Raw genomic sequence first — 72089 nt, 5'->3', positions numbered from 1 at the left:
AGAATATGTTGCCTAATTGAGTTCTTATATTCTGTATGCTGAGACAACATGTTTAATTCAATCACAGGTGATTGAAGTGTCCATCTATTATAATGAGTAGCTCTTGTAGGGGCATTTTTATAGGGGCCGAGAATCAGGACAATTATCAGGGTGAAGTTTCTTGAGAGGGATTTTTCCTCATAACTGTCCAGTGTAGAGGTGCTGCCAAACACCCAAAGAACAAGCAAACAGCCCATGTAAAAAGGCCTTCAGAGCCTTAAATGGATTGTCCACTTTTTTTAATTTCTCCCACCCAGCGGCACCTATGAAGAGAACTATACTTACTTACTGTATTTTCCTGCTCCCGATGCCTTGTTCTGCCTGTTTAGGTCCCAAGCTTCCTACACTGCATTTTTGATCCCCACATGTAGACGTCCTGCATGGACAGGGTCACATCTGCTGCTGCAGCCAGTGATTGACCTCAGTGGTAATGTGTCCCCAAGCGCTACGTCACAGGTCCAGAAGTGCAGTGAAGAGATTGAGACCCACAGAACCAGAGACAAGCATCGGGGAGCAGGTAAGTATAGTTATTTTCGCAGGAACCGCTGGACAAACCCCTTTAAGCTGGCTAGATGGTGGGGACACCTACAACCTGATGGAAACCATTTTTTGATGGTTAAAACCTATAGCTAAATAACTGCAGTCAGCAGTCATCTTCCAAAGTATTTCAGACTTGGCCCACTAATAACGATTTTGATTTGAAGGCCACGTTCGTTAATAAAAGACATTAAAGGGGTTCTCCAGGAATGATTAACAATGGCCTCCTGCAACTTGTCCAAGAACCTGGGAGGAATTGGTTGCCACTACTGGCAGAACTGCCTAGGAGGGTAAGGGGTCGGGGCTCACTGCACTGCTCTACAATATATGGTAATGATTTGATGCTGCCTACGATATGCCATCATGGCTGACAGGAAAACTCACCAATATGTAGTATATGCAAGTGCCAAAGTGCAGCGTGTAGTGAGGCATTATTGCCCGGATTCATTTTTGCTGATCCCCTGACAGAACCAGCAAAAACACAGATGTAAAAGTTGCCTTATGTGTGCATTCCTCGCAGTGTGTGAATGAGACACTTCTAAATATATACAGTACCAGATGTGTCCTTCCTTACCTTTCCTCTCGCCTCGAGGGATCCCGAGATGAGTGGCATACGCTTTGAAAATGGAAAATGTTTGTGCTACTCTTTCCCCCCCCCCCCACATCTTAGCTTATCTCAGACCAAGCCAAAAGGTAAGGAAGGACACTTTGACATCACTTGAAGAAGACTTATTCAGTCTCGCCTTTCATCTTTTCTCTCACCTCCTTGCTGCTCTTTTGGACTTTCATCTCCATGTCGTATCTCTCCTCGTCTACCACATCGATCTTGGCATGCAACTTTTTGCACAGTTCCTAGAAGAAGCAACAGATTAAGAAAAGGGAAGCAATACAAGAAACCGCCCCGTTATTCCAACCCTTAAATACAGTACTGATAATATAATAAGTGATGGAGGCTATACATTTCTAAAAGGGAAATGTAGCATCACACAGCGTCCAGTCAGATAACTGGCAAACACATGGTCACACTGTGCCAGAGCAGGAGCCACACATTCCAGTATGGTTGGACATGAACCGAGCACACATACTGTGCATCTACTCAACTGATTAGGGTCACAAAACAAGGGCTAGGTTCACATCTGTGTTGTAGGCTTTGTCAGGACAGATTGCATCATTACTGCCGGACATGATGGTGCAGCAGGCTGCACTACTTTGTCCTGTGGAATGATGGACATCATGACGGAAACCCAACGGACCCCATTATAGACAATGTGGTCCAGTTGGTATCACGTGACTTGCACCTTTTTTTTCTGTTCCTATGATAGAACAGAAAAACAAAGATGGAGATCAATATTCCCCATACTCCAGTTTTCTGGTGTAAAAAAGTCACAAAAACCTCAACTGCAGTTTTTACTTTCTGAAAAGCTGCATCGTGAGAGTGAAACGTGGACACAGTTAGGGCTACAGGACCCAGCACATTTATCGTCACCTCATTCTGATTAAAGAGGACCTTGTCCCCTCTCCTGACATGTCTATTTTAGTAACAACTTGCATTCCCTGTGTAATAACAATTCTGGAGCATCTATTCTTATGACTCTATGTTGTGCCAATCCTTTATTATTCCTGCTAGAAGTTATAGAATAATTGCCAGCAGTTTGCAATGAAAGTCCAGATAGGTGATACCAGTTGGGCATGTCTCCCTGCACAGCCTGACACTGGCAGCACTGATTGGATAATGTCAGACTGAGCAGGGACAAATCCCCAACTGGTAGCCCCCATCTGGACCCTCATTGCAAACTGCTAGTAATTCAGAACCCCTAGCAGGAATAATAAAGGAATCATACATCAGAGAGTCATAAGAATAGATGCTCCAGAACTGTTATTTCATGGTAGATGCAAGTAGTTACCAAAATATTTACTTTATTATTTATTTAATGATGATGATTATTATTATTTATTTTATTATTTTGTATTATTTTATTATTTATTTATTTAGACAAATCAGGTGAGGTGACAGGGCGTCTTTAATCAGAAGGACAGTATTTACTCACATGGGCACAGTACTAGGGATGGACTGCTTAAGACATCACCGGTAACCTATCAGATCATCTTTGGAAGATGCATAACCTTCTATATACCCAGGAAGACAAGTAACATCTCTAGGGGTACCTGCAGCTCCTGCAGGGAATGTGGTAGACTCAGTGGTTGACAGTGCTCGGCCAGGTAACTTTCCTTCTCAGCGGCCGCATCAGCTTCTTCTTTCTCAAGAGCAGTTTTGGCCACCTGGAGCATCAAGCTCTGCAAAGACAAGAGAGGGATTGTTAGCAGGTCTTGTGATGTGACTAGTAGGGATCGTTAAAGGGAGCCTGTCAGGTTGAACATGGCTTCTGAGGGAGCAGGTTATAGAGCAGGAGGAGCTGAGCAGATTTAAAGTTTAGTGGGGAAAAGTCATTTATTCATGGGAATCCCTGCTCTTTCCATGCTTAGGAGTCCAGTAGGCGGTCCTACTCGGTGACTGCCAACTGTCTCTGTATGTGCAGTCATAAAGGGAAGGCTATTAAAGAGGTTTTCCTAAAGTTATTTTTTTTTTACTAATGACCTACACTCTGGATAAGTCATCAGTATCTGATCAGTGGGGACCCCCGCTGACCACCTGTTTGAGAAGGCACTAACGGCCGCAATAGCGCCACAGCCTTCTCTGTGCTTACCAAGCACAGCGCCATACATTGTATGGTGGGGCTATGCTTGGTATTGCAGCTCAGCTCCATTCACTTCAATGGGGCTGAGATGCGCCTAGGCTATGTGACTGATGAATGTGAGGTCACATGGCCTAGGGGAAAAAAAAAGAAAAGGCGCGGAGTCCTGGGTGTCGTACCCCTCACTCCCCATAGAACACACTCGGAAAACCCCTCTAAACAATGAAAGGACCGCCCACTGGACTATAGATCAGGTTGCAATTACATAGAAGAGGTCAAATGGTGTGATGATGTCACTACGTTTTGCCGCTTGCGCCAGACACCTTACAGAGGGTGATAGGAAGTGGACCGCTCATCGTGGGAACAGGGTTTGTTGAGTTTCAAGTTTTCTTATTTTGTATTGGTTCGCATACTAGTAACTACTTTGAGAGCATGAGAGGGGTTATTACTGTCTAAGGATCACTATGGGGGACATTACTGCACTAAGGGGGGCAGTATTGTACTAAGGGGGCATTGCTGCACTAAGACGGGGCATAGCTGTAATAAGAGAGCCTTGCTGTACTATGGGGGGCATTGCTGCACTAAGAGGGGCATTGCTGCACTAAGACGGGGCATAGCTGTAATAAGAGAGCCTTGCTGCACTATGGGGGGCATTGCTGCACTAAGAGGGGCATTGCTGCACTAAGACGGGGCATAGCTGTAATAAGAGAGCCTTGCTGTACTATGGGGGGCATTGCTGCACTAAGAGGGGCATTGCTGCACTAAGACGGGGCATAGCTGTAATAACAGAGCCTTGCTGCACTATGGGGGGCATTGCTGCACTAAGAGGGGCATTGCTGCACTAAGACGGGGCATAGCTGTAATAAGAGAGCCTTGCTGTACTATGGGGGGCATTGCTGCACTAAGAGGGGCATTGCTGCACTAAGACGGGGCATAGCTGTAATAAGAGAGCCTTGCTGTACTATGGGGGGCATTGCTGCACTAAGAGGGGCATTGCTGCACTAAGACGGGGCATAGCTGTAATAAGAGAGCCTTGCTGTACTATGGGGGGCATTGCTGCACTAAGAGGGGCATTGCTGCACTAAGACGGGGCATAGCTGTAATAAGAGAGCCTTGCTGTACTATGGGGGGCATTGCTGCACTAAGAGGGGCATTGCTGCACTAAGACGGGGCATAGCTGTAATAAGAGAGCCTTGCTGTACTATGGGGGGCATTGCTGCACTAAGAGGGGCATTTCTGCACTAAGACGGGGCATAGCTGTAATAAGAGAGCCTTGCTGTACTATGGGGGGCATTGCTGCACTAAGAGGGGCATTGCTGCACTAAGACGGGGCATAGCTGTAATAAGAGAGCCTTGCTGTACTATGGGGTGCATTGCTGCTCTATGGAGACATAGCTGCACTAAACTGACTGTACTAAGGAGCACTAAGGGGATATTATTGTATTAACAGGCACTAAGGGGGACATTGCTGATATAAGGGGCACAAAGGGACCATTTTTATTGTAAAATAATCAAAAAGGGACAAATGTAATGAGAGTGCTGCAAAAGTGATCAGCCAGATATGCCTTTGCGTTACATTCTGCAGACATGAGTCATGACTGGAGGAAGTATGGAGGCCTGGGCCAGATGAACAAGAAAAGGGAAAGTGAACAATTCCATTCAGAGAGCACGTTATCTGTAAAAGTCACTATATGTACTGTGCTATATTCACTTATATACTGTATGTGTATAATGGGTATTTACTACTATAGGGTCATTGTAAGGTAATATATTTGGTCTTAGTACAGTGGCTTCTATTCAGTATCAGTATGGTGGTATTTAGTCACTATGTGTTGGTAAATTGTGTTCATGGTCTGGCAGTATCTTTTGGCCAGTGTTATTATTGGTAATATTAGTCTTGATTTTGTAGGTTTTATTCACTAACAGTATGGTGATAATACGTGTTACTTCTATAATGCTATTATTTGTTAACTGTATTATTTAGAGGTATACTATATATGGGAAATTGGATTTTCTTTTTAAGGGGGAGGGACCCTTTGCTTTGGGCAGATTTATCAGAATATTGGGCGAATAGATTATTCTCCACTTTTAAAGCAGGGACCTGAAATTCAGCAAGAAAGTCAAAGTTATCATGAGTTGTATGGATGCATTGACAGTAACACGTCCATGTTAGACTTTCATGGAAAGGACCATAAGGTATTACATGTGGAAGAAACCCAATTTAGACATGAATACAGGAAAGGATTCTTTACAGTTAGAGCAGTCAGACGATGGAATGCTGTACCCCAAGAGATAGTGATGGCCGATGCTACGTCGAGATGCTTATCTAATAGCAACCTGCATTGAAAGTTATAATGAATCTAACAATTAATCTTTACTTGATCGAGAAAGGTGGATCTTGATGGACCTGTGTCCTCTTTCAGCCTATATAAGGTCAATAATTAATATCTCTCCAGTCAGTCATCGCTGAATTCCCATCGTTGGTTTGTTTTTGGGGGGAATTTAAGTGTAAGTTGCATGTGAGTGTTTGAGGAAAATGATAGTAGGGTAAGAAGACCTGGTTGTCCTGTACTTACCTTCAGGTGTGTCTTACGGGAAGCCGAGATTTTAGACATCTTGGCGGTTTATGTGATACCTGCACAAAGGAGAAAAAAAAGAAGAATGACTGCTTGCCGGCTCCTTTCTTCGAGGACACAACCAAGGTCCTACAACTTGAGAAACAACAACTGAATCACTACTAAATCTAGACTCCTCTCTTCTTCAATTTCTTCCCCTTCGTGGCTTCTAGCTGCTAAAGAAGGGGATCATAGATATGGCCATCTGCCCCCTCTTTTAAGTCATTTGATCTCATGGGAAGTAAGGGAAACTTTGTAAGACTTTCCTAAAATATCTTGAGGAACCTGTAAGGAACGTCAGCTGTCTCTTTCCCCTCTGACATGGTGCTGCTCTGAAAACCTTCACTATCAACCCCCCAGCCAATAAAGAGGGCACAGGTGAAAATACTGAGGATTATTTACTCCCTCTGCTTTAAAACTGACACCAGACATATTACGGAGGTCTTATTTCATACTCCAAATTAAGAACATGCTGCACTGTGTTATAATGCAAAGTATCTCTCCCTTGGTCACCGCAGTCAACACATTGGGTGCTACGATACCAAAGATCGCGGTCTAGGCATGCAGGGCTACATGACAATGATCATTATAGCCACATCTCAAGATGTTCTACTGCACATAATGATTATGTCTACTGACATCTTAATGGAAATACTCTACAACGTAATGCTCATCGGCATCAGTGTACTCCTAATGGTTAACGACTGTAAGGCACCCTAGGCCATTCTAAGCTCTCTGAAACTACTAGTGTGACCAGACCCAGAAGAAGCATGTTAGGAGTTGTAGTTCTACAGCCATACATTGTTCAAGCCTATTAAATGGTATATAGACAACATGTTTTACTAGATCTTAATTTCCAAAATGGAGTCAACCATCTCTGTAGTACAGTACACAAGCACCCAGCATACAATGATATACATTGCTCCCCATACTGATATAATTGAGATCTTAATTCATTTACATACAGATGTAGCAGCGCTCACTTTGTCAGATATGGATTAATCTGTCACTTGACACAATTGCTGTGACAGCAGAGCGATTTCACATAGGACGGCCGTTCAATCCATCAATCAATCCACTGAACTAACTGATCTCCATGTGCAATCACAATGCACAAACCAAGCGGGCCCAAAATAATGTGTATCTATACCACTAAGGACATATTATGTAAGATGGATGGATTAGGTAATAGATACATATTAGATTAGATAGATAGATAATAGATAGATAGATAGATAGATAGATAGATAGATAGAAAAAATAGATAATAGATAGATAGATAGAAGAATAAATAATAGGATAGACAGATAAAGCATGCATATTTGTATAGTTTAACTGTAATTTCAGCAATATATGAAACCTATTTACAGAATATACTCCAGGAGTGTTGCAACCAAGAATTACGCAGTTCTTATTAGGAAATCCTAATCTTGTGACACAGGTGTAAGAAAGATTTCTATATATATAAATGTACCATATTTATATATATATATATATATATATATATATATAACAAAGAAAAATGGCGGCACTGGCGGTAATGGAAAAAATCGGGTGCACGTTCCAGGGGAATTGACTTCTTACCCCAACAATTAAATCCAGAAAACGAGCGGCAACGTTTCGGCTAATCGGTGCAACGTTTCGGCTAATCTACCGGAGTGCCGCTCGTTTTCTGGATTTATATATATATATATATAGATAGAGAGAGAGCAATAGATAGATATTTACATGTGTGCGTCTGATCTTTTACCTCTGGTTTACATTGCCTCTGATGGGGCACTGCCAAGTCTTGGTATAAAGGTGGCCATACACCGCAGTGTAAAGTTGATCAAAACGAACGATATGAACCAAATGGGTGAAATTTAAAAACGAACAATCCTTCCGGCTGACTAATGATACAAAATGTCTTTGTCCGGAAAGAAGCCCACCATGTTTAAAATTTTCGCCTGACGATCGTAAGTCCCTGAACAATTTTTCCATGAGAGAATATTCCCCAAAAGATCTTTCGTCTGTCATCCTGAAGTCAGAATGACTGTAACGGTCGCTATGGACTAAAACGCGTATGAGGGCACCCACATAAGAGACGATCGCTGGTTCAACCACTGTTCCGCTGACTTCTATGTGCTGTGTATGGCCACCTTTAGACTAGGAGCACTCATGTCTATGATAGGTTCCTTTCTCAGCAGTTTTGGGCCCCATCATCTTAATACATATATATGCGGAGGGCACACATTTGCCCCTGCCGCCTTATTGCCCTGGCCAGGATTTTTCTTACCTGACCCTTGTGGACGGAGCCCTCTGAATGAAGCAGGAATAGGACTGCCAGTAATGGGCAATGAGGGGGGTATTAATGTGCTGGGGGGAGTCCCAGATTTTTGCTGCTTAGCTCAGTAAGGGCATGCAAGCCCCCAGCATCCAATCACAGGGTGGTGGACACAAATACTCAGGCCCTCCCACAGCAGGTCATCTCAAGACATCTTAACCCTCAGTTTGCTGCAAACTATACTGATCACATAATAAAAGTATAAATTAATTTTCTTAATTCTATCTATCCACCTACTGTACATTCTTCTTGTCTCTGCTTCCCCTTATACTCTTCATTCCCCACCAGCATTTGTAGGGAAGCCCCTATCCTGTTTTAGTACTGAGCCCACCTGTCCTTTTTGCTTTCAGCAGCCACAGAAATAGGACACCGCGACCCATCCAGTCTGTGACATTCCCTGTTATTTTATTGCTTCTCATTCACACACCTCTGCCCTGTAATGTCCTCAAACATTCACTGTGTTTCCCTTCCTGGGGACTTAATGATTTAGTCAACAAAGAAAAAAAGCAGTTCTGTGCTGCCCCATGCTGGACACTATTGATAATGCAAGCAGCAAACGCTTACCGGAGGCCCTTCACTATTTATTTATAGCACCAAGCCACCAACATATACCATGGTATGGTAAGGATGCCTTCATAGGCCACGGATATTGGTGCAGACATTTCCGTGAATGAAAAGCATTTCCATTCATCTGAATCGGGCTTGCAGAAATTCATGTGCTTTCCACCCCATTCAAATGAATGAAATTGATTTCCAAGACGCGAAAAAAAAATAATCCAACACGGGTAGATTTTTGGCAGTTCTGGGGACATGGCCCCCTGCGAGTCGTGCTGAGACCCCATTCAGTCCAGTGGCTTCTCTTGCATACGACCAAAATGGTTGTTTCCTCTGTCACCGCCAGGGTATGTAATATTTGTGATTTACAAAATACGAGGTGTTACTTATGTATGTAAATGTTCCTAACCATTCAACTGTGTAGGTAAGGGCTCTTTCACACCTGCGTTCTTTTCTTCCGGCATAGAGTTCCGTCGTCGGGGCTCTATGCCGGAAGAATCCTGATCAGTTTTATCCTAATGCATTCTGAATGGAGAGAAATCCGTTCAGGATGCATCAGGATGTCTTCAGTTCCGGAACGGAACGTTTTTTGGCCGGAGAAAATACCGCAGCATGCTGCGCTTTTTGCTCCGGCCAAAAATCCTGAAGACTTGCCGCAAGGCCGGATCCGGAATTAATGCGCATTGAAAGGCATTAATCCGGATCCGGCCTTAAGCTAAACGTCGTTTCGGCGCATTGCCGGACCCGACGTTTAGCTTTTTCTGAATGGTTACCATGGCTGCCAGGACGCTAAAGTCCTGGCAGCCATGGTAAAGTGTAGCGGGGAGCGGGGGAGCAGCATACTTACCGTCCGTGCGGCTCCCGGGGCGCTCCAGAGTGACGTCAGGGAACACGTCATCCATGCGCATGGGGCGCTCTGACGTCATTCTGGAGCGCCCCGGGAGCCGCACGGACTGTAAGTATACCGCTCCCCGCGCTCCTACTATGGCAACCAGGACTTTAATAGCGTCCTGGCTGCCATAGTAACACTGAACGCATTTTGAAGACGGATCCGTCTTCAAATGCTTTCAGTACACTTGCGTTTTTCCGGATCTGGCGTGTAATTCCGGCATCCGGACAACGCAAGTGTGAAAGAGGCCTAAAACCTTCAGCAAATGTAGGAGGAAGATTTGTGAACATATTAAAGGAGTATTCAGTTTATTTGTTTGTTTATATAATAGAAAATTATACAATTTTAAAATAAACATGTATTTAAAATTTTGCTTGCTTACCTTTCTTATGTCAGGTTGTTCACCCCTATCTGAACAGTAGAATGGTATGGTCCATAATCTAAATACTTTTACAATTGCATGTACCGTACTGTACTTCGCTCTATAAGACGCACCTAGGTTTTAGAGGAGGACAATAAGAAAAAAATATTTTTCATTAGACCTTAGATCAGACCAGCAATCAGACCCCCAATGTTAATCAGACCTCAGCTAACAAACCCCAATCAGACCACAGATCAGACCCCCAATGTTAATAAGACCCCAATAAGACCTCAGATGAGACCCCCATACCTCATATCAGCCCCCCATGCCTCAGGTCAGCCCCTTCCCATGCGTCAGATCAGCCCCCCACGCCATTTATCAGACCCCCATGCCATTTATCAGCCCCCATGCCATTTATGATCTCCTATTATGAGCCCCAATGCCATTTATGAGCCCCCAGGCCACAGAGCAAATAAAATAATAAAAAAAAACACTTACCTCTCCTGCTCTGGATGCCGCCACTCCTCACCTCCAGCGCTTATTCCTGCTTCGGCTGTGCTGTGACCGGACGCGCACAGCGTGAGGTCATAGAGCGCTGTGTGCAGCCACAGCACAGCTGAGGACCAGGAAGCGGTGAGTACAGAGCCCGGGGAGCGCTGCATTCACCTCTTCCCGGTCCTCTGGTCCTAATGAGCACCTCCATAATTGAAGCGCTTATTAGGGGAGGGGAAAAAGTGCGTCTTATGGGGCAAAATATACGGTAATCAAAATTTAGTATAGCCACTAAACTATTACATAAAATGTATCTGTATAGCACCATCTGCTGTTTGTTCTTTTTCCTATTCTTTGTCAACCTCACCGAGGTAGTCACACGCACTCAGTTTAAATCTTCAACTGTCACCAGACATATTATAATCTGTTAGAAGCTGCGGCAGTTACAGTGAAAGAGCTACAGCAGAAAGGACACACCCCCTGAGGAAGGACACGTCCCCTGATCTGCCAGCCTGGACATCGGCGGCCATCTTGGGTGCAAATTCAGCCACCACGGAGGGATCCACTGTCTCCTGGATCGTGGCCAGCGTCGATGGACCATTCTTCCAGACCAGCTGGGACATGCGGATCTCCGGTGGGTACTGTTCGTAGACTGGCTCCCCGTTGACGAGCATCTCTCCCCACTTAGGTTGTGGGAGCACCATTTTCTCTGATTCCTCCGTCATGATCAATGCAGGAAATGAGGGTGGAGCCCAGAGGGAGGGGTCTTCACTCCCTTGGCTCACATTGCAGAGTTCTTGGTGGGCAGTCTTTAGTTTTCCCGCTTCTAGGGGGGCGTAGTCATAATTTTTGCGCTCCTGAGAGGGCATTCTTGAGTTTTCCCGCTTTCAACGTGCATGAAGAAGCGGCGCCATTACACGAATATGGCTGATAAACCCTTGGAGTGCCGATGCGCACCGGGTAGCGCTTTCTGGCACAGAAATAAAGGCAGCAAAGTCAATTTTTAGGGTTTTGGCACAATTCTCCGATCTTGCAGTACTGTTAAACATACAATTTGATCCTGTTGGCGCACAGTTCGATCCTGTTATGGCAGGGACAGGCACACAATCCGATCCTGTTGGCACACAGTTCGATCCTGTTCGTGACGCCAAAAATGCAGAGAGCCAGGATATGGGTGGTTAATAGTCTATAGTTTGTTCGTGACGCCAATTTCAGCTTGCACAGGGTACTATCAAAGGGCCCTTCCAAGGTGTTATAACTCATGCCCCAGGTTAGGATTGCCAGAGTGGTGTAATTGCCTATAATGTCTCTGTATGATGATGATAATGGTGTCAACGGTGTCTCCTACCTGGGTACGGCTGGACTCCTGGCTCACTTGCAATAAATTGAGTGTAGTGATAGTAGGAGTAATAGAGGGATTTTGCAGCAGAAACGATGTCCATACCTTTAGATGAAGTTCAAACTTGTCTTTACTGACGATAACTTTCATCCAAGCAAAATACAGCTTTGGTCTTTGGTCCCAGCAGGTTTTGGCAATGGTTGGCAGGAATAAATCTTCTGCACTATACCTCTGGAGCTTGCAGGAAAAGACGTCTGCTTGTTAGCTCTATAACTGTGGCAGGAATTTAGCTTCTGCACTTCTCTTTATCTTCTGCTTTAAGGGGACTGACTAGCTGAGGAGGAATATGGCTTCTAGGTCTCTGGACTTTACTCACAGATAGACTCTCAGGGAATGCTTTCGTCCTGGAACTGGAGATTGTCTGCTTTCTTCATCCAGCCGAGGCTGAGGGTTCTCAGGCTGGGGAGGTGATCAATGTCTCAGCCGAGACAAGATCCTGGCTTTCTTCCCTATGCAGGGGGACTCCTGAACTCTATCACACAGCCTTCCCCAACAGGGGTGGCTGGCACACTGACCTAACTTCCTCCCCCAGAGGGGGAGCTAAGCTGGAATGAACTATTCCAGCCTAGATTCACTAAACTATAACTAGTTCCTTACCAATCCATTGCTGCCACCTGCTGGTGAACCTGGAAAATTACAGTTACAATTGAATTTAGCATGGTTTTGTATGCACATTTGTGAAGACATAATATAAATTATATCTGATGACAATATAAAGGCTCTTAGGAGATAGTAGCGGGGTAGAGGTGTGTGGTAACAAAACTCTGGGGTGTTACACATTTTGTTTCCGTATTTCCGTTCCGCAAAAAAATAGAACATGTCCTATTATTATCCGCATTACAGACAAGGATAGGACTGTTCTATTAGGCTAGGTGTACACAACGAAATGTGTCGCGTGACAATACGTCGTGCGATAGAATGCACACAGACGTCATGCACTGCAACATTTGCCGTGCGAATGAATGCACACAGACGTCATCCGTATTTTTTGCGGATCCGTTTTTTGCGGACCGCAAAATACATACGGTCGTGTGCATGAGACCTAACTACCCCTTTTCCTTCTTTATTTAAAATCTCTCCCCCAATAAAGAAGCTGACACACTGCTTGACGAACGAAAGGTATAGGCTGTCTCCGGATACCAGACAATGCATTTCCTCTGCCAATCGACGACAGAAAATGCACCCAATGGGCATAATGCAGCAAGCAACATTAAGCTTACCCAACAGTGACTGTAACCTACGCAGATGAAGCTTACGTGCCCGCAGTGCCGTCCACACTACCTTAAGCAAATCCTCCAATTTGTCCGCTGGCAATCGACATTCCATAGCCACCGAATCCAGCTCAATTCCCAATGAATATCTCATGTGATCGCCGAGGCCTACTTTTAGTATTTCCTACCCCAGTGACGACACGTTCATCGGTCACATGGCCTAGGAGCAGCTCAGCCCCATTCAAGTGAATGGGGCTAAGCTGTAATACCAAGGCTGTAATACCAAGGCAGCGGCACTCACAGGAGCCTTCTCAAAACAGCTGATCGTCGGGGTCCGGGGTGTTGGACCCCCACAATCAGATACTGATGACCATTGTTGAGCGAATCGGACTGATGTATCCGAACCCGATTAGTTTGAAAACTTCATTAACAATATAGCCTCTGTACTACCATAAAATGTATGGGCTCCGCAGAGGTCTTCACGATCTTGCTGCAAATATCGCACATCTTGCTTCGGCTTACATCTATGACTTGACACTTCGGTTATGCGCATAAAATACAGTGTGAAAATCCAAATCTGAACTCGGTTTTGTGCCTCATTAATGAAGCCAAGATCAGCTTCGGATTTTGACACTGTAATTTATGCACATAACCGAAGTGTCACATCATAGACGCAAGAAAAAGCAAGTCTCGCAATATTTGCAGCAAGATCTTGAAGACCTCTGCGGAGCCCATACATTTTAAGGTAGTACGGATGCTATATTGTTAATGAAGTTAATGAAGTTTTTAAACTAATCGGGTTCAGATACATCAGTCCGAACCCGATTCGCTCAACACTACTGATGACCTATCCAGAGGATAGGCAATCAGTAAAATAAAATCTTGAAAAACCCTTTTGTAGTGGGGCTTAAACTATCAGAATACAGGGTCAACCCAAGTAGGAAGGACCCGCAACACATTATACCACCCCAGCAGAGCCAAATGTAACAGTGCATCACAAAATACTGCCCCAGCAGCATAAAATACCTCCCCAAAAATATCCCCTCTGTGGTGGCCAGCAGCTGCTACGTTCTGTCCTCCTACTCCATCTGCTCTAGGATGGCAGTACAGTTCAATTCAGGTGTTAGGAGGAGAGCATTAGTTCATTACCATGGCTGGCGGTCATGAGAAGGGCTCAAGTGCCCCCCTGGGCATCGGCCCTCCAGGAAGTTCTCTGTAGGGTCTATGGCCAGTCTGCCCCTGGTACTAACTATGCAACTGTGTAACCCTGTCCTGTGCACCTGCCCTTCTTGGAGAGCTGCTCGTGAGTGGTAGAGCCAATGGGAGTTCCAGCAGACCTGTTACAAAGCTCCTGTGGAGGCATCTACCCTGGTTGGCGCACCATTACAGATACCGATTGTTCATACTGTGAATGTCAGTCATATATCAATCTTCATCTACATAACCTTCAGTTAGAAAGCATTGCAACATACAAGCCATTCGTATGGATTACAGAAGCCCAATGTCTTTTCAATACGTCATGAATGGAACACGCTGTTCTCTGTTCCACCTGTCCCAGTCCTCTCCAAATTAGCTCTTTCAAGGGCATGTAAAGAATAAGACACAAGACACAAGCCTATTATGCTCCTTAGCAAAGTATGGTCTACGTAGTAGCAGTCTGCCCTGTGCTTTCAGATGGGTCCCACCCATGAGATCACTACCACATTTACAATTATTTTTATTAAAGGGGTTTTCCTGGTACCTAATTGCGATGACCTATCCTTAGAATAGGTCATCAATATCCAAATGGTGTGGGTCTGACACCATGTATCTCCACCGATCAGCTGCTACCTGCAGCCACCAGGGCCATGATTAGCAAATTGCTTTACGGCAGCCCCATGGACCATAGACACAGTGGTCAGGAGCATACCTCATTGACTTCTATGGGAGAGTTTGCTAGGCATGCTCTGTGACCTGTGCAGAGGTCATTGTACAAGGAATGAGTAGATAAGCTCTGACAATCACCTATTTTGAATGGTGGATACTGTCTTATCTATACACAGAGGTGATATCATTACAGGCAGGCTTAGAATGACAGATAAGCAGATAACTGCAGTAAAGTGATCTGTACAGACCAAGAAGTGATGCCTATTATGAGGCTCAGTGGTCAGTGCAAAAACAGCAGGAATTTATGGTTTTGTTTAAATATAAATATTGACGTGGGAAATTGAAAACATCCCCAAAGATTCTTTAAAAATATGATTATGGGAGGGGTCACATCACATTTTTCCTTTCCGTTTAATGTATACAAAAAAACATATACGTTAAACGGATACCAAACATCCCTTTTTTAATGATGAGGACTGTCCACTGGGCTTATTTTGCATATGGCCCAAAAGATGGTTTTTGGTGGCTATGAAGATGATGAAAGGGAGTTAAATGTCTATTTAGGGAAACTGTATGTCACCTACAGGAACAACAGTTTAATGTGGTGACGGACTGCCTTTAATAACAATTATGAGTTACTATAGTACCACCTCATATTTGAATTCATCACAATAGCATAAAAAAGCAAACTATAAAAACAATTTAAAATATGTCCAGCACAGAAATAGTTACAAATAGATAGAGGACATCGTTAATATTGGATTGGTGAGGGTCCAGCACCAGGGACCCCCATCAATTAGCCGTTCCCTGCAGCCTCCAACTCTGGAACCAGCACTATGAATGGAACAGGAAGCACAGCGCCGTTCAAAATGTAGTGGCCATGCCGGGTTACTGCAGCTTAGCTCTCATTCACTTTAATAGGTGCTTAGCTGCAGTAACCCAGCAGGACCATGGCCTCAACTGGATTATGGACTGCTAAGGGACGGTTAACATCATCGCCAGTTCTCCATTCTTCTGATCCATCAGAAGAACACAAAAATAAATTAAAAAAATGGATCCTGTAAAAAAAAATGGATCAGTATAGAGCAGGAGGAGCTGAGCAGATTCATATATAGTATCAGTGGGAAAGATTTCAGTATAAGAGTCTTTCATTCATTTAAAAGGAATGTGTCATCAGAAAATGGCCTATTGTTTAAATCACTTATTTATGTTTAACCACCTCCGGACCGCCTAACGCAGGATCGCGTTCCGGAGGTGGCAGCGCTGCGCACAGTCACGCATATACGCGTCATCTCGCGAGACGCGAGACTTCCTGTGAACGCGCGCACACAGGAACGGAAGGTAAGAGAGTTGATCTCCAGCCTGCCAGCGGCGATCGTTCGCTGGCAGGCTGGAGATGTGTTTTTTTTAACCCCTAACAGGTATATTAGACGCTGTTTTGATAACAGCGTCTAATATACCTGCTACCTGGTCCTCTGGTGGTCCCCTTTGTTTGGATCGACCACCAGAGGACACAGGTAGCTCAGTAAAGTAGCACCAAGCACCACTACACTACACTACACCCCCCCCCCGTCACTTATTAACCCCTTATTAGCCCCTGATCACCCCTAATCACCCCTGATCACCCCATATAGACTCCCTGATCACCCCCCTGTCATTGATTACCCCCCTGTCATTGATCAACCCCCTGTAAAGCTCCATTCAGACGTCCGCATGATTTTTACGGATCCACTGATAGATGGATCGGATCCGCAAAACGCATCCGGACGTCTGAATGAAGCCTTACAGGGGCGTGATCAATGACTGTGGTGATCACCCCATATAGACTCCCTGATCACCCCCCTGTCATTGATTACCCCCCTGTCATTGATTACCCCCCTGTAAAGCTCCATTCAGATGTCCGCATGATTTTTACGGATGCACTGATAGATGGATCGGATCCGCAAAACGCATCCGGACGTCTGAATGAAGCCTTACAGGGGCATGATCAATGACTGTGGTGATCACCCCATATAGACTCCCTGATCACCCCCCTGTCATTGATTACCCCCCTGTCATTGATTACCCCCCTGTAAAGCTCCATTCAGATGTCCGCATGATTTTTACGGATGCACTGATAGATGGATCGGATCCGCAAAACGCATCCGGACGTCTGAATGAAGCCTTACAGGGGCATGATCAATGACTGTGGTGATCACCCCATATAGACTCCCTGATCACCCCCCTGTCATTGATTACCCCCCTGTCATTGATTACCCCCCTGTCATTGATTACCCCCCTGTAAAGCTCCATTCAGATGTCCGCATGATTTTTACGGATGCACTGATAGATGGATCGGATCCGCAAAACGCATCCGGACGTCTGAATGAAGCCTTACAGGGGCGTGATCAATGACTGTGGTGATCACCCCATATAGACTCCCTGATTACCCCCCTGTCATTGATTACCCCCCTGTAAAGCTCCATTCAGATGTCCGCATGATTTTTACGGATGCACTGATAGATGGATCGGATCCGCAAAACGCATCCGGACGTCTGAATGAAGCCTTACACGGGCGTGATCAATGACTGTGGTTATCACCCCATATAGACTCCCTGATCACCCCCCTGTCATTGATCACCCCCCTGTCATTGATCACCCCCCCTGTCATTGATCACCCCCCTGTCATTGATCACCCCTCTGTAAGGCTCCATTCAGATATTTTTTTAGCCCCAGGTTGGCGGAATTTTTTTTTTTTTTTCTTACAAAGTCTCATATTCCACTAACTTGTGTCAAAAAATAAAATCTCACATGAACTCACCATACCCCTCACGGAATCCAAATGCGTAAAATTTTTTAGACATTTATATTCCAGACTTCTTCTCACGCTTTAGGGCCCCTAGAATGCCAGGGCAGTATAAATACCCCACATGTGACCCCATTTCGGAAAGAAGACACCCCCAGGTATTCCGTGAGGGGCATATTGAGTCCATGAAAGATTGAAATTTTTGTCCCAAGTTAGCGGAACGGGAGACTTTGTGAGAAAAAAATTAAAAATATCAATTTCCGCTAACTTGTGCCAAAAAAAAAAAATTTCTATGAACTCGCCATGCCCCTCATTGAATACCTTGGGGTGTCTTCTTTCCAAAATGGGGTCACATGTGGGGTATTTATACTGCCCTGGCATTCTAGGGGCCCCAAAGCGTGAGAAGAAGTCTGGTATCCAAATGTCTAAAAATGCCCTCCTAAAAGGAATTTGGGCACCTTTGCGCATCTAGGCTGCAAAAAAGTGTCACACATCTGGTATCGCCGTACTCAGGAGAAGTTGGGGAATGTGTTTTGGGGTGTCATTTTACATATACCCATGCTGGGTGAGAGAAATATCTTGGTCAAATGCCAACTTTGTATAAAAAAATGGGAAAAGTTGTCTTTTGCCAAGATATTTCTCTCACCCAGCATGGGTATATGTAAAATGACACCCCAAAACACATTCCCCAACTTCTCCTGAATACGGCGATACCACATGTGTGACACTTTTTTGCAGCCTAGGTGGGCAAAGGGGCCCATATTCCAAAGAGCACCTTTAGGATTTCACAGGTCATTTACCTACTTACCACACATTAGGGCCCCTGGAAAATGCCAGGGCAGTATAACTACCCCACAAGTGACCCCATTTTGGAAAGAAGACACCCCAAGGTATTCCGTGAGGGGCATGGCGAGTTCCTAGAATTTTTTATTTTTTGTCACAAGTTAGTGGAAAATGCTTTTTTTTTTTTTTTTTCATACAAAGTCTCATATTCCACTAACTTGTGACAAAAAATAAAAACTTCCATGAACTCACTATGCCCATCAGCGAATACCTTGGGGTTTCTTCTTTCCAAAATGGGGTCACTTGTGGGGTAGTTATACTGCCCTGGCATTCTAGGGGCCCAAATGTGTGGTAAGGAGTTTGAAATCAAATTCTGTAAAAAATGACCTGTGAAATCCGAAAGGTGCTCTTTTGAATATGGGCCCCTTTGCCCACCTCGGCTGCAAAAAAGTGTCACACATCTGGTATCTCCGTAATCGGGAGAAGTTGGGGAATGTGTTTTGGGGTGTCATTTTACATATACCCATGCTGGGTGAGAGAAATATCTTGGCAAAAGACAACTTTTCCCATTTTTTTATACAAAGTTGGCATTTGACCAAGATATTTATCTCACCCAGCATGGGTATATGTAAAAAGACACCCCAAAACACATTCCTCAACTTCTCCTGAATACAGAGATACCAGATGTGTGACACTTTTTTGCAGCCTAGGTGGGCAAAGGGGCCCACATTCCAAAGAGCACCTTTCGGATTTCACAGGTCATTTACCTACTTACCACACATTTGGGCCCCTAGAATGCCAGGGCAGTATAACTACCCCACAAGTGACCCCATTTTGGAAAGAAGAGACCCCAAGGTATTCGCTGATGGGCATAGTGAGTTCATGGAAGTTTTTATTTTTTGTCACAAGTTTGTGGAATATGAGACTTTGTATGAAAAAAAAAAAAAAAAAAAAAAATCATCATTTTCCACTAACTTGTGACAAAAAATAAAAAATTCTAGGAACTCGCCATGCCCCTCACGGAATACCTTGGGGTGTCTTCTTTCCAAAATGGGGTCACTTGTGGGGTAGTTATACTGCCCTGGTATTCTAGGGGCCCAAATGTGTGGTAAGGAGTTTGAAATCAAATTCAGGAAAAAATGAGGAGTGAAATCCGAAAGGTGCTCTTTGGAATATGGGCCCCTTTGCCCACCTAGGCTGCAAAAAAGTGTCACACATCTGGTATCCCCGTACTCAGGAGAAGTTGAGGAATGTGTTTTGGGGTGTCTTTTTACATATACCCATGCTGGGTGAGATAAATATCTTGGTCAAATGACAACTTTGTATAAAAAAATGGGAAAAGTTGTCTTTTGCCAAGATATTTCTCTCACCCAGCATGGGTATATATAAAATGACACCCCAAAACACATTCCCCACCTTCTCCTGAGTACGGAGATACCAGATGTGTGACACTTTTTTGCAGCCTAGGTGGGCAAAGGGGCCCATATTCCAAAGAGCACCTTTCGGATTTCACAGGTCATTTTTTACAGAATTTGATTTCAAACTCCTTACCACACATTTGGGCCCCTAGAATGCCAGGGCAGTATAACTACCCCACAAGTGACCCCATTTTGGAAAGAAGAGACCCCAAGGTATTCGCTGATGGGCATAGTGAGTTCATAGAACTTTTTATTTTTTGTCACAAGTTAGTGGAATATGAGACTTTGTAAGAAAAAAAAATCAAAAAAAAAAATCACCATTTTCCGCTAACTTGTGACAAAAAATAAAAAGTTCTATGAACTCACTATGCCCATCAGCGAATACCTTAGGGTGTGTACTTTCAGAAATGGGGTCATTTGTGGGGTGTTTGTACTGTCTGGGCATTGTAGAACCTCAGGAAACATGACAGGTGCTCAGAAAGTCAGAGCTGCTTCAAAAAGCGGAAATTCACATTTTTGTACCATAGTTTGTAAACGCTATAACTTTTACCCAAACCATTTTTTTTTTACCCAAACATATTTTTTTTATCAAAGACATGTAGAACTATAAATTTAGAGCAAAATTTCTATATGGATGTCGTTTTTTTTGCAAAATTTTACAACTGAAAGTGAAAAATGTCATTTTTTTGCAAAAAAATCGTTAAATTTCGATTAATAACAAAAAAAGTAAAAATGTCAGCAGCAATGAAATACCACCAAATGAAAGCTCTATTAGTGAGAAGAAAAGGAGGTAAAATTCATTTGGGTGGTAAGTTGCATGACCGAGCAATAAACGGTGAAAGTAGTGTAGGTCAGAAGTGTAAAAAGTGGCCTGGTCTTTCAGGGTGTTTAAGCACTGGGGGCTGAGGTGGTTAAAGGGCTTCTGTCACCCGCCAAACAGCAATTTTCAGTATTGGACTTAATATAATTGCTAATGTACGCAGAGCCCATATATACCCTTCTTACCTCTGGCTGTGCTTTAAATTCTTTAAAAATAGTACTTTTGTGATATATGCAAATTTCTTCGCCCCCTCCTCCACTTGATTGACAGGGCCAGCGAGCGCTCTCCTCCTTCTGCTGGACCTGTTTGCAGCTGAAATCCCGCGCCTGCACCGTACCGGTCCTCATTCGGCGCAGACGCTCTGAGAGAATCTGGATCTTTTTATTTTGTGAAAATTACATCAGGAAAAGGTGACAGGGGCTGTTATGCTAATATACTGTAAGCTACTGTATAGTGTGGGGTGCTGTACTGCTCTGCTGTACACTGTGGGGTGCTATACTGCTCTACTGTATACTGTGGGGTGCTGTATACTGTGGTGTGTCATACTGCTCTACTGTATAGTGTGGGGTGCTGTATAGTGTGGGGTGCTATACTGCTGTGCTGTATACTGTGGTGTGCTGTATATTGTGGTGTGCCATACTGCTCTACTGTAGACTGTGGGGTGCTATAGACTGTGGGGTGCTATACTGCTCTACTGAATACTGTGGGGTGCTGTATACTGTGGCATGCTGTATACTTTGGGGTGCTGTATACTATAGGGTGCTATACAGTATACTGTGGGTGCTGTATACTATAGGGTGCTATACTGTATACTATAGGGTGCTATACTGCATACTGTGGGGTGATGGGGTGCACAAACAGAGTACAGTGAATTATTGTAATTACTTCCAGTTCTGAAGAGTCCAGCGGCTCAGGATCAGTGATCTGGGTAGCTGGACCCAGGGCTGGAAGTGGGCACCGCTCTGCAGGAAGGAGACCAGGGCTCGGCTCACCCTAGCGCTACGCTAGGGTGTGCCGAGCCCTGGTTTCCTTCCTGCAGAGCGGTGCCCACTTCCAGCCTGAGCCCAGCTGCCCAGATCACTGATCCTGAGCCGCTGGACTCTTCAGAACTGGAAGTAATTACAATAATTCACTGTACTCTGTTTGTGGATTTTTTTTTTTTGTGTGTTTGTTGTGGAGGGCGTGATTGCATGCTAGGGTGTAGGAAGGCGGGATCCAGGGGGCCCAAGTAAATTCTTGCCCCGGGTCCAATCAATATTAAAGACGGCCCTGCCTGTCAGACACACACAGCAGCTGCTGCCACCAGTTGCTACCAGTGGTCTTAGCACCACCAGTCAGTGCCAGCCATCTCAGCCATCAGTGATTGCCACCTGTCACAGTGCCAGCAGTCTCAGCACCACCAGTCACAGTGCCCGCAGTCTCAGCCACCAGTCAGTGCCAGTCGTCTCAGCCATCAGTCATTGCCACCAGTCACAGTGCCAGCCGTCTCAGCCACCAGTCACAGTGCCAGTCGTCTCAGCCACCAGTCACTGCCAGCCATTTCAGTCACCAGTCACTGCCAGCCGTTTCAGTCACCAGTCAGTGCCAGCCGTCTCAGCCACCAGTCACTGCCAGCCGTCTCAGCCACCAGTCAGTGCCAGTCATCTCAGCCATCAGTCAGTGCCAGCCGTCTCAGCCACCAGTCACAGTGCCCGCAGTTTCAGCCACCAGTCACAGTGCCAGCCGTCTCAGCCATCAGTCAGTGCCAGCCGTCTTAGCCATCAGTCAGTGCCACCAGCCACCAGTCACAGTGCCAGCAGTGTCAGCACCGCCAGTCAGTGCCAGCACCACCAGTCAGTGCCAGCCGTATCAGCCACCAGTCAGTGCCAGCCGTCTCAGCCACCAGTCAGTGCACCAGCCACCAGTCACAGTGCCAGCAGTGTCAGCACCACCAGTCAGTGCCAGCCGTCTCAGCCATCAGTCAGTGTCAGCAGTCTCAGCACCACCAGTCAGTGCCAGCCATCTCCAAGCGCCTACGTCACCAACCAACGAGTCCAGCTGGACACGTGGGACGCTGAGGGAACGGGTCTGAAGTTTTGCTCCGCAGGAACAAGTAAGTGGAGCACTGACGATCGGAGGAGGTGCGGTCATTATTTGCCAGACGACACCTGAATACTGAGTTTCCCTTGTGGGAGATTATAGCAAGGACGCTTTTGAACCTCTCCGGTTCCAACTATCCGGTAAACCGGCATTTAATGTTATGGACATTTGAGCGGTTTAATTGAATAACTCTTGCAGCCTCACTCTGTAGTGGCCTCACGGACTAAGTGTGGGCACTACACGAGGGTCAATTGGGGTGTGCGTGACTTCTCTTCACTAGGGACAGAAGTGTTATTTCCAATTGTGTATATTTTATGTAAATTTTAAAGTATTGTTTTTGTATTGTGTAATGTTTCCCTGTTATAGGCATTATCAGGCCTAGTTCCTGTAGTTAGTCATCCCAGATGCTAGAGGGAGCTAGAGTACCCCGAGTATAAGTGTTCAGGCCCCAGACAGGGAAGGGTTGTTGAAAGTCAGGAGTCTGCAAAGACAAGCTGGAAGGCACCAGTCAGGGCCTTCTCCTGACATGCAACTAGACAGCCCAGGCTTCTAGTTGCCACCAGGAGACTAGTAGAGGGATCCTAGTCTACCTCCTGATCCACAGAGCCATGTTAGCTCAGAAGATCTATCCCAGGGGAAGAGGGTACCTCCTGGAAGCAACCCTGTAGTTTCCACAAAGTCCAGCAGAGCCAACATGTCCGGCTAATACAAGTAAGCTGAAGGGCAGAGAGACTAGAGGTATGGAGCAAGAATGAGCACCTAAGGAGGATTATTTACCAAGGATAAAAGCCTACAATAAGGTATCTGGGCCTTGGGATTAAAGCCAGACAGGAGTCCGAAAGGGACAGTGTACACTAATCTCCGAGGAGTCTGTACAGCCTGATTCTGCGCATGTGGATGTTTCCCCTCTGTGTATCTTGCCTAACCACCATATACCTGCCATAATTGTGTGACCTGCTTGTGAAGTGTACTTGACATGTGGAACTGAGTTGCCAGCTAACTGTATAAAGTGGAATTTACTACAGTAAAGTAAAGTTTGGTTCACCCTGCCATCTGTGTTCCTTGCTTATTAAAACCTTCCACCGGTGTGCCACCGTTACCGGCACTGGCGTCACGAACCTTAAAGGGACCTTGCCCCAGGCACATAAAACACCTGCAACAACCAGGGCACCTCAACCAACACCAGGCCTGGTCCCTAAATACAGAGCGTGCCCCAGAGGACTTTTGTGCCAGCCTCTCCTTCACTGCTGTATGCCTGCCCAGGGGTTTCCATATATAACTGTGAGTGACCCTCGCTTGCCATTGACCGTGACCTCACAATCGCATTACCCTGCAGGTATGGCGTACCGCAACTCTAGCCATCAGGTCTCATTTTTAGGAGTACTCCAGTGTTTAGGTTTGTGCGTGAGCTCCGCACTCTATATACCTATCTTACACATTTCATGTATGTATGCTGATATGCTGACATCAAGTTAGCTTTTGTTTGATTTAGTGCATTAATAAAATTTTATGCAAAATTACTGTGAGCCAGCCTATATTACTATTGATTTATTCCATCTCAGCAATTAGCCACAGTCAACAGTCTCAGCCACAGCTGCAGTCTCAGCACCACCAGTCAGTGCCAGCCGTCTCAGCCACCAGTCACAGTTCCCGCAGTCTCAGCCACCAGTCAGTGCCGGCAGTCTCAGCCACCAGTCACAGTGCCCACAGTCTCAGCCACCAGTCACAGTGCCCGCAGTCTCAGCCACCAGTCACAGTGCCCGCAGTCTCAGCCACCAGTCACAGTGCCCGCAGTCTCAGCCACCAGTCACAGTTCCCGCAGTCTCAGCCACCAGTCACAGTGCCGGCAGTCTCAGCCACCAGTCACAGTGCCGGCAGTCTCAGCCACCAGTCACAGTGCCGGCAGTCTCAGCCACCAGTCACAGTGCCCGCAGTCTCAGCCACCAGTCACAGTGCCCGCAGTCTCAGCCACCAGTCACAGTGCCCGCAGTCTCAGCCACCAGTCACAGTGCCCGCAGTCTCAGCCACCAGTCACAGTGCCCGCAGTCTCAGCCACCAGTCACAGTGCCCGCAGTCTCAGCCACCAGTCACAGTGCCCGCAGTCTCAGCCACCAGTCACAGTGCCCGCAGTCTCAGCCACAGTCAGTGCCAGCCATCTCAGCAATTAGCCACAGTCAACAGTCTCAGCCACAGCTGCAGTCTCAGCACCACCAGTCAGTGTTAGCCGTCTCAGCCACCAGTCACAGTGCCCGCAGTCTCAGCCACCAGTCACAGTGCCTGCAGTCTCAGCCACCAGTCACAGTGCCCGCAGTCTCAGCCACCAGTCAGTGCCAGTCGTCTCAGCCACCAGTCAGTGCCAGTCGTCTCAGCCACCAGTCAGTGCCAGTCGTCTCAGCCACCAGTCAGTGCCAGTCTTCTCAGCGCCAGCAGTCTCAGCACCATCAGTCACTGCCAGCCGTCTCAGCCATTAGCCGCAGTCAATAGTCTCAGCCACAGCCTCAGCACTACCAGTCAGTGCCAGCTGTCTCAGCCACCAGTCAGTGCCAGCAGTCTCAGCCACCAGTCAGTGCCAGTCATCTCAGCCACCAATCAGTGCCAGCCGTCTCAGCCATCAGTTAATGCCACAAGCCACAGCCACCAGTCAGTGCCAGTCATCTCAGCCATCAGTCAGTGCCACCAGTCACAGTGCCAGCAGTCTCAGCACCATCAGTCAATGCCTACTAATGTTTATGCACTACTGTTCTAGCGCCCGTTATTGTAACGGGGCTTAATGTCTAGTAAAACTATCAATCAACTAGTGGAATAGACTGGTCTCCATTATCCATTCCATCCTGTAATTAGCGGCTTGTTAAATATTATATGGAGCCTATTACTATCACTTTATTATTGAGTACTGGACTAATTGCTAATTCTACTCACATCCTTGTGCTGTTATCAGCCTATAATAATATTTCATGGTGGTGAACAACAGCCTCGGATTGGCCAACAGGGGTAGAAGTTAACACTCAGGTGGGCCCCTAGTCCCCCATCCCCTGCACTAATGACACATGTAGGGTGGCCAGACATACGATTTTAGGCCGGACAGTCCAGTTTTCTGGCTCTCTGTCCTCTGTCCGGCACAGGGAATGGACAGACGCAGGGATGTCCTCCCTTTCAGCAGCTCACACTTAGACAGCAGCACTGTGCTGTCTGAGCGTGAGCTGAAGCAACATATTAACTGATTGAGGCTTCCCTCACCTCCAGTCAGTCCCTAGAGCCAGCGGACATGGCTCTTTTTGGCTGACTGAGGGGGTGAGAAGCACTCCCAGCCACAGTGCAGCTCACCTCCCCATCTTCCTGGTCTATTCCCCCCCCCCCCCCACCTTCCCCGGCATCTGGAGGTGTGGATTGCAGACATGGGGGCGTTTCTTGCAGACTTGGGCTGTGATGAGTGGACTTGGGTGTGTGGCTTGTGGGCTAAGGGGCGTGGCTACAGTGTCCAGCTTTTTAGGGTGAAGCAAATGGCCACCCTAGGCACATGACACAATAGATTGACTGCCCTACCTAGAGATAGGCACAGGGACGGATTGGCCATAGACCTTATATAGAAATTTCCCGGTGGGCCGATGCCCAAGGAGCCATCCAAGTCATCCTCACTGCCACTGGCTGGGTATGTGAGAAGAGGAGACAGCACTCATTGTCTGGACATTGTATTTGTGTAAATGAAGTTAAATTATTTGGACTGACATTTTGCTGTTTGGCCACAAGAGGCCACTGTTACATAAGCATAGCTAAAAAGGACTGCATTTCTGGATTCATGTTATGTTGACAACTCTCAGTGGGTGGAGTTACAAAGCCTGGAGAGGAAGGCAGCAGCCATCTAAGGCTCCATTCACACGTCCGTATTTTGCGGACAGCACATCGCCGGCACTAATAGAATATGCCTATTCTTGTCCGCAATTGCGGACAAGAATAGGACATGTTCTATTTTTTTCGGGAACAGAATTGCGGAACCGGAAGTGCGGATCCGCAATTCCGTATCGGGCAGCACATCTTGCGGCCCCATAGAAATGAATGGGTCCGCAATTCCGTTCTGCAAAATGCGGAACAGAATTGCGGACGTGTGGATGGAGCCTTAGGGTGAGCTTGGAAGCGGCATCCAGGAGAATTTTAGGATATTTTTTCAGAGCCCCGTTAATTTCCCAGTCCGCCTCAGGATAGGCAACATATAGCATCTCAACCGGCCGATGTTGAAATGAAAACTGGGTAGATTATTATTATTATTATTATTATTATTATTTTTTTAAACTACTCAGTTTAGTATTATAGATGCATCAGGTGGCTGAGATGGCTTCTAGGTCCAGAGGTAGGCGAGACAGTATCCTCTTTCCCCAGGGTCCTGCCCTCTGGAAGTCACTGCAGGGACCCCCATAATCAATCATCTTGTAGTGTCCTTTTGCTGTGTGAGCAGTGGGCCCCTGAGAATGAAGTTTAGGCCTCATGCACATGACTGTATGTATTTTACGGTCCACCATTTGTGGATTTGTGAGATATGGATACTGTCCGTGATGCATCCACATTTTTTGCAGACCCATTGACTTCAAGCATAGGACATTTTCTATCTTTTTGAAGAACGGACATACGGATGCAGAAAGCACATGGATCATTCGTGTGCTTTCTGCATCCATAAGTCCGTTCCGCAAAAAGATAGAATATGCAGACCACGGACCCATCCATATTTTGCAGATCCGCAATTTGCAGGCCACAAATTGTGTGCATGAGGCCTTACTGGTGGGCCCTAGGAACCCTAGTCTGACACTGTTCACCAGTCTCATTAATTGCTCCCAAAAAGTCAAAGATCTTGGGTTCAGAATTGAGATCCTTGGGTATTCATGCGTATCCGTCCGCAATCCACTTTTTTAAAATTTAGTTTTAAGAGACAACCCCCTAAAGAGGTCTTACTATATATCTATGAATGGGTGAAAGATTCACGGTGACATAAAATCACCACCTATTAGATGTACTTTATTTAATGAAATAGAAAATGGAGACGTCACGTCGGGATCACTAAATAGTCAAATCTAGAAAATTCTATAAAATGTTTTACAGTTTATGTCACAATGAAATACAGGAGTCCAGGAAATGACGTCCAAGGGGAAAAGAAAAAAACAGGTAATTTATGAGTTAAATGTAAGCAAATACAATATATAGCATTTCATAAAACAGTCAAAATGTCTAGTGTGAACAGCACCGGTATATTCAGTGGTATACCAGGTGGCATTTTATCTGCTTCACTCATGTAATGGGGAGTCTGAACCCAATTATTGAGCTAATATAATGTTCCGGCCCCCCAGAGCGTTTCGCTCCCCCCCCCCCCACTTTTTCTTGCTTTCCCGCTCTTTTATTTCAGGTTTTTATGAAAGGGTTAAGTCCTGTCAGAATCAGCTGGTTTTAGCTGGTCTCACATGAACCTTGAAGGTCAAGCAGGGATCCTCTCTGATTGGTGCAGCTGGTTGCTGGTTGCTGAGGATGCCAGCGGCGGAAAAAAGTTTAGCCCCTAAAAAGAGGGTTTCGGCGGCGCTTCTGGGCCAGTTTTATCAAGACCGGATCGTCGCCCCGCCCTCCCGCCCTTTTCTTATGCTTATGTTGCTTTGCTTTATTAGAGGGGCTGTATCACTCAGTGGATTTCGGTAATTATTGGAATTTTTAATGGTTATTTATTTATGAATTTGAAGTTTTAATTATTTATTAATTTATTTACCCTTGATAAAGCATTGCGGCCATTTTTATTCCAACACAAGGTGTCATGTCGTTATTTTTAGTAATTATTATGGTTTAGTTATTAAGTCTGAAATGGGTCATTTGCCTCCATGGTTAATCTTCTGGAGAACAGCAATCTCTCCCCAACTCCCCATAAAAACGTATATTTGGTTTGGCCCATGTGCATGGGTTCTCAACAGTGGAAAAATAGGGACTGGCGATGGTGGCTGAGGCTCTAGCATTAAAATCCTTGCCGGAGCCCATTGACTATAATGGGACCTGGCGGGGATCTGGCCTGTTTCCAGCACTAGTGCAAGCACCGTTTTTTGTCCAGCTCTAATGCTGGAAACAGCTCAGACCCCCGCCGGGTCAATGGGGCCTGGTGGTGCTCCGTCCCTTTCCAGCTATGCCGGATAGGATGAACTCCGGCAGGCTGTTCCTCTGCCGGAAGATTTTAACGCTAATCTGAAACTAGCCTTACCTAGCCTGAGAACAAAAGGATTGGGCATTTGAAATTCAGCATGTCTGACCTTTATTTTGTTTCTCTAATATCTGCCATCAGGGGAGAGTTGGCAGGAACCCAAACACATTAGGTGATCAGCCGATCCTGTGGAAATTCATCATTCATCTAATGTGTATGGACAGTTTTATAGCAGAAGTGTCTGTTCAAGCGGGATATGCTGTTAGGCTGGCGAAGAATGCTCATACATGTAAAGGCTTTCCATGGGTTGTGGTGGTCTTTAACTGTTTAGTAATCTCATGATATATATTTCTAATGCATATACCGGCCTTGCAGGAGTTCTTGGTCTCTTTCCTTCCGACCGCTGTGTTGGAACCTGTCAAGGTTCGAATGTCTGAAGCGGGGATGGCCAACCGCTCTAGCTGTTGTAAAACTACAACTCCCACCATGCCCTGCTGTAGGCTGAAAGCTGTAGGCAGTGTGGGCATGCTGGGAGTTGTAGTTTTCCAACAGCTGGAGAGCATCAGGTTGGCCATCCCTGGTCTGAAGGAAAGACCAGTTTGGAAAACCATGCTATCTTCAATGGAGATAGACCCTTTTAGGAGTCAACTGGATCCATTAGGATTGGTTGGAATTAGTTTGAGAACTGATCTTTCATACAAGCCGTGGCTCTTTTAAGAATGGATGCCATGAAGTTAGTGTGAACAGAGCCTTCATAAAGGGGTTGTCAGGTTTCCAACATTATTCTTATATGCCCTACTGAAAATTTTAATACAGGGGATTCCTATGTTCAGGATCCTCATCTACTAGTGTGGGGGATGGCTACAAAATGCATCTGGCTCTCACTCAGGAGGACCTTGCATTGCACACACTACGTATTGATATGAATGGACACAGTGTAATGCTTAAAGGGGTATTCCAGTTTTTATTTTTCAACTAAGTTGTTTATATAATAGAAATCATACCATTTTTTTAATATCCATGTATTTAAAATTCTGCATACATACCTTTCGTATATATGACAGTTGACCCTTATATACTGTAAAATGGTATAACCCATGTATCAGTCCTGTGTAATGTATCTATGGCATAACACCCTACACATCATGTCATTTATGACATTCAGTAAGCAGCAGCGTTAAATGTGCTGAATCATGCACACAGGACACATCCATGTGATAATTAAGTAGGACTAGTGTTGAAATTATTATTTTTATTGTGGTTATTACAGTAACTACATCACTGTTTGCACTTACATGGCTGCCTGTCTCTAGGTGATGTTGTAAAATGGTTGCCTGTCTCTGGGTGATGTTGTTAATAAAGTTTAGTGTAAAATAAACAAACACACACAGATATGTTTATACACAATGACAGATGGTGCTGCAGGTAGTAATACTGTATATACTGTATATGTTCTTCTCCCTAATTCACAGTTTATGAATACCTGGGCAGTTAAAAGGGTTTCCCAAGATTTAAATACTGATGACCTATCCTCGGGATACCAGGACAGGACCCCCGCTGACCAGCTGTTTGACAGCTCCACTGCCTTCTCGCAGCTTACCAAGCACAGCGCCAGTGTAATAAATAAAAGAACTCAGGGGCCCCAGTGTGATAGAGGAGACCAAGGACTCATTAAACCCAATGAAGCCAACTTGCCATCATGTGAGATAAATGGTGGAGGTCACTTATTAGTAATACAAGGCACAGGGTGTTATTACTTTAGTACCTCCATGTGCCTCATAGTAAGTGGCCCTATCAAGTCCATCCTGTACCTCCACAAATTAACCCCATGTTGCCTATTATGTCCATTACGTGATGAGTACTTAGTTGGGTTACTATTAATGTGAGGCACATGGTTTTATCAATCTAGTTTTCCATGATGTGCTTCACATTAACCCAATCATGTACCACCTCACACATTAACTCCATATGCTGGCACATTCAAATAATGGAAGGTTTTTATATTTATAATTTATATTATTATTATTTTTTTACATCATATCGATTTGGTATCAAGTATCGTGATACTTTACTTGGTATCGAAATCGAAGGTCAAATGTTGGTATTGTGACAACCCTGATCCTGGAGTAAGTAATCCTTTCTAAGTATTATTTGGGTGGAGTCATTATATGAGTGGATTCTAAATGTCCAATGGAACTGTAAGTGAACCACTTGGGTGACCGATGTATGAGTTACTGGTAGATATTTGGAACCTCAGAAAAAGTGTATCCCATTGTCTGACTCTTTGGTAAATCTTCAGACTTTAGAAACCTCATCAATGGAGTTCCATTATCTTCTGGGTAGAGGGAGTTTTAACTGAGATTTCAGTGCAAGGGTCTTATCAACTTCCTCTGCTGGCTGAAGATTATGCCACTGAGCTACTGGTCTTCGTGGGTGTGCAAGCATATCCGACCAGTGTCTTAAAGCGTTTCCAGAAGCTCGACAGCCAAGAAATATCTTCCCGATTGGCTCATTCTTATTGACTTTATCGTGGTCCCACACAGAGATGATAAGATCCACATTCTGAAGGTAAGAGGAGAAAATTACAGTTAAAACTATGGCATACTAATTTTCCCCGATAGGAGAAATAATGAAAAAGGAAGAATTAAATATTTATATGAAATCAAACCTGAATTTGTTCCAAAGTCACATCAAAGGTGAACTCTTCATTAAAGTATGGGTTCAGCGTGTTCTTCTTCACTCGTGACTTCTTACGCTTCCACTTCTTCTTATTCAGAGCAAGCTGCACCTTTACGTATGGGTCTACAGGGATGAGGTGCTATTAATTTACAATCATTTCTTAAAAAACACCTCTTATATCTTTAAAATATTACAATTTTATATGTATATAATATATTTATATTTGGTTAATCTTTTTTTAATTTTTATTAAAGAACAAAAAAATCTAAATGCATTGGAACTTTGACCCTTTTATAAATCAATGGAATTCCTCAGGAATTGTGAGAATCCATTTCTGACATGTATGTCCTGCTTCAGCTTTGACTTTAGTGTGAACAGGGCATAAGGCCAGTTTAAAGTCTTAACCACCCAGTCCCAAATGTATTAAAGAAGCCATTTACATTAGAATTAATGTTGGCCGAACCCACCGGACTGGTTGACCATCTAATGTGTACAAAAGTATCTCAAATTTCCCCTGAAAGAAGGATCAGTATGTTGGTTTTCAAAATGCTCAATCCTTTGTTTTCACGGCTTACTTCCCTCTCCCCATTCGCTACACATGGACTCCCAGCCAAGTCCAGCATGCAGGTATATGGGGTATCCTGGCCAGCTTTAGCACTAAACACATCCTTTTGTTGCCTCGTTACCTGAAAGTCCATCATTGTCCATTTTCTTAAGCTTCTTTGCCTCAAGGATAACAACGATTAATTTTGAGGTCACCGGGATGTATTTTAGTGAGAAGCAGATCTCTCCAAGCCGTTCATGCTGTGAAGACATATCGATAAGAAATTCTAGGAAAATGTTTAGCGGTGACGTAGCTAGACAGTTAACCCTCAATATTTTTAATAAAGACCAACTGAAAAGATGATTTTTAGCCCAAAATGAGTAAAATGCAATCAGAAAAAATTGCCCCCAAAGGTGTACATAGCCTTTAAGCAACTAGATCTGGGAGCCCAAACTATACTGCCAGCTCAGAAAAGATGTCCTGTTGCAGAAGATTACATTTTGGATTCATGACATGCTGTGTGATTGACATGAAATGTCCATGTATCTCAGGACATCGGTCCTCCAGACATTGTGACCGTGCCAGTCATGTTAGGTATATTTGGCAGTAGGGATGCCATAGGCAGCACGGGTGTATCTGCTCTCCTACCTTCGTAGATGATGCAGAATTCAGCTCTTTCCACTCTTCGATGACATGCTGTAGATTCATGTCCCGCAGAGGCAGCCTCACCTCACCGATAACATCATGCTTTGAAAAACGATTGAAGTCATAGACCTGCATCACAACCTCTGTATCTTCTATTTCCGACTTTAGGAGCTGGAGTACAAAAAGCATTAATGATGGTCACTGTAGTCCAGAGAGTGGCAGAAAAACAGGGCGTGTATCCTGAATAGCACTCTTACTATTATTATATCTCAGTAAAGTAATAATGCAAAAAAATCCAACAGAAGATAAGTAAATGTCAGTCTAAATATATTATGGAGGTTGTTCAAATTATTTTAAAACCAACCCAAAGCCAATAAATGTAATAAAATAGAAATAAAAATCTATACTCACCAGTAAATCCTCGGCTTTTTCCAGCACTGTAGTTCTGGTCCTTTCCTCTGGTATTTACTTACATGGCTGCAGCGGTGCAATATACCCCATGTGACTGTATTAGCCAATCACTTGTCCCAGAGGTCTTATGCTGTATTATTGCTGATGTTAATGATACAGGTGCGTCACTGCTGCAGCCGTCTAAACAATGACTGGCAAGGAGGACCATAGATGCATTGCTGGAAACGTGGGATATTAGTGGGCGACTATGAACTTATTTTTTTTTTTCATTTTAATACATTTGGTGCCTTTTGGCTGTTTTTTAAATAACTCACTTAAAAGGTGGCCACGTATACAAAAGTAAACTAAACTGCCGAGCCTGTTCCAGTTATTAGTGTGTAATGCAGTATCAGATCAAATTTATTAGGGATCGGTCCTGTCAAACTAATGTAGCCAGTTTCGATGAGTAAGTTCTAGACTGGACCAGGGCGACCCCTTGGATGTTAGAGATCTTGACTTCTCCAAGGAATTTGATAATGTGCTGTGCAAAAGGTTAGTACATAAAATGAGAATGCTTGGACTGGGAGAAAATGTCTGTATGTAGGTAAGAAACTGGCTCAGTGATAGAAAACAGAGGGTGGTTATTAACGGTACACGCTCAGATTGGGTCACTGACACTAGTGGGGTACCACAGGGGTCAGTATTGAGCCCTATTCTCTTCAATATACTTATGAGATAATTTTTCTAAAAATATCAAACAGTTCCTACTTTAATTTTTACCCAGGACCCCATTTTTATTAAACTGGTCCTCCCTACACATGAGATTACCATACTGTACTCATTACAATAACCTAAGCCAGGGGCGTACCTATAGGGGTGTAGCTGCAGGGGAAGCAGCTGCTTTAGGGCCTGAACTCAGAAGGGGCCCACCCAGGAGGAGGACTAAAAGATTTTGTTGTCAGGGCTCCCTCAACAGTATTATAAAATGAGATTGTATACAGAGACGCTGTAGGAAATGGATGGAGAGGCTGTCGGTCCTTGTCTGAGAGAGTGATCTTGACTATCCTCAGGTGTCGGGGTTGCAAAGAATTTACTGGGCTGGGGGGGGGGGTGCCCATTCAAAAATTTGCTGTGGAGCCCAGTCATTTCTAGTTATGCCACTGACCTGAGCCAAACCAAACAAGTTTGGTGACAAAGATCTAATGTATACGTAGCCTACAGTGCCAAAAGAGCCACTATTTAGGCACAACACAGTCAAAGACAACCTCCCATTGTACTATTTGCCGCACTTGACAACCTTTGACCATTTCATGTGTTTTCTGCTTGATTACCTTGAAGGTGAATGACTCGTTGAAAGTAGGGTCGAGTGTCTTGCGGTACACCTTGGTCTCATTTTTCTTGCGGATGTCGTTAGTGAGGAAGACTATGACATATGGGTCAGATGTTCCTCCGCTGTCCATAGCCTTCAGGTTAGCAGCTTGCTTCACTGCCACAGTTATCTGTAATGAAAAACACCCTGTAAAAACGCCCATTCATTACTACCTGAAATCTTCATTCTGGAATGAGAATTCATATCCAGTCTGAAGATCACATCACTTCTCCAGTTCTAAATCAGTAACATCTGCCTGATTGAACTTTTTCTTCTGTAGATGCCAATTGTCTGAGAACTGTGACTGATGCCTTTACAATACTTGACTGGATGGCCGTAAGAGCTTCTACCTGGAGACCTGAAGTTCCAAACTGAGGAGCATAGATTACAGTCAGACATCAACATTTCTTTTACCATTGAAGTGATTTTTCATTACACTGAGCTATGGCTATGCTATACTATTGCTTATGCATTGGTTGGCATCCAACCACTGGAAGCCCTGCTGTTGACTAGGACATCATAATGGGCCCCTGGGTCTTTTTTCTACCCTACACAGCACCAGTTCCAACCTGGTAAAGTGCAGGTACTTAAGTTGGGCTGAGTTGCAGTTCTCACAAGGCACTTAGAAGCAGTGCAAGCCAAAGGGGACACAGCTTCTTTGTTCTAGAGATCAATGGAGATCCCAGAGATCGGATCACCTTCACTGATCTGTAAATGCTGGCTTATCATAGCAAAATGCAATCATTTACTGTAATAGGCAAAAGCCAAAGTGAAGCCCTACCTTATGAACCAATTTAAAAATGATGCGAGGAAGCCACATAACGACATTTATGTGTCATACTGAGTTTATGCTGCCCATACAAAAGACCTCCTTAAAGTAGTTGTCTAACTTTAGCAAATGGCATTTATCATGTAGAGAAAGTTTATACAAGGCACTTACTAATGTATTGTGATTGTCCATATGGCCTCCTGTGCTGGCTTGATTCATTTTTCCATCTCATTATACACTTACATCCACCCTGCAGGCCATCAGTCGTGGTCGTCCTTGCACACTTTAGGAAAAAGCACTGGCCTCTCTGGTGGCCGGTTCCGTGGGAGCTTGCACAGGCATTCAGCACCCTGGCTAATGTTGCAGCACCCCTGGAAATGAGCAGTGTATAACGTGACTGAAAAAGCTATCAAGCCACCAAAGGAGCCAATATGAACAATCGCAATACATTAGTAAGCGCCGTGTATTAACTTTCTGTACATGATAAATGTCATTTTTCTGAAGTGAGACAACCCCCTTTAAGATTTGAAGTTTGCTCTGATTCAGCAGTCTTGGATCTTCATTGATCTCTCCCAGGTAATCCGTGGCATGGAGGTGGATACTGTGAAATGCAGCAAGTATTTTTTTTCCAGTCTGGGAAAGTTGTTTGCTGTGAATTCTACATTCATCATTACCTAATTTGAAATTTTTGTAAAAGATGTCAAATCTGATACCTCCTCTCTCTGAAAGTTATACTCCACAGAATATTGCAGTCGTCCACGGTAATCATTTTCCTTTGATCCTATAAGACCTTCTACATCTGGCTGGACCTAGAATATGACAAGACAATATGGCATTATATCTATATATATATATATATAATGATAAAAAGTATACTGGGCACACTCACTTATGCAGAATCATACATTTTATTAATAGACATATAAAATAAAACACACTCAATTACTCTAAGAACGCATATAAAATACAATCAGTTAGTACGTAATGGTAACAGATGAGGCAAGATTTAGAACAATACACCTCTAGTCATCTGGAAACCCCAAATAGTCCTCACTACTGTCCGAACTCAAGCTCAGTGGCTCACTATCAGTGGTATCATTATCACTGGTGTCTTCATACAGGACACCATTCTAGGAACCGTCCAAGGCATTACTGATGCCACATTTTTTGAAGGATTTTAGAACCGTTTCATCCTTCACTGACTGCCATGAAGACTTCACCCACTCGCAGACTTGGGTGATAATGGGCCTTTTCATCCGTCCACTGGGTGTAAAATCGTGATTCCCAGCAGCCATCCATTTATTCCACTCCTCTTGCATAAAAACCTTAAATGGCTTGTTGATTGACACATCCAGAGGCTGCAGCTGGCTGGTAAGCCCCCAGGAATCACCGCTAGATGAGTGTCAACGTCCTTGAATCTATTTTTTGTGGGTTCACTGATATGTGCCCTAAACTGGTCAAGCACAAGTAGGGCCGTTTTTTTTTTCAGAAGCCCTCCAGGGTGTTTGGACCACACTTTGACAACCCATATTCTCATGCCATTCTCGTCCATCCACCCTTTGTTGTGTACATGCACAATTACGCCTCTTGGAATCGCCTGTTTTGGCATGTTCTTCCTCTTGAAAATCAGCATTGGTGGCAGTTTAGTCCCGTCTGCGCAGCAGGACAACACAACTGTGTAAAGGGTTTTCTTGTGTCCTGAGGTCTTCACCGTTACGGTTTTTGCACCTCTGACATCAACGGTCCTGTTCGATGGAACATCAAAGGTTAATGGGACTTCATCCATATTCCCAATTTGGCCTATTTCATAGCCATTTTTCTTTCTTGCATCCAGCACATATTTGTGAAAAGAAAGAATCTTATTCTTTTGGCATTTTTTGCACAAATCTAGTTTTGGTGCACATAGTAAGGCCTCATCTCTTCATGAATCTGTAGCACCATGATGGGGATCCAGTGGACTCATCAATACCTATCTCTGCAGCTAGACGCTTGGCTTCATATATGATCATTTTTGTAGATACTGAGAAGCCATTGTTTTTGTGACGTGTGATCCACTCTTTCATTTCCACATTAATCTGTGGCCATTTTGCAGTACGCCCACGAAAAGTGTGTTTGCTTTTATCTGCTTTTTGCAGCTGATCCTCCTGTTTCCTCCACTCCCATATAATTTTTTCTGTTGGAGGCGGCCCGAAATGTCTCAGCAGCCCTGTTTCCATGTTCTTTGGCCTATTTTATCGACTCCAGTTTAAAAGTGATCTTATATGAAAGACTTTTCTGCTTTGACATCTTTCTAAATTTAGACGCAGCAGGAGACTACAGTACGGTAGTTTTGCTACAACAACAAAAAATACAGTAGTAAAAGAACTGTCAGCATTGTGTCCTTCATAGTCATGGGGACACTAGCTGAGGATATCAATGGATGAAACTGGTATGGGGGATCTGGGGATGACGCACTGTTATGGGGGTTCTGTGGATGACACTGTTATGGGGGAATCTGTGGATGACACTGTTATGGGGGAATCTGTGGATGACACTGTTATGGGGGATCTGTGGATGACACTGTTATGGGGGATCTGTAGATGACACTGTTATGGGGGATCTGTGGGTGACACTGTTATGGGGGATCTGTAGATGACACTGTTATGGGGGAATCTGTGGATGACACTGTTATGGGGGATTGTGGATAACACTGTTATGGGGATCTGTAGATGACACTGGTATGGGGGAATCTGTGGATGACACTGTTATGGGGGATCTGTGGATGACACTGTTATGGGGGATCTGTGGATGACACTGTTATGGGGGAATCTGTGGATGACACTGTTATGGGGGAATCTGTGGATGACACTGTTATGGGGGAATCTGTGGATGACACTGTTATGGGGGAATCTGTGGATGACACTGTTATGGGGGAATCTGTGGATGACACTGTTATGGGGGAATCTGTGGATGACACTGTTATGGGGGAATCTGTGGATGGCACTGTTATGGGGGATCTGTGGATGACACTGTTATGGGGGATCTGTGGATGACACTGTTATGGGGGAATCTGTGGATGATACTGTTATGGGGAATCTGTGGATGACACACTGTTATGGGGGATCTGTGGATGATACTGTTATGGGAGAATCTGTGGATGACACTGTTATGGGAGAATCTGTGGATGACACTGTTATGGGAGAATCTGTGGATGACACTGTTATGTGATTATAACCCCCATAATCATAAATAATATACTGATGTACTGCAGGTACTGTACATTGGTGTATTCTTAAGGATGAGGGGAGTTATAGTCAGATTAAATATGAACACTGTTCATGGACTGTACCAATATTGTCTTACAGTAACTGATATGACTACCGTATAACCCCTCTCATCCATAGGAATCCACCCATGTACTGCAGTACATGGGTGGATTCCTATGGATGAGGGGGGTTATCGTCATATTTAATATAGACACATGCCAATTACAGAACAGTCCACGGACAGTGTTTATATTACGGTAAATATGACTATAACCCCCCTCATCCATATGCACCCATGTACTGCAGTATATGGGGGGATTCCTATGGATGATGAGGGTTATAGTCATATTTAAAATAAATACTGTCCAGGGACTGTTCTGTAATTGGCATGTGTCTATATTAAATATGACGATAACCCCCCTCATCCATAGGAATCCACCCATATACTACAGTACATGGGTGGATTTCTATGGATGAGGGGGGTTATAGTCATATTTGGCACACATTTTATTTTTCATTAGGGTACCGTATATATATTGCCCCTGAGCTGTCCTCACCAAGAGACTTAGGCAGCAATCTACAGTACCGGGACAGGGGAGAGCTCATATGGCGGGAGAAATGTAGGGAGCTGATTGGTGGAGGCGGGGGGAGAGCAGGACGCGCTCACCACCAATCAGCTGGATGGCCAGGCAGCACAGAGAAAAAGGGGATCCTCCTGCTGCTCTGGCTGTGGTGAGTGAAGGACGTGCGGGCTGGCGGCAGTACAGCGCATACAGAGAAGCCGCCAGCCTGCCCAACGATAGTGTAGTACATAATGGAAGTGTGGGCTGCCGGGCTGGCATTATTTAGCATTTAGTGAAGCCACCAGCCCGCCCAACTGTCAGGTGTTGCTTAGTGCCATGATGTATGCGCAGCCTGGAGGCTTCACTGAAGGCTAAGGGTCCATTCACACATCTGTAGTGTATTGTGGATCCGCAATTCACCCGGCCGGCACCCCCATAGAAATCCCTATTCTTGTCTGCAATTGCGGACAAGAATAGGATGTGTTCCGTAGTTGCGGACCGGAAGATCGACGGCGCGCTCCGGAAATGCGAATGCGGACAGCACACTGTGTGCTGTCCGCATCCATTCCGTCCCCATAGAGAATGAATGGGTCCGCACCCGTTCCACACAATTGCGGACGTGTGAATGGAGCCTAACCTCTGCTGCCAGCCTGCGCTAACTCCCACCTGCTTGCCCACAGTTTCATGGTATATATACAGTGGATATAAAAAGTCTACACACCCCTGTTAAAATGTCAGGTTTCTGTGATGTAAAAAAAATGAGACAAAGATAAATCATTTCAAAACTTTTTCCACCTTTAATGTGACCTATAAACTGTACAACTCAATTGAAAAACAAACTGAAATCTTTTAGGTAGAGGGAAGAAAAAATATAAAAAAATTAAATAATATGGTTGCATAAGTGTGCACACCCTTAAACTAATACTTTGTTGAAGCACCTTTTGATTTTATTACAGCACTCAGTCTTTTTGGGTATGAGTCTATCAGCATGGCACATTTTGACTTGGCAAGATTTGCCCACTCTTCTTGGCAAAAACACTCCAAATCTGTCAGATTACGAGGGCATCTCCTGGGCACAGCCCTCTTCAGATCACCCCACAGATTTTATAATCAGATTCAGGTCTGGGCTCTGGCTGGGCCATTCCAAAACTTTAATCTTCTTCTGGTGAAGCCATTCCTTGGTTGATTTGGATGTATGCTTTGGGTCGTTGTCATGCTGAAAGATGAAGTTCCTCTTCATGTTCAGCTTTCTAGCAGAAGCCTGAAGGTTTTGTGCCAATATTGACTGGTATTTGGAACTGTTCATAATTCCCTCTAGCTTAACTAAGGCCCCAGTTTCAGCTGAAGAAAAACAGCCCCTTGGCATGATGCTGCCACCACCATGCTTCACTGTGGGGATGGTGTTCTTTTGGTGATGTGCAGTGTTGTTTTTGCGCCAAACATATCTTTTGGAATTATGGCCAAAAAGTTCAACCTTGGTTTCATCAGAGCCTAGTAGCCTGGCTTGGATGTTTTTTTTGGTAAGAAAAGGCTTTCGTCTTGACACTCTACCCCATAGCCCAGACATATGAAGAATACGGGAGATTGTTGTCACATGTACCACACAGCCAGTACTCCTTTAATGTTGCTGTAGGCCTCTTGGTAGCCTCCCAGACCAGTTTTCTTCTCGTCTTTTCATCAATTTTGGAGGGACGTCCAATTCTTGGTAATGTCACTGTTGTGCCATATTTTCTCCACTTGATGATGACGGTCTTCGCTGTGTTCCATGGTATTTCTAATCTGCCTTGGAAATTCTTTTGCACCCTTCTCCTGACTGATACCTTCTAACAATGAGATCCCTCTGATGCTTTGGAAGCTCTCTGTGGACCATGACTTTTGCTGTGGGATGCGACTGAGAAAATTTCAGGAAAGACCAACTAGAGCAGCTGAACTTTATTTGGGGTTAATCAGAGGCCCTTTAAATGATGGCAGGTGTATGCTGACTCCTATTTAACATAATTTTGAATGTCATTGCTTAATTCTGAACACAGCTACATCCCCAGGGTGTGCACACTTATGCAACCACATTATTTTTATTTTTTTCTTCTCTCCACCTAAAAGATTTTAGTTTGTTTTTCAATTGAGTTGTACAGTTTATAGGTCACATTAAAGGTGGAAAAAGTTCTGAAATGATTTATCTTTGTCTCATTTTTTTACATCACATTACTGACAGTTTAACAGGGGTGTGTAGACTTTTTATATCCACTGTATGTGTGTATATATATATATATATATATATATATATATATATATGCATTCCTAGACGTTGGGACAACTGGCCAGGATCCCCATCTGCGTGCACCACAACCTTTAAAGGTACCTTCAATATTTTTCCCATTATGGGATCAGTAGTGCTGCCAAAACCCCTGTGTATATATATATATATATATATATATAGAAACCAAAAACAAAGCTCAGCAGCACAAGACCAAAAAACAGTGGGTGCAAGTCCTCTCAGCCGCAGGCTAAGACGGCTATGAATAAGTATAGTTTCCAAAGATGAGGCAGCACTCCAATAGACGTAAAAAAGTGGATCCTTTATTCCCCTCTGTGCGACGTTTCAACCGTCTCAATGCGGTCTTTCTCAAGCATAACAAAATGGTGTCATCAAGGGGTATATATACCCACAATACATTGCAAATAATGAACGTGACAATTATATAATCTTTAAGACAATAAAGCATAAACAGTACAATCTATGGTGTACAAAAACCCCAAGTGTTATATAGCCAAGTGGTCTACATTGCATAATATTTATCATAGTGCAATACAGTGTACACTGTATTGCACTATGATAAATATTATGCAATGTAGACCACTTGGCTATATAACACTTGGGGTTTTTGTACACCATAGATTGTACTGTTTATGCTTTATTGTCTTAAAGATTATATAATTGTCACGTTCATTATTTGCAATGTATTGTGGGTATATATACCCCTTGATGACACCATTTTGTTATGCTTGAGAAAGACCGCATTGAGACGGTTGAAACGTCGCACAGAGGGGAATAAAGGATCCACTTTTTTACGTCTATTGGAGTGCTGCCTCATCTTTGGAAACTATATATATATATATATATATATATATATATATATATATATATATATATATATATATATATACACACACACACACACACGTGGATTGTTGCTACCCTTGAACCCTTGGTACCCTTGTAACTGAAAAAAAATAATTAAAAATTTACTGAAAATCAGCTAATGAAAATCAGACTTTGCATTTGAATTGTGTTCAACAGAATAATTAAAATAAGACTAATGAACCTGACCTGGACAAAAATAATGGTACCCCTAGAAAAGATTGAAAATAATTTGACCATAGGGATACATCAAACTAAGTAGTGTCCTGTAATTAGCATCATAGGTGTCTTCAAACTAGTCTGCCTATTTAAAGGGTGAAAAGTAGTCACTGCGCTGTATGGTATCATGGTGTGCACCACACTGAACATGGACCAAAGAAAGCTAAGGAGAGAGTTGTCTCAGGAGATTAGCAAGACAATTATAGACAAGCATGTTAAAGGTAAAGGCTATAAGACCATCTCCAAACAGCTTGATGTTCCTGTTATTACAGTTGCACATATTATTCAGAACTTTAAGGTCTATGGGACTCCAGCCAAACTCCCTGGACGTGACCACAAGAGGAAAATTGACGATAAATTGAAGAGACTGATAATTCAAATGGTAACCAAAGAGCCCAGAACAAGTTCCAAAGAGATTAGAGGAGAACTCCACGGTCAAGGTACATCAGTGTCAGATCGCACAAAAACTATTCGGTGTAACTGAACTCTACGGTGGACAAGAAATATTGCTCAGTTTTTCTCTTATGTGTCAGTGAGCTCTTTGTGCACTCCTACAGTAGGGACCAAGGTGCAAATGTACCCTTTGCCATCCTTTATAACATGTGCACAAGCATATTATGGAACCCTGTGGTAAAGCAATGTAATGTGGTGGCCAGAAAATTACATATGCCCACATGAGTAAACTCATGGCATGATCCATCTACACAAGGAAGAAGCATTGCTTCTAAGGGAAAATATGATGCCATACAAAGGTATCATATGACAGCACACAAAGTGTCTATGGGTGTGAGCACAGGGCATTTCATTTTGCATGAGCCCTGACAGTACATAACACTGTGCATTAGTCGGCAGTGTCTTTTAAAGAATAAGGCTAGGACTACATGGCAACACTGGTCGCAGCCAGGATTGCAGAGTATCTTTGATCCCATAGAAATAAATGGGATCGCAGAGTGAGTCGCAAAAAAAATCCAACACTTGCACTGCGATCCCATTCATTTCTATGGGATCACCGCTACTCTGCAATCCTGGCCGTGACCAGTGTTCTCGTACAGCCCTAGCCTGAGAGGCACTGCTACAGCTCACTGCCAACTGAAGGAGCATGAGCACACAGAATATAAATTCTATGTAAAACACCATGGATAATTAATAAAATATGTAACACAGTACACAGATGTGCCGCTTGCCTGCTGTATATGTTTCTGCTTGCTATTTGGCTGCTTTTAAAATCAGCTCCATTAGAGAAGTTCTATGATCTGTGACTACATCTTAGCTACAGTGCCTACAGAGAGTCTGAGGTAGCCAGAGACACACCTACTGCATCCTCATTGGTTGAGGCTACTTTTCTCGCCTCCCCACTGCAGATATGAATCTGCAGATTGAAAACACATGCATGTATATACAATATGTGCACCTGTGTCTTACCATGCTTGCAACAGTGCTGTTCTTTAAAGACTTAAGTTTGAGTGCCTCCTTATCGTTCTTGTTTTTCTTCTTCCGTTTGCAGCAGCAGCAGCAACAGCAGATTATTAACAGAAGAATTAAGAAGAGTCCCACAGCAAACAATGTGTAGATGGCCCATCGTGGTACTGGAATGAATGTGTTGGAAGGAATAGATGACTTATTGCATAAAAATAGCAACCATGCACAAGAAGAAACCCTTAAAGGAAACTTTTCAATCACTTTCTTAAAGGAGTTGTCGGCTTTTTGTTAAGAAGCAGCCTTTAATAATAAGAGACCTCATTGATCACCTCTATCCACCTACTTGACTACTTTTTAGATGAGATCCATTAGAGCAGTTTTATGATCTGTGACTATAACTTAGCTACAGTGCCTACAGGGAGTCTGAGGTAGCCAGAGACACGCCTACTGCCAGCTCATTGGTTAAGGTTGCTGCTCTCGCCTCCTCACTGCAGATTGAAAACACAAGTCGCCTCCCCATTGCAGCTCTGCCTCTGCAGGTTCAAAGTGCAGAGGCAGAGCTGCAGTGGGGAGGCAAGAGCAGAAGTCTCAACCAATGAGAAGGCAGTAGGTGTGTCTCTGGCTACCTCAGATCTAAGTTGGATTTTCTCTTTTTCTTTGTTTTTGTTCTTCTTCTGTTTGGAGGAGCAGCTGCAACAGCAGATTATTAAAAAATTAAGAAGAATCCCACAGCAAAAAGTGTGTAGATGGCCCAACACGGTACTGGAATGAATGTGTTGGAAGGAATTGATGAATTGTATCATAAAAATGGCACAAGAAGGAACCCTAAAAGGAACCTTTTCAATCACTTTCTTAAAGGAGTTGTCTGATTTTTGTTAGAAGGAGCCTTTATGATCATCTCTAATTGATCATTGATCATCTCTAATCTTTGGAGGACGTGGCTGCAAGTGTTAAACTTCCCTGCAGTGCCACCAACAGGGAAAATGAAGTATTGCACTGTTCCCATTTTAATCAATGGGCTGTCCATGTAATGCACAGAGATTATGGGTCCTCCAAAGTGTAAGACATTCTTGTAGTTATTCACTGGCTAACAGGTGAGAGTCCTAAACAGAGGACCAAACTTTTCAATCACTTTCTTAAAGGAGTTGTCTGCTTTTGTTAGAAGAAGCCTTTTTGATCATTTCTAATTGATCATTGATTATCTCTAAACTTTGGAAGACCCAGCTGCAAGTGTCCAACTTTTCTGCAGTGCCACCAACAGGGGAAATGAAGTATTGCACTGTTCCCATTAAAATCAATGGGATGTCCATGTAATGCATAGAGATATGTTGTGTCCTCCAAAGTGTGTCTTATAGTCATTCACTGGCTAATAGATGAGAGTGCTAAACAGAGGACCAACCTTCCGGATTCTCTAATAGAACCCCTGAAAATGTGTTTTCTAAACCAGACAACCCCTTTAAAAGCTATCTTAGCTATGCTGACTAGTGACTACCATTTTTAGACTGATGGACGAGATTACTATTCAGAAATATAAATTATTGCAGTGATTAGTAAATACATTTCAGATCAACAGAGATATCTTCACACCAATACTAGGAGAGATACACAGAAGACCCATCTGAACTGTAATACTCACAAGGGATGCGGTTTAAAATGCTGTTAATCCAGTCGAGGATCACTGAGCCGGTGGAGCTGTGGGTGGTGGTGGCCGACGTTGGGTGAGTTGTGTTCGTGCTTTTAGACATTATTGTAATTGGATAGAGGAAAAATTCCCCTTCCAATATGCACAACCTGAAATAAAATTGTGTATTGTTAATGCACACTAATGCAAAAGCATCATCAAACAAAAAAAAGAGATTACAACTATAGACAGCCCATACATAATAACCTAGAAGCTGGAGTAATCTCAGTAGACGTCTTCTGCAAGTTATGTCCAAGTTAAGATGTAAAGTATTCAGTAAGCTGGTAGTGAAAGGAAGGAAATAACTTCCTGACTGGATGAAAGGCAGGAACCGTGTATGGTTCCCAGCCTCCTTTTTAATTCCTAATGCTCAGGATTTAAAGGGGATGTCCGGGTTCAGAGCTGAACCCGAACATATCCCCATTTTCACCCAGGCAGCCCCCCTGACTTAAGCATCCGATGCTCTCCTTTATCGCTAAATCGCGCAGGGCAAAGGCATTTTCTGGAGTTCTGGTGACGAACCGGGCTCTCCATAGGGCTGCCAGGCGGAGGCTTCCACCCAGCAGTGAGCCCGGTGACGTCACCAGCACTGATGGGCGGGCTTTAGCGCTGCCCTAGCCTGTAAAACGGAAATGAAAGGTGGAACCTGATCGGTTGCTATAAGCTCACCACCATTCTTCACCAGGAAAGCAGACTATTGGGTGATTATTATAATACTTAATAATTAAAGGGTTTATCTCATCTGAGACATTGGTGGCATATCCCTAAGATATGTCACCAAGGTTAGATAGGTGCGGGTCCCACCTCTATCTCCAGAACAGGACCCCAAAGTGAATGGATAGCAGCCGCGCATGCACAGTCACTCTCTATGGGACTGTCGATAGCACTGACTCGACTATCTCCAGCAGTTCCATAGAAGTGAATGGAGCGGTGGTCAAGCTTGCGCGGTGCACTCTCCATTCATTTCTATGGGACTACTTCTGAAAATAGCCAAGCGCACTTGCTCAGCTATTTCCAGAACTCAATGGAGAGCACGTCGCCATGTGCGTTGTGCTCTCCTTCGCTTTCGAGGGCCCGATAAACCACCAATTTCTCAGATGAGATGACCCCTTTAAAGAGGTTTTCTGGGATTTTAATATTGATGACCTATCCTTCAAAGAAATCTCCTGTGAGCTGAACACAGAAAAACAAAATCTCTCTCATGCCTGGACTACACCGACACACTGTAACAACTTGTGCAGAGAGCCCCTGGGAGAGCCAGAGCAGAGGATGGGAGTGGTAGTGATCCTGATGAGATGTTGTGTCACTGTTTACTCCCCCAGGCCGTTGCTCCCTGGTAATCGGTTCATTGAAAATTGCAAGGAATCAGGCCAGAAGTAAAAGAACAAAAATCACGTTTTACTAAATGCAAAATAAGAGCAACAGTATATCCAGCAGTAGTTTGCACACAGTGCAGTTTCTGTTCCCAGACGATGAGGTATGGTGGCAGACAGTAGTACTCTAAGTATACCAGCCAGCAAAAGTCTCTCTATCCTGATAATGTTGCTAACAGCATTAAGCTGGCACTTATGGCTATAAGTATCCACTTTTGAAATGCAAGCTTTTGAGTGTGCCTGTCCAGAACTGTGGTGATGGGTGTCTTAACACATTTCCCCTCACCTGCAGCGGAGTCTGCATAGCCTTAGTCCTGATCACTCTGCTGACTGTAAACTTAGTGCCTTAAGAACTTCTGTGGCCTGGGACCCTGCAGTCTCCCTGGAGTAGTGGTCCTCACAGATGAGCTGGATCTCTAGTCCCAAAGGGCCTTGGAGCAGGAGCAGACAGGTGGATGTGCCCCTCTACCCCAGGCTTACCAAGCTTAATCCTGTCCCCTGACAGGAAGTCGGACCAGCCCACTGCTATCAAGAGGGAGGGGGTGGAGTGGTTAGCTGTATTCCCAGTGCCACCCATACGCCAACTGCAGATTTATCAGTGCATAGCGTGTCAAAAACATTACAAACTAAAAATTTGCAGTTTTGCCCATTTCTGGGATACTGTGCTTGCAGCTAAGGGAAGGGCTGTCATGCAATGTGTGAGGTATTGAAATATAAAGTATGGCCTCTTTGACATGATCGTATTTGCAGTCCGTGTATGGCATGTATTTTGTGTCCTGGAATCCACTGCTAGGGCATAACATTTCTGTCAGTGTTTGAAATATGCAGCATGTCCGAGTTTTGCTTCCAAATACACCCACTGTAGTCTATGGGAGTGCATCAAAAATGCAGGAAGGAAGCAATACGCATATAAATCCTGATGAAATACTGAAGCAATACTGATGACAATCTGAATGGTAAATCATCTGGAATCTGTGCATATTCCGGGGCCGGAGAACCGATAAGAGGCCTATATAAGAGGGTTCCCTAGATTTTTTACTGCTCAGTGATGGGAAATCCCTTCAGCACATCAGTAAAGCCATACTGGGCCATGGGTGGCTCCTGTATGAACAGCGGTGCACACCTGTAGGCTCCTACTCCCTTTACAGCCTCTTTGTGTGTTTGCCCTTTCCTTTTATTGCACATACAGCCTGCCCCGCCGCTCACACCCTGCTGCGTGCTTACTTTACAGGAATTTTACACATTCCTCCACCTTTCTGTCATTCTCTCTATAAACCCTCTGTTTACATTTCTTGTGACAACCAAAATCAGCCATCTTCCTGATAAGTAACCCTTCTAAACGCTGACGCTGAGAAGCAATCAGTGTGATATATAAGGCCGGGTTCAGACAAACGTGTTTGGCCAGTGAAACACGCTGGGGTCTTTTATCAAAACTGGTGTAAAGGAAAACTGGCAACCAATCAGATTCCACCTTTCATTTTCCAAAGGAGCTCTGAAAAATGAAAGGTGAAATCAGATTGGTTGCTATGGGCAACACCAGTTTTGATAAATCTCCCCCCAGTCAGTGTGGCGACCGTATTTTCGACCATGACTCTGAGGCCTAAATAGAGATTTATGAGCCTGTGATTTCCTCGGGTCTCCTGTACTGTACTTACAGCATCATTTCAGTACAGATCAGTAGACCCGCAGTCCAGGTGGAACTCACAGCATCATAGATCTCAATGATCCAGTGATTACAGGTTAGTCGAATCGCGGACGGTCCAGGAAATGCAGCCATTGCACGAACCGTCTTAATGTGTTGAACACGCTTGTCTGAAACCGGCCTTACAGTCATTTATTAGACCAGCTGTGGCACAGGGATGTCTTGACAAAATGAAAATAGACTCCAACACACACACTGGGGCACTTGACGTAAAATAGTCGCAAGTCCTCTTGGTCGGTTTTATGCCATGTCCACCAGTTGGGAGTGACGGGGTCGGGGAGTGTTGGGGGCCCTGACGGGGCCAGGACTCTAGCCCTGGCAAATGTACTAATATTTATGTCTGGAAAAAGGCGTAAATGTTAGCTAAAAACTACTAGTTTTTGCGCCAGGCACAAGGACTGCCACAGATGCGCCTAATTTATGACATGGCGCACGCTTCACCACAAATTAGACAATGCTAACAGCAGCGCAGAGGGGGAAACTAAGAGCAGCATAAAAAGCCGGTCTCAGTAAATGACAGTCTCTATAGATCACCTGCTATGCATTGGGTGCTACTACATTCACCAATTACCCTTTAGATGCCATTAAATATTAACTGGTGTTTTTACCCGTTCTTATTTTTTTTATTTTATTTTTTCAAACCACCATCATCATCATCTGACACACAATTTTACTTTAAACAGTCTCTTTGGAAATATATGGGCACCTACACACATGAATTTGCACTGGGACTTTTTTTTTTTTTTTTTTAAGGGGGAGTCTGTAAAAATACCAGAATAAGGGCTCGTTCACACAAACGTCTTTTGTGTTCCGTATACGGGCCGTTTTTTTTGTTCCCTATACGGTCCGTATACGGAACCATCCATTTCAATGGTTCCACAAAAAAAAACGCAATGTTCTCCATAGGCATTCCGTTACCGTATTTCCGTTTTTCCGTTCAAAAATAGAACATGTCCTATTATTGCCCGCAAATCACGTTCCGTGGCTCCATCAAGTCAATGGGTCCCACAAAAAAACGGAACACATACGGAATGTACTCCGTATGTCTTCCGAAACTTTTATGCCCAGCCCAATTTTTTCTATGTAATTACTGTATATTGTATGTGCCATACGGAAAAACGGAACGGAAAAACAGAATGGAACCGGAAACACTACTGGAACAAAAAACAGAAAAACTGATCCGTTAAAAACGGCCCGCAAAACACTGAAAAAGCCATACGGTCGTGTAAACGAGCCCTAAGGGTGGGTTTGTACTAGTGTTATGCCATTCCGTTATAGGTTCCACTTATATCAGAATATAACGGAATTTGTAGACGGAATGCAAAACGGGAACCTTTAATAGAAGTCTATGGGAAAGCATAATGGATCCGTCTGGTTTCCTGTTGACAGGACTTTGTTTCCGTCCTGCCCATAGACTTCTAATAGGATGAAGCAAAACGGAATGCCTTTTAAAGGCTTCCGTTTTGCATTCCGTCTACAAATTCCGTTATAAACGGAACCTATAACGAAATGGCATACCGCTAGTGCGAACCCACCCTAACCTGCATTTTTGCAACTTTTGGGGTGTTTTTTGCACACAGTGAGGGTCATTTCTCAAAAACAGTCATCTTACCCATTTCTTTGATACTTCCTGCGCTGCAGAAGGATGCACCTAATTAGGTGCATCCTCCGGTAGTCCATTTGCTTAGATTGAAATAGACTCCAGCCTCTGACTGGACTAGATTTCAATCGTCATGTACACCACAAAACAACGGATTTGCCGGGGCTGATGGCCCAGCCCCCACTTCCTAATGTAAAAACACCACGTGAGTCTAAATTTTGGCACACAAACTTTAAAATGTCATACAACAGAGATGTGCAACTTTTTACGGCAAAAAAATTGCATTAGAGGTCAAGATAAATGACCCCCGGCCCCAATGTGTTTGTCCACTAGCTGTTTTCTTCATGCCTCGGGGGGGAAAAAATACCAAGAAATAGAGCATTCTGTGTTTTTGAAGAAAAGCGAGAAAGACAAAACAACTCCACCTAATGAACAAAAATACCAGAAGTAAAATAAACTCTTGTAAGTTCTATGCTTCATATTTCCTATAGAGTCTATATAGTATAGACCTTCCGTTGACATCTGGGGGTGGTGTTTCTACCACACAAAAAAATAAACTAAACACCACTAAAACCACAAAAATGCTGAACACCGCCAGCAAAAACCTGTGTGTGAACCCACCCTTATAGGGCGGCATTTACAAACACCGGCTTTTTACGTCAGTCAGTTTCCCAAAGCTCCTAATTTATGACGAGGCATTCACACGTCCGTAGTTTCAGTCCACATTTTTTGCGGACCAGATGCTGGCCCGTTCATTTCAACGTGGCCACAAAAGATGCGGACAGCAGAGTACATAGAACATGTCCTATTCTTGTCCGTTTTGCGAAAGGGCAGGACGCGCTGATCCGCCAAATGTGGAACAAACACGGGGGGGGGGGGACCTAAAAAAAAAAAAAAAAAAGGGATACTGTTTCATGAATGCTCCCTTAAAAAACGACTCCAGCACCTGATTTCCAGGCGTAAAAGATAGTAAATGTGTCAGAGTCCCAAAAACGCCTATACAGGCATTCACAAAAGTGTTGTCACGGCTGAGGATGGGGAAAACCCTCAGCCGTGCGATGTCAGGAGATGTAAGTTGCTGCTCTGCCAGGACCACAGAATTAGGGAGCAGGTCACCTCCTATCGCATCCCTAATCTGACCCTGACTCCTAGCTGCATGAGCCGACCTTGAAGGTAGGAGGGCTCATGCTCAGGAGTCTAAAACTGGCTGAGCTGCAAGGGGATATAAACATAAACAGACTATGGACATGGCAGGAGAGTGAAAGACTTCCACCCCTACCTGCCACAGACACACTGACTGGATCCCTGGACACAAGTGCTGAAGTCCAGACACAGACATAAAAGGACACAGCACACATAAACACACAGGAAGTCAGAACCATAGCTGCAATAATAACAGACACCACATAAACATAACTTAACATCACATATAAACATTTGCTATGACCACAAGGGTGGCCCTCACTGGCAGATGGTATTAGGTAGGAGGATGACTCCAGCAGACCATGGCTGAAGTACCCCTCTGACTACTGCTCTCAGCAGAGGCTATATAGGCCCAAGTAGCCACACCCACACAGACACACCCAGTGCTCACAGTCTAGGAAGGGAATTAACCCTTCTCACACCAGGGAAGGGAAGACAGCCACTTAAAGGGGACGTGCACCCATAAATAAACCTCGTGCACACATACAAACACACCAAGTCAGGTGCAACCGCATGCACTTGACAGCAAGCTGCCTAGCAACCGCTCAGGCCGCTATACTGCCAAAACATCATAAGAACATGTTGCCAACGGCAACCACAAGTGAGGCAACATACAAGCGGCCCTCACCTGTGGTTGAAACAACCACACGAGACCGCAGGCAACAGCTTGCGGTTTAGGAGTCACGACCATGACCATGGTCGTGACAAGTGTCTTACAACAATTTTTACGCCGAGTGCTGGAGTCAAAATATTTATAAATGACCCTCATAGTGATGCATTTGTATAAGAACATGCATCAAAAATGTATCTAAGGGCAGCTAGGTGATCTGTGCCTAGGTTTCAGTGTAATGAGGTGGTCCTCTTGCTAGGGGGAGCTGTTCATCCTTTTGTCTACACAGTAACAGACAGTACCACCCTGGACCTGCGTCGCTCCCACCTCTGGATCTCAGCTACCATCTTCCGTTCAGCTCTGTCCAGAAGTGCACCAGGCATGTGTACACACCAGCCCTTCTACCCAGTTTCAGTGATCTTAGTACTGTTACCTGGAAGAATCAGTCTCACGTCAGTGCCCTTTCAGAACAGTACACATTCCTTTCTGCTAAAGTGTATTGTGTTAGTGTATGATGTGTAATTCTCAGACTGTTATTTCCTTGTATTTATGTCACTCCATAGTCAACACTGATTGTTGGTTTTGTTTTCAGCAGACACTTTCAACAGGAAGATATTATATACAGTATGTCATCTTATTATTAAGGGGATTTTCCCGGGAAATATTTTTTTTTTTAGAAAGCAGAGTTGGAATGGGTTCAAAAATACTCTACTTCCTGCTCCTGGGCTCAACACATGGGAAATGGCTTGGCTTGCTCAGCCAATCAGTGACTACAGTGACCCACCTCAGCCGGTGATTGGACAGTCCAAGCCATTTCCTGTGTGTCGAGTCCAGGACCAGGAAGTGGAGAGCAGTGGGGACTGGAGTGGCACCGGAATAGCTGGTGAAGGCAAATATTGATTATTTATAACCCATTCTGAACCTATTTTAAAAGAAAAATAGATTCCCTAGAAAACCCCTTAAAAAATTCTATGCATCTATTACTGGCGTCACCATTATGGAAGCCATAATGTCAGGATTACGGCACAAGATCGCTGAGACCACTGACTGGCTGCAGCAGTCACGTGCTGCCCGCTTGTAAACAAACACCAGGTGGATCGCCGGAGCATCTGTTGTTACTGCAGGGGATAAGTACTATTTTTTTATTATTATATAACATTTTTTGCTGTTTTTATTTTATTTTTTTCAAAGGTCAGTCAATCCTTTTAATCAGAATGGGTTTTTGGACCTGATTTGTAAATGAAACAGTTCATGTGGAGGTACTCTACTGGGACTGTTTATCAGGGAGATCCTGCTCAGGATAGGTCATCAGTATCTGATCTGACCCCTGAGACCCCTGCCAATCGGCTGTTTCAAGAGACTGTGGTGTCTCCTCACAGCTCACCAAGCACAGCGCCGTACATTGTGTAGTGGCTGTGCTTGATATCGCATCTCAAGCCCATTCACTTCAATGAAATTGAAGTGCGTCTAGGCCATGTGATCGATGAACGTGACATCACTGGTCTAAGTTAAGCTGCGGGAAGGCCACGGCGCTCTAGAGGATAGGTGATCAGTATGAAAAAGTCAGAAGATACCTTTAAGACCCTTGTGTTGAGACTGATTGTAATTTGTAACTGGCAGATAACACAGAACTTATAGTATCACTAGTGGTGAGTGAATAGATTCAATATTTATCGAATTCAACTCAAATGACCCAAAAATTTGGGTCAAAACCGAATTTTTGGTGATTCGCTTCAGGTTAATATCTCAAACTTTTTCTGATCAGAAGACAGAACAGATGAAAAATAAAGATGGAGGATTACATGACCCCAGGCGGTGTGTGTGTGTGTCTACACAATGGCAAGCATTTGCTATCAAAAAATGAAAAAATTTCAAAACATTTTTAAAAATTCTTTAAAAAAAATCTTTTTGTGCGTTTTGCTTTGAAAGAGGCTGTTTGTTACTATCAGAAGCCATACCTTTACCCATCGCCATATATGTCACTGTCCCTTTAGGATTAATAACACTGGCTTGGCAGTAAACAGCTTGAAATGAGCTGCATACAGTCCCAGGAGGCCTCGGAGCGTCATCCACAACTTTTCAGTTCAATTGGAGCACTTTCAATTCGGGTCAGATTTATTCGGAGATGGACCCAAATCGAATTGCCAGACTTATTCGGCCAAATCAAATTCCAAGAATATCGTCCATCTCTATCTAATACCATCTAAAGCGGATGACACCATTAGATGGTCAAAGTATTTTTTGTAATTTTGAGGTTTTTCCTTTAACCCCTTAAGGACCCCCGCCGTAAATGTACAGCGCTGGTGGACGTGAGTTAAGGACCAGCGCCGTACATGTACGGTGGGTTGATCGGGCGGTGCAGGAGCTGCGCCCGCCTGATTAGCGGCATAGACCCGGCAGTCACTGACAGCCAGGCCCCTGCTGCATATGCTGGCATCAGTGAAAACACCGATGCCGCAAGCCCTCTGCGCGCCGCATCGGTGCAGGTGCCCTCCGCATCTCCATTAGGTCCCCGCACTGCAGTGACGGGGACCCGATGGCAGAGAAGGCAGCCCAATGCCTTCCATAGGCATCGGGGCTTGCCTTCTAAGGAAGCCTGTGAGATCCAGCCCCTTAGGCCCCCTGCACACGAACGTGTGCTTCCCGTTGCCGTATTGCGGACCGCATTTGCGGATCCACAATACACGGGTGCCGTTCCGTGGGCATTCCGCATCACGGATGCGGACCCATTCACTTGAATGGGTCCTCAAATCCGGAGATGGGGAATGGTGCGGAACGAAAGCACGGAACGGAACCCTACGGAAGCAGTATGGAGTGCTTCCGTGGGGTTTCGTCCCGTATTTCCGTTCCGCAAAAAGATATAACATGTCCTATCTTTTTGCTGAACGGCCGGATCGCAGACCCATTAAAGTGAATGGGTCGGCGATCCGCTGCGACTGCCCCACGGACTGTGTTCGTGCATTGCGGCCCGCAATTTGAGGGCCACAGCACGACCACGGGGTGCACACGTTCGTGTGCAGGGGGCCTTAGGCTGGGTCTCACAGGCAAGCTGTATTGTAATGCATTGCAAAGGGGATCAGGCCTCAGAAGATAAAGTCTCAGAGTGGGACAAAAAAAATGTGTTTTTCATAATAAAAAAATAACGTTTCAAGTAAAAAAAAAAAATCCCCAAATAAAACACATAAAATAGTAAAAAAAAAAAAAAGAAAACCAACAATATTGGGTATTTCCGCGTCCATAACGACCGGCTCTATAAAAATATCACATGATCCACCTCCTCACCTGAACGCCATCGAAAAAATAAAATAAAACTGTTAAAACAATAATTTTTTTGTAACCTTACATCACAAAAAGTGCAACACCGAGCGATCAAAAAGGCGTATGCCCCCAAAATAGTACCAATCAAACCGTCACCTCATCCTGCAAAAAAATGAGCCCCTACATATAACAATCTGGCATAAAATTAAAAAAAAATATGGCTCTCAGAATATGCAGACACTAAAACATGATTTTTTTGCTTTTATTGTGTTAAAAGTGAAAAATATTAAAATGTAGACATATTAGGTATCGCCATGTCCATACCAACCAGGTGTATTAAAATATCACATGACCTAACTCCCTTAAGGTGAACACCGTAAAAAAAAAAGCCATTTTTTGACACCTTACATCACAAAAAGTGTGATACCAAGCGATCAAAAAGTCATACGCACTCCAAAATAGTGCCAATCAACCCGCAAAAAATGAGACCCTATCTAAGACAATGGCCCAAAAAGTTAAAAAAAATATGGAGACACTAAAACATGATTTTTTTTGTTTCAAAAATGCTTTTATTGTGTAAAACTTAAATAAATAAAAAAAAGTATACATATTAGGTATTGCAGCGTCCGTAACAACCTGCTGTATAAAAATATCACATGAACTAACCCCTCAGGTGGACACTGTAAAAAATAAAAAAAGCAATTTTTTGTCACCTTCCATCACAAAAAATTTAATACCAAGCGATCAAAAAGTTATATGCACCCTAAAATAGTACCAATCAAACCGTCATCTCATCCCAAAAAAATGAGCCCCGACATAAGACAGTCGCCCAAAAAAAAAAAAACTATGGCTCCAGAATATGGAGACACTAAAAAATCTTTTTTTTTTTAAATGCTGTATTATGTAAGACTGAAACAAACAACCAAAAAAAGTAGTCATATCATATTTGTTATTGTCACGTCCATAACAACCTGCTCTATAAAAATAGCACATGATCTAACCTGTCAAATGAACATTGTAAATAACAAAAGTGTAATATAGAGCAACCAAAAATCATATGTACCCTAAAATAGTACCAACAAAACTGCCATCTTATCTTATAGTTTCCAAAATGGGTTCACTTTTTTGGAGTTTCTACTCTAGGGGTGCATCAGGGGGTCTTCAAATGTGATATGGCAGCTTAAAATTATCCCAGTGAAATCTGCCTTCCAAAAACCACATGGCGTTCCTTTCCTACTGCGCCCTGTCGTGTGCACATACAGCAGTTTATGATCACAAATGGGGTGTTTCTTTAAACTACAGAAACAGGGTAATAAATATTGAGTTTTGCTTTGCTGTTTACACTTGCTTTGTTATCGGAATAAAATGGATTAAAATGGAAAATCTGCCAAAAAAGTGAAATTCTGAAATGACATCTACATTTTCTTTTAATTCTTGTGCAATACCTAAAGGGTTAACAAAGTTTGTAAAATCAGTTTTAAATACCTTGAGGGGTGTAGTTTCTAAAATGGGGTCATTTATGGGTGGTTTCTATTATGTAAGCACCACAAAGTGACTTCAGATCTGAACTGGTCCTTAAAAAGTGGGATTTGCTTCAAGCCTTCTAACGTCCTCAAAAAATAAAATGGCATTCACAAAATGATCCAAACATAAAGTAGACATATGGGAAATATAAATTAATAACTATTATATGAAGTATCACTATCTGTTTTAAAAGCAGAGAAATAGAAATTTGGAAAGTTGCGAATTCTTCCAATTATTATTTTTTTTAATAAAAATGAAAAATATTGACTGAAATTTTCCACTATCATGAAGTACAATGTGTCACGAGAGAACAGTCTCAGAATGGCTTGGGTAAGTAAAAGCGTTCCAAAGTTATTACCACATAAAGTGACACATGTCAGATTTCCAAAAAACGGTCTGGGCAGGAAGGTGAAAAATGGCAGGGTCCTGAAAAGGGTTAAACTAATGCGCAGATGAATTTTTTGTTTTATTCTGGGTTCACATACATCACTGATGACTGAACCTTCACATTCTATTTCCTGCATATTTGTGGCTCCACTGAAAAACATTTTTTTTATTATTATTAAATGTGTAGAGAAAGTGATAATAAACATTTTTCCAATATAGTTTATTTATTGATTTTGCACTTTTTAATGAAAAACTGATACTGCAGTTTTCCCTAATCTGTCTTCACAGCGCAGTGAAGATGCTCCTCACACACTGCGCCAATCTCACTGCCTTCCTCATATATGACTAAAGCTGACCATAAATACTATATACATTTATATACTGCCCTTCTGACATTGATACTGTCAGCAGTGAGCACTGACAGCGTCCATGCAATCTGTACGCTCGGCACACTCGCTAACTAACTAGCCGCTGGGAGATGCAGGACAGTCGGCAGTGAAGTCTTCTCTTGATTGTTGACCTTGACACACGCACACCTACCTCCTGGAGAGTGTTCTTGATCTGGCCAACTGTTTGAAGGGTGTTTTGTTCACCAGGGAAAGAATTCTTCGGTCATCCACCACAGTTGTTTTCTGTGGTCTTCCGGGTCTTTTGGTGTTGCTGAGCTCACCGGTGCGTTCCTTCTTTTTAAGAATGTTTCAAACAGTTGTTTTGGCCACACCTAATGTTTTTGCTATCTCTCTGATGGGTTTGTTTTGTTTTTTCAGCCTAATGATGGCTTGCTTCACTGATAGTGACAGCTCTTTGGATCTCATCTTGAGAGTTGACAGCAACAGATTCCAAATGCAAATAGCACACTTGAAATGAACTCTGGACCTTTTATCTGCTCATTGTAATTGGGATAATGAGGGAATAACACACACCTGCCCATGGAACAGCTGAGAAGCGAATTGGCCCATTACTTTGGTACCTTAACAAGTGGGAGGCACATATGCAAACTGTTGTAATTCCTACACCGTTCACCTGATTTGGATGTAAATGCCCTCAAATTAAAGCTGACAATCTGCAGTTAAAGCACATCTTGTTCGTTTAATTTCAAATCCATTGTGGTGGTGTATAGAGCCAAAAATGTTAGAATTGCGTCGATGTCCCAATATTTATGGACCTGACTGTATATAAGGGGTCATTTACTACGATAAAATATGCCTAAATTAGGGGTATTTCAGGCGCAGATGGCTTTGCCCTGCTCACGCCAGGTCTAAAAAAGTGGGGGTGGCGTGGACGGGGAAGGGGGTGGGTCGGGAGCTGTTTTAGGGCTCATGCACACGACCATATGTATTTTGCTGTCCGCAAAAAACGGATCCGCAAAAAATACGGATGACGTCTGTGTGCATTTCGTATTTTATGGAACAGCTGGAAACGGAATGCACACAGAGTAGCTTCTGGTTTTTTTTTGCGGACCCATAGAAATGAATCGTTCCGCATGCAGTCTGCAAAAAAAAAAACAGGACGGACACTGAAAGAAAATACTTTCGTGTGCACGAATGCTTGAGCCCTTACATTTAGAACTGGTGCTGGATGTGCCGACGTTATGGAGAGGCCAGCGCCAGATATGGGGCTTTATTAAGACGGGTGCCTAAAATGCCAGTCTTAAAGGGGTTGTCTCATCATAGACAATGGGGGCATATCGCTAGGATATGCCCCCATTGTCTTATAGGTGCGGGTCCCACCAAGGTGGTGGCTGGAGGACTCCGGTCCAGCCACCACCAAGGCAGCTCCCTATAGAAGTGAATGGGAGAGCACCCTGCATGACCGGCCCCCGCTCCCATTCACTTCTATGGGCTCGACAGAAATAGCCGAGCCAGCGCTCGGCTATTTTCGCCGGCCCCATAGAAAACGAATGGAGGGCGGCTGCACATGCACAGTGCGCCATCCTTCACTTTTGGAGCTCTGTTCTCTATATAGGTGCAGGTCCCAGCGGGGACCCACACCTATAAGACAATGGGGGCATGTCCTAGCGACATGCCCCCATTGTCTATGATGAGACAACCCCTTTAATAAATGTGCCCCATAGACAGTATTTATGGTCAGCTTTAGGGTACTTTCACACTTGCGGCAGAGGATTCCAGCAGGCACTTCCGTCGCCGGAACTGCCTGCCGAATCTGTCAAAACGTATGCAAACTGATGACATTTGTCAGACGGATCAGGATCCTCATCCGTCTGACAAATGCATTAAAAAAGCCGGATCCGTCTCTCCGGTGTCATCCGGAAAAACGGATCTGGCATTTATTTTATTCAAATTTTTTGCGTTCTGAGCATGCGCAGACCGCAAAAACTGATCAGTTTTTCCTGAACACCAGGGCCAGATCCGGCATTAATGCATGTCAATGGGGAAAAATGCCAGATCTGGCATTCCGGCAAGTGTTCCGGAATTTTGGACGGAGATAAAACCGCAGCATGCTGCGGTATTAATTCCGTCCTGGAAAGTCAAAAAGACTGAACTGAAGACATCCTGATGCATCCTGAACGGATTGCTCTCCATTCAGAATGCATTAGGATAAAACTGATCAGTTCTTTTCGGGTATTGAGCCCCTAGGACGGAACTCTATACCGGAAAAGAATAACGCAAGTGTGAAAGTAGCCTTAGCCATATACAGTATGAAGGAGGCAGTGAGGGCAGTGCAGTGAAGGTAGATCAGGGAGAACTTCAGTATCCTTTTTTTCATTAAAAAGTGTAAAATCAATAAATAAAGTATTTTGGAAAAATGTGCATTATCACTTGCCCCACATATTTTTCAAAAAATAAAAGAAATGGCAGTTACACTTTAAGTCGGCCCAATAAAATGTTTTAATTTTTGTTTTGCTTTTGTACACCCAAAAAAAATGATACTGGAATGCGTTACTCCACTCTTAAATTAGGGAAGGATTTTTTTTTTCTTTTTTCTTAAACTGTCACCAAGACTATAAGTCCTGGATACTAAGACTACATGCACAAAAAAGTAAGTTAAAAACGGACAATTTTAACAGACGTTTTTTTCACTGATGCCTTTTTGAGAAACGGACGTTAAAAACGGACCCATTCAATTGTATGGGAGCCGTCTGTCAGTGAAAAGCGGACAAGATAGAACATGTTCTATTTTTTTACGTCCGTTTTTTACTGACCGTCGCAAAAACTGAATAACCCATAGACTACCATTGGTCTTAAAACGGCCGCGTGATGGCCGTTAAAAAAACGTCCATCACATGTCCGTTTTTCACTGTCGTCTGCATGTAGCCTAAAAGTCACACGCAAATAGTGGAAAAACATAATTCAATTATTCCCTCCTTGGTGATTAGAACAATATGTTGGGCACCTGATGAAGCTGCACGACATTCAGGGCAGCGAGACGGGGTTTTCTCCTCGTGGCATTGGAAGGGAGGTCCCTTGGATGTTATTCCTTTTCACAGTTCATATTTCTATTGAAATCACTTTTTCTTATATGTACTTTATCTTGCACATGCGATGTCACATTGTGAATTACTTCTTATATTTATCACCATCATGTTGTTGCTTTGTTTCTATTACTTTTGAATCGATCGTGGACTTTTTTATCATGAGCTGGGCTGTGAGTGGAGGCTTCCTTTATCTTTATGAAGACCATATCTTCTTGTGGTGTCTTTATTTTTTAGGGTAGATCCATTAAAGTTGTTATTTATCTTATATCTTGCTGTGCATCCGTTTTTTTGCATGTACTTTGATTATTATTCTTCCCTTGGGTGAAAAAAGTCACAAAATTTGGTCGTAAAGTTGTAGTAACATTGGGACCGTCATTTTCTGGTGATTTATACGGAGGTTTTAGTGACTGTGAAGCTATATCCTTTAAGAGAATCTACCACTACATTCGGTAACCCCAGCTAACACCACTGTTAGGGCTCTCTCACACGAGCGAGTAGCGGATTCATAGCATCCGGACTGAATCCCGACCCATTCATTTCAATGGGTCTGTGTACATGGTTTTTCACGCATCCTCTCTGTGATCAGGAGAAATCGCAGACTGTTCTATATTGTGCGTTTTTCACGCAGCCCTGACCCCATAGAAGTGAATGGGGCTTTTTTCATACTTGGACAACACCTTTAATAATATGGCACATAGTAAAGCCTTAAGAACAAGGTAAATCTTGTATGGTGGTACACAGGATCCTTGGTTCTTAGGCCAGTAGTCACTCCATATGGCACCTCTATATGTAATCATACTCTGGATTACTAGCAAAGCTCCATGATATGGTATGCCTCAATTTTTTTCACTGAATCATGAAAAAAAAACTTCCAGATTAAAGGGATTAATGACAAATGTAAAAAAAATGAAATCATATAGTACATGAGAATCTCTTTCTTACAAAGCTAGAACCGGCCCTGTACCTCACATGGATCCAGAGATCTCCCCATTCATTGCTTTGCTAGATTTATACCAAGCTGACAGCTCAGGGGAGTGTCTTTTCTGCTGCAGCTCAGGGGGCGTGTCCATGCTCTCCCTATCACAGCTCAGGGGGCGTGTCTCAGCTCTCCCTATCACAGCTCAGAAGGCAGTTGAAGGATGAAACTGAGCATGTGCGGCCATCTCAGTGAGCAGAACAAAGAAATAAGGAAAAAACAAACAGCAGGTGGCGCTATACAGATACATTTTATTGAATAACTCAGTGGCTATGCTAAATTTTTAATTACATGCAATTACAAAAGTATTCAGATCCAGGTGCTGTTTGAAAACTGTCCAATATTGTCTGTGAGACAAGCCTTTTAAGGCCTCGTTCACATTTCCATGTTCGTTTGACATTTGTGAATAAAATCTGCCTCTCTTTCTTCCATGAAGATGTCTGTGTTTGGTCCGTGTGTCTTTTTGCCCTCCATATGTCATCCTTATTCCACGGACAATACTCAAGTGAAAATTAATTTTAAAAGCATCTCCTATCAACGGTCAGTGAAAAACGGACCAAACACGGACGCAACGCAGATGCCATCCATGTTTTTTCACAGACTCATAGACTATAACAGGCACGTTTGGTCCGCATCACAGACCAAGGTAGTGCATGTCTCCAGGATTTTTAACCTGACCCACGGTCAGTAAAAAAATACTGATATTTAAACAGACACATTAAAATCAATGGGTACGTGAAAAACGTCTGTATGCTGTCCAATCGCAGCGCAGAGCGTCACAGTCAGAGAGAAGGTGAGTTTTTTTTCTCTCCCTGGATGTGACGCTCTGACCTTTGATTGGACAGCTCACAGCCAGGGTGAAGGAACACCTATTGAGAAAAAGGGCAGTCTCCTCCCCATTGCTCCGATGCTAGCAATTAGCATGCAGAGTAGGAGAATATACCCGGGGCCACAGTGGGCGAATGGAGCGGCACCCAGGAATAATAGTAAGTGCGGTGGGATCCCTAGGCGCCGCGCTACATATCCTGATAGTTAGTTTACATTATTTGGACCCATGAAAGGTCCTCTTTAAGCATGATCACAAAGCCTGCAGTTATAGAACATGTGTTATATTTGCCAGTCTTATAATGGTACTGTTGAAGGTGGAGGAACAGTGATAAGAAGGAACTCAACCGTATAAACTAAAAGGTGGATTCCTTTCTACAACAGTTGTACAGGGGAGTCTTATGTCCTCTAAGAACAAGTCCAGTACCTAGAAGACTATGGTAAAGGGTTAATTATTGCCAAAGAGTTAATGCAATGTTCTTAAGTTAAATGTTGTAATTTATTGTGTTGATGTGAAATCAATGTTAATGTATTGGCAAACTAATGGTTAACAGTTGGCAGACTGTGCTAGGTTGCCAGGAGATGGATTGGTTCTGCCCCCTGGTTAGAAGTTTAGTAGAGTCTAGTCTGAAGAAAGCTACAGGAGAGACATGTGTGCTGAAAGCTCCTGCATGGACTAGGCCCAAGCTCAGAGAATCTCTGTCTCCAAGACTATAGCTGCCAAAGAAGCAACAATGCTACCAAAGTACCCCTGAAGGAAAGAGACGAGTCATCTTAGAAGGTCTAGAACCCAGAAGATTGTGCATGGTGTTGATGAGAACTCAATGTTAATGTATTGGCAAACTAATGGTTAACGGTTTGCAGACTGTGTTAGGTTGCCAGGTGATGGACTGGTTCTGCCCCCTGGTTAGTAGTTTAGTAGAGTCTAGTCTGAAGGACATGTGTACTGAGAGCTCCTGCATGGACTAGGCCCAAGTTAAGAGAATCTTAGAGGGTGTAGAACCAAGAAGACTGTGCATTCAACACACACAACAAGGTATTGTGCACGTTTATTGTAGAAAGACTTTGCTGCTCTGAAGAGGGAACATTTCTAAAGTATCCCCCATACTTTGACACGGACTGGCTACACGTATCTAAGTTATGCACCCGTCAGTCCAGGAACTGCAGAAGAAGTTTAATAGAACCTAATTGCATTCCTGTGGTTCTGCTGAAAGACTGTAAACAGTTCTTTAGACAGAGAGAGAACAAGGGAGTATGACAACTATCATCATTGTTGCTCCTACACTGTTATTGCGAGAGGATAGCATTGTTGTACCTTGAAACTGTGCCTTTTGCTGCTATACATACTACTACTACCATTCCTATCTTCAATTCAGTAAAGATAGACTTTATTCAATCAATGGGCCTGATAATTGTCTCCACCATTCGTCGGCCCTGCCTTGCACCCAACCAAACCATCTACCATCAAGGGCACCTCAACTAACACCAGGCAGGAGCTCCATTACCAGTAAGTGCACTAAGGGAAAAAAGGGTGTGCCCCAGGAAGTGCAACCATGAACTGTGAGAGTACTACTACCATCAGAGCCACAACCATCACTCCCACTCTTTGCCCTGCACCTCCCCTCTGGGGTGCTGCGCAAGCATGTTATAATTCAACTGCTCAATCCTTCTTACTCCAATATCTGTCATCAGACAAGACCTGGTACCCTCCTATACAATATAATTTACTGGCCGGTCTCACTGAAATCTGTATATTGTGATAATTCAACAAAACATGTATTCACACAGTACAGGCTTCTAAACTGAATTGGCCAGGGATAACCGTGCTGGGGACTTTGAATTCTGAAATGGTACTTTCCTCTGGTTCTGAATTGTCAATATATTAGTTAATCTGCCTTTAAACGGGTTGTCCATTACCCTGTTACCCATTAACTGCCCCATTTCTGCTTGATCAGGAGTGGATTTGTCTCATGACCGCAGTGGTCAATCACTGGCCTCAGCAGTCACACATGTTAGAATAGCACATCACTGCTAGTGATTAACGGACAACGGACATGTTTTATTTTTTGGCGGGTCGTGGAACGGACTTACGGATGCGGCCCCATTGAAATGAATGGATCTGCATCCAATCCTTATAAACGCGGATCAGATTCAGACCAAAACCGCGGCCGTTTGCATGAGCCCTTAATGTATTTTTTGAACAGGTTAGCATACTTTCTATTTGGCAAAAGTAAAATCCCTAAGAAAACCCATTAACCTGCATTAGTAGGCTAACTTTGGATGTCAGATTTTCTATGCACTTATAGCTAAGACCTTTGAAAATGTAGAACAGGTAGCATTGAGAACCCTTTGATTCCCACACAAGCCTTTAAATATCTGCACTAAAATTATGCAAGATAAGGTCATCCTAGAAACAGGTCCTGAGGCTACTATGTGACTTCTGGTGGAAGCTACAGTTCAGGTTGGATTTGTCTTTCACCTCCATCCACATCGGTGATACAGTATGTTTGTGTTCCTTTTTGAAGGCACTGCAACGTTACCAAACTGGTTAACAAATCGGTCACATGGCCTAGGTGCAGCTCAGTCCCATTACTACCAAGTCCCATGCAACACCAAGCATGGTCACCATCCAATGGCTGGCACTGTGCTTGGCAAACTGTGGGGAGTCAATGGCGCTCACCGGAGCACTGCAGCCTGTTCAAAACAGCTGATCGGCTGGGGGTACCAAGAGTCAGACCCCCACCAATCACATACTGATGACCTAAACTGAGGATAGGTCCGCAGTATAAAACACTCGGAATACTTCTTTAAGCCAGATTTATCAACTGCAACTGCAAATATTCTCAAAATGATTGCAATGTTACTCCAGTAAAGGAGTAAAAGGTGGAGTAACAGCTCAAAACAGAAGTGTTAGACTTAGGCCTGTCTCACTTCTGCGTTTTAAGCAGATCCGCAGCCTGCCAGATAGGTCACTGTCGGGCGCTGCCGGAATTCCTTCCGGCCCCATAAACTATAATATTTGCCAGGTTTCGTCCGGATCTCCATTGGTCCCCATTATAGTGAATGGGATCAGACGGAATTCCAGCAGTGCGCGGCGGTGACGGATCCGGCAGGCTATTCCTGGCTCAAATGATGGCAATGCAAAAATCCTGCTAAATTAAAAACTCTCCTCGTGATATCAGTCACCATTTAGGGTTTAATGCTGACCTAAAACAAGAAAATGTGGCATTTCAAACTTTAGCACAATTTATACACGTGTAAAGGAGTTATCCCATGGTTGATGTAGACAATGAAAATCAAACATCAAATAGTACATGACAATCTCTTTCTGACTAAGCAAGTAACAGCCCTGTACCCAGGGGGCACCGCCAATGAGGCGAGGTGAGGCAGCACCAGGTAGAGACAAGTGGGGGGCAGCGGAAAGACCGTGGGCAATGAATGCTTTTATCGTGGAAGCAATAATCTCTGCATATTCAACTGTATCGCTGTATTAGCCTGTCTGTTTTGTAGGACTACATGTAATGTTTTCCAAGTATGGCTTTAACAGTAAGGCTGGAGGGAAGGGGTTAGGTCAGGGGTGCACCACCAATGAGGCGAGGTGAGGCGATTGCCTCAGGCAGCACCAGGTAGGGGCAAGATGGGGGGCAGCGGAAGGGGGATTATCTGTTTCTGCAGTATAGTATTGGGAAGCACAGTGGGCACAGTGTGTGGTGCTTTAGCTCTGTATGTAATGTTTTCCAACTATGTCTTTAACAGTAGGGCTGGAGGATAGGGGTTAGGTTAAGAAATTGGCATTGGAGGGGGGGGGCGGTTAGGACTTAGGGTGAGAATTTGGCACGTGGGGAGGGCGTCATTTCAGTTTTCACCCCAGGCAGCAGAAAGGCTATGTACCTCACATAAATCCAGAGATTTGCTATTGCTATTTGTTATCCAAAACTCACAGATATTAAGGGCAACATTTCAGCAGAACAATTTGCCTTTTTCCAGCATGGTAGGGTACATGCCCAAGCTGGCATGCCTATCGCCATGGAGCAGAAATTTTTTAAGGTGGAAGTAAAAGGATCAGGTATGTTGAAATCCAATGTGCCTGATCCCTCTTTCCCTGAGGTCTGATATCAGGGGACAGCGCCACACGCTTTGCATTTATCCCAAATTCCATATAAAAATGTATTCGACATCTTTGGTGTGTATTTGTACTGAGTTTACAGTAAGTGTAACCGCCATTTAAATTTTGTAATGTGTAGGGGAAGTGATCAGGAATTTTTTTGTAATATACTTTGTTAGGTGATTTAGTATTTTTATGTTAAACACTGGCTCAGAAGTTGGCGCTCTAGAAAGGAAAACCCGTCTTCAGTGCTCAGTGCAGTACAGTACTGTATACTGAAGACGTTCCCGGATCCAGCCTGCCTCTAGTCTCCCCTCCTAAAGGCGTGGATATAACTGACTGGTATACTATACATTCATTTCTCACCTGTCTCCCTGACATCTACATAGTCAGTAGTGAGCGCTAGTGTTGGGCGAATCGAATTGAGCAAATTGACGAATTTCCTCGTGCTTCTTGGTAACGAATCAATTTCCCTAAAATGGCAGTAAAAAATGTTAAAAAACATACTTACTTCATCCATTTGAGCACGAAGAGCCCACCGCCGCCATCTTGATTGAAGATCCCGTGCGCGGTGACGTATGACATCACAACATCGGCCGACTTGGTGACGTCATCAAGAGCCTGCAAGATTTCACGCTGGATCTTCAATCAAGATAGTGTCGGCCGGCTCTTCGTGATCAAATGGATGAGTTAAGTAGGAGTTTATTTATTTTTTATTTTACACTGTAATATTAATGTCAGATGCCGCGATCAGCTATGAACGCGGCATCTGAGGGGTACAATGACAGGAAATGCCGCAATTGCCGTTCCCTGTCATTGTACCCGCTACTTACAAAGAAATGCGCTTCATGATGAAGTAATTCGTTGCAAAGTGAATCTCTTGTATAATTCGGTGAAGCAGCCGGATCGAATTTTACAGGACTTCGCTCATCTCTAGTGAGCGCTGACAGCGTATGCGTGCTCAATATCCCCGGAATAATCACTATTTAGCCACCAGGGAAATACAGAGAAGCCAGAAGCCAGCGCTCACCATTAAGGCCCCCTGCGGATCCGCAATACACGGGTGCCGTTCCGTGGGCATTCCGCATCAAAGTTGCGGACCCATTCACTTGAATGAGTCCACAAATCCGGAGATCCGGAATGGTGCAGAACGGAAGCATGGAACGGAACCCTACGGAAGCACTACGGAGTGCTTTCGTGGGGTTTCGTCCCGTACTTCCGCTCCGCAAAAAAATGTCCTATCTTTCAGCCGCATCTTTCAGCCGCGTTGTATCTTACATGGGACTGTATGCTGGAGGGGATGAAGGCAGGGGGAGTGATTTATTTTACATGGGACTGTATGCTGGAGGGGCTGAAGGCAGGGGGAGTGATTTATCTTACACGGGACTGTATGCTGGAGGGGCTGAAGGCAGGGGGAGTAATGTATTTTACATGGGACTGTATGCTGGAGGGGATGAAGGCAGGGGGAGTGATGTATCTTACATGGGACTGTATGCTGGAAGGGCTTAAGGGGGCCAAAATTTTTACTATGATACAGAGGGGGCCATTATAATAATAATAATACAGAGGGGGCCATTATATATTATAATTATACAGAGGGCATTATACTTATGGGCACTACGGGGAGGGGAGGTCTGTTATCTGAGGATAATAGTAAAGTGAGAAATCTAAAAAAAAATCTGTGAAACTCTACAGAGACGCGGCTGAAAGAAGGTATCATGACGGTCCTATCTCCGAATGAAGATGCTGAGGAAAGTCTTCATCACAGGAAAGGTCACTGGATGTAACAGGTATGGTGCGGTATTCTCCTGTATATTTCATAGCAATGTATGGTATGTGCATCCAAATATCTGTTTCACTGTAGGGTAGGGGGGGGAGGGGGTATATAGAATTTGGCCCACACTGCCTCAACCCGGCCCCAGACTTCAGGTCACACTGTGCGTGTTCTGAATTCTGGGGCCTCACACCCATCTACTACATTATCTGTACTCAGAGAGTTATCCCTGTGTTATCTGTGGTGTTACGTAGGACTGCAGGTGACATCTACTGCATTATTTGTAAAAGGGGGCGTGGTCACAAGTGGGGGTGGGGGGGGGGGGGGAATACTTGGCTTGCCCCGGTTGCTGGCAACCCACGCTACGCCACTGCATCACAGCACTATGTCTGTAGCATGTATGTATGGACAGCAGAGAAACAGTAATTCCTATCACACTACCTAACACCCTGCACTGGAACCTATCAGGAGTAGGATCCAGATGGAAGCACAGAGCACGGCAATGTCACTGCTCTCTCAGAACTGCAAAAAACAACTGCAGAAAATGGCTGCTGGGGAGGTTCTTATATAGTAAGGGGTAGGCAACTTTCCTATTGGTTGCTAGGGATGTTGCTAAGCTCTGAAAAAGATATTGCAGCCTTCTCATTGGCCCACAAGCAAGAAGGGAGGTTACTGATGAAAAATACGAATACGAATATATAACACTGTATTCTACATCTTCGCAAATTCTCAAGGTGACGATATTTGCGATAAAAATTTGTGATTAGAATATTCGCGATCAACACTACAGAAGACAGGGAGACAGAGAGAAGCACTTTTACTTGACATAGTGACAGTTATACTGTATATATCGTATGTATATAACTGTCCATATTTCAAGTAAAATTGCTTTTCCCTGTCTCCCTTTCTTCTGTACTGACTGTCAATGATGAACGCTGACTTCCTGGATCTCCCCAGTCGCTAGATAGTGATCATGCAGGGGATATCGGGCACACATACACTGCCAGCGCTCACAACGGGGAGAAATGAATTTATAGTATACCAGGTGAGTTATATCTCATGCCTGCAGGAGAGGCGACTAGAGGCAGGCTGGATCCGGGAACGTCTTCAGTATACAGTACTTTACTGCACTGAAGACAGGTTTTGCTCAGCAACGCTCATTTATATAATATAATAATTATTATATTTTTATATTTATATGCAATTTTTATATAATATAATTTTATTTAAAAAAATATATAAAATCACCTGATGACATATGTTATAAAAAAAAAACCTAATCACTTCCCCTACACGTTGAAAAAAATATATATTAAGTTACACTTTAGGCAACTGCTGCAGTTGGATATTGCACCTTTGTAATCGAGATTTTCGTAAATCTTATTCACACTCAGGACTATTAAAAAACGTCACAGTTTTCATACAAATACATTTTCAGCATCAGCCCTGGTTTGTCATGGTTGTGCCATGGTTTTTCACAGAAATCATTCAAAACTTTAGGTTCTTTACATGTGGTACCGCAACACAGAACCGTTTTTAGAAGCATTTCCCTCAAACGGTAGTTTTTGTAAATCCAAAATATATGTTTTTTTAGTCAAAGAAGTTGTTCGACTTTCCTCCACACCCTAACACTACTAGAAGAGGTAGCTTAAATGTAGTTTATTTGGCTAAGTTACATTCAGGGAGGTAGTAGCCATATTCGAGCTATGGTAGCTCCGGTAGGCACATGGTAGACGAGGACTCAGTTACAGATTCTGAATGGGCGCCCAAGAGCTTCATGTTAAACCTCTGATTATATTACATAAAAATAATGCAGATTTACAATCCCCTCAGGTTCTGAAAGCTGGGAAACTACCCATAAAGATGCTGTAATGGCCACCATTAACGTTGCTTCCTTCCAAAATCCAGCATCTTTAGCATAAGTCGTTAAGTCCAGAGTTCCATGACAATAAATCATCTACAATTATCACATTCGAAAATTTTCAAAAATTAGAATCACATAGCATAGTATCCAGTCAGATTTTATACAATATTACAAGTAGAGATGAGCGAATCGATTCTAAAATTCATAAATTTGACCCAGGCAATCAGGGTACTTTCAATTCGAATTTAATTGGAAGGTCAATTTGGCTGAATCAGACCCGAATTTAGAGAAATTCTCCCATTTATAATTGCAAGGTGGATTTAGTTATTTTCGAAGGGAATGTTCAAAAAAGTTAAGCAAAAAAATACAAGTAAAAATCTCAAAACAAAGTCCAAGAAATTAAAAAAGGAACATTTTTATGGTTTCCCTAGACCAGTTCATTGCAGTGGTTCCAATGGACAACTTTCAAAATTCTGTCTATGAGTCCATAGGTGAGACAGGTTTTACTAATAGTGCTATATATCTAGTGTAGGTTTCTGAAGCACAAGTTCAGGTATGACAGCAGGGAACCCAGGGATAAAGCTGCTAAAGTCAGGGAACGGAAAGCACTAAGGCCAACACCAGTCTCGGCTTCATGGACCTTGTGTGAGGTATGAAGTACGGAGAGGTGGACTTAGTGTCTTTCTTAAATTTGGAATTGCTTCAAAGTGCATTTAGAAAGTTTGAGTAGACTTCAGGCTTTAAGAAACAGAGCCAGCAGATACTATGTCAATACTTTAAGATCTCTCACAAGAGAAGCCAAGAACCTATCAACTTTAATCCTGGTCATATAAAGCTATGATGTTCTCACCCCCTCACCCACCCCCAAAAAGACAAATAATACAGAAAGTCACATCAGCGATAAGGGTCTTACCACGACCATGCAGTATGTCCTTTCCACCAGTACAAGCTGTGCTTTCTTGTCACTTCTGTCCCCTTAACCAACTCTCCCAGAACTGGAAATTCAACTATACTGAAACCTAGAATGACACCACGCCCACGGTCACACAGAGACCATTACTGTCACGCAGAGAGACAGGTACACAGGCTGTCACAAATGAGAGACTCGCTAATGAAATATGTAGTTGGAGGGCACAGAACCTGGTAGCAATCATATATAGTAAACTCAGGATGAAGAGATTCTAGAAGAGCACGAGCTAAACAGAGGCTCATAAATATGACAGTCCATGATATTAATTATAAAGCAATTACAAAAAGTGCCCTTCACTCTGGAGGACCCAGGACTCCCATGCATTCCAAAGTCAACCCATTGATTTCAATGGGTATGTGTAATTCCTCAACTCCCCTGTGGAGATGCTGTAGGGGAATTGAACAGCTGCTACTGGATTACCACACAGATTAGATCTTATTACTAAAGTCCAGGTTCACTTTGGTGGATACCTCTACCAAAAAGGTGGTTTCCAAAGGGACATACAAGCATGAGTTTGTTTGGTTGAAGTAGCCATGACTCTTTTCTCAGTGATCAGCACTAAGGTGGAGATTTATCAAAAATGGCTTAGTTGCCCATAGCAACCAGTCACATTCCACCTTTCATCTTCCAAACTTCTGAAAAATGATTTGTTGCTATGGACAAGTAAGCTAGTTTTGGTTGCTATAGGCAACTGGCTCGGTGATAGAAAACAGAGGGTGGTATTAACGGTACACACTCAGATTGGGTCACTGTCACTAGTGGGGTACCTCAGGGGTCAGTATTGGGCCCTATTCT

General features: G+C 43.8%; 2 protein-coding genes across 3 annotated transcripts in view; both read right to left on the bottom strand.

Annotated features, from left to right (window-relative positions):
• TNNI2 (troponin I2, fast skeletal type) overlaps nucleotides 1–8259 on the bottom strand; it is a 9136-nt gene extending 877 nt beyond the window's left edge. Inside the window, exons 1-4 of the mRNA XM_040410105.1 lie at nucleotides 8160–8259; nucleotides 5846–5904; nucleotides 2743–2871; nucleotides 1339–1428 (exon numbers count right to left, since the gene is read on the bottom strand). Of these exons, the coding sequence (XP_040266039.1) occupies nucleotides 1339–1428; nucleotides 2743–2871; nucleotides 5846–5884 (258 nt within the window). The 5' untranslated portion in view covers nucleotides 5885–5904; nucleotides 8160–8259. The remainder of the gene's footprint in view (nucleotides 1–1338; nucleotides 1429–2742; nucleotides 2872–5845; nucleotides 5905–8159) is intronic.
• Nucleotides 8260–30073: 21814 nt separating this feature from the next.
• Nucleotides 30074–71310, bottom strand: LOC120980388 (synaptotagmin-1-like). Of its 2 annotated transcripts, none has more exons than XM_040409473.1 (9): nucleotides 71238–71310; nucleotides 45643–45797; nucleotides 44010–44173; nucleotides 36135–36230; nucleotides 34615–34782; nucleotides 32897–33064; nucleotides 32391–32508; nucleotides 31694–31827; nucleotides 30074–31587 (listed from the first exon to the last, which is right to left on the bottom strand). In XM_040409473.1, the coding sequence occupies exons 2-9, from the start codon at nucleotides 45749–45751 to the stop codon at nucleotides 31354–31356; spliced, it is 1191 nt and encodes a 396-aa protein (XP_040265407.1). In that variant the 5' UTR covers nucleotides 45752–45797; nucleotides 71238–71310; the 3' UTR covers nucleotides 30074–31353. The 2 variants fall into 2 exon arrangements, with proteins under 2 accessions (XP_040265407.1, XP_040265406.1); XM_040409472.1 differs by lacking the exon at nucleotides 71238–71310 and adding an exon at nucleotides 45887–45933.
• Between the last annotated feature and the right edge of the window lie 779 nt (nucleotides 71311–72089).

The sequence above is a fragment of the Bufo bufo genome, chromosome 10 (genome assembly GCF_905171765.1).
Source record: "Bufo bufo chromosome 10, aBufBuf1.1, whole genome shotgun sequence".
NCBI classification, from domain to species: domain Eukaryota; kingdom Metazoa; phylum Chordata; class Amphibia; order Anura; family Bufonidae; genus Bufo; species Bufo bufo.
The sequence above is the reverse complement of the archived record's forward strand: the minus strand, read 5'-3'. Positions and strand labels throughout refer to the sequence as shown.

Excerpts from the sequence above, each read along its gene's own strand:
- LOC120980388 (XM_040409472.1), bottom strand. Across the intron at positions 34,783-36,134 it reads ATAACTTTCAGAGAGAGGAG|ATAACTGTGGCAGTGAAGCA; the intron begins GTATCAGATTTG and ends TTTTCATTACAG. Across the intron at positions 31,828-32,390 it reads GGACAATGATGGACTTTCAG|ACCCATACGTAAAGGTGCAG; the intron begins GTAACGAGGCAA and ends TCATCCCTGTAG.